Source organism: Solanum lycopersicum, chromosome 7 (genome assembly GCF_036512215.1).
Source record: "Solanum lycopersicum chromosome 7, SLM_r2.1".
Lineage (NCBI taxonomy): Eukaryota > Viridiplantae > Streptophyta > Magnoliopsida > Solanales > Solanaceae > Solanum > Solanum lycopersicum.
The window spans coordinates 1,733,568-1,794,515 of record NC_090806.1 but is presented as its reverse complement, the minus strand read 5'-3'; the positions used below and the strand labels follow the sequence as shown (position 1 = coordinate 1,794,515).

The window sequence follows — 60,948 nt, the reverse complement described above, 5'->3', positions numbered from 1 at the left end:
GGATAACTAAACTGTGTTGTAAATGGTGTAACGACTATTGGGACGTAATTGAGTGGAAGGGATATTAGGAATTCATTTAGCTTATCCAACTAGATTGTTGTTGTATGCTATTCTGGTTTGCAGCTATGGCGGTATCCCTTTCATTTTCCCGATTTTGTGACATATCTGAGCCTAGTTGATTACTCAACCGAGAATAATTCGTCGAGATTAGAACACTGGAGAATATGAATTAGGCAGCATTGTGATGGGCAGTTTTTAGCAATATCTGAATGTTAATAGTTTTATGCTATCATGGAAATGGTGGCATTCGTTCCTTGCTCACCGGTAAATAGTCGTGTCTAGGCTGTCATGCTAAGTTATTTAACCGATGAATAGAACCAAGCTGTTCTTAGTGTAGTAATCTTCAAGTTGTTACTCTCTAGCTTACTGATTCAGGTGTTCTTCATCCGTAAAAACCTCAGCTCAACTCGCTCTCTTATCAAAGAACACAGATAGCTTGTAGGTAGTGACCAAGGCTTCTAAGAATGACTACATTACTAGACTTTTGTAACCAAGGATATGGACCAATCTAAACCTTCATTTACTTATGTTGAAAAAATGGAAGCAAGTCAATTCTCTAACGAAAGTAGGGAAAACAAGTTTTATAAAAAATATTTCAAGTTGATCGTCTCCTTCCAATATTTCCGCCACTTGACCATACTACACTCCACCCACCATTGAACCCCTTCTTCCTACCTCATTCCATTACTATTGGTAAAACAATTTTGCTTACTTATCGAACATTAAAAAGTATAAAAGATATCTATTTACTGTTCAGAATATCAAACTATGAACAAAAGAAAGACAAACATCTGTATGATTATTAATGAGCTCCGAACGATTGCTATATCTATTTGCTAACTTTGAATTCTAAAAGTGAAAATATGCATTATCAAAATTTATTAGGTATAATTTTAAAATAGAAATGTGACTAAAGTAGAAATGTAACAGGAAGATACTACATGTACTAAATCAAAGTTTGTGTTAATGAAACTCTGGACGACGAGAGAGGCATTGGGGAGTTATTAATGGTGGTTGCCCTCTCGCTGTTCTTCAGCCGATGGTTTGTTTGGATTGGCTTAAATTGTGTGTTGTTTAGCTAATATTATACTCCATATTAACTGAATTTAAGCACACTATACTACTTCTCCTTCTTCGGGCTGTGATGATGACAAATGAAGTTTTCTAGAGTTGGGTCAGGCATATTGGAGCCATTGTTTTGCTAACTGAGGTCTGCAGCCATGGTGGTTGCTTTGTCTCCTTTTTCCCTCGATCTTGTGTTGCAGATCTGAACCTATAGAAAAAGACCCTTTTGAAAACTGCTTCTGCTTCTTCACTTGTTGATGCTGTAATGATGACAAATGGATTTTGGTCAGGTATTGCAGCTGCACGTATCTTGGCGGGGCGACCCGGTAAGGCATTTTTATTGTTTTGCAAACTGAGGTCTGCAGCCATGGCGATTGCTTCGTCTCTTTGTGCTTGATTTTATCTTATAGATCTGAGTCTCAAAAAGAAAAAATCATTTCAGTAATTATTTGTGAACCCTTTTTTGTTAGATTAGTTCAGAATGAGGCAGCAGAGAGAATTATGGGATTTCTAATCAAGGGTGGTTGCCCTTCTCTCTGTTTTGCTTATGATTCTTCCATTTTCTAAACAAACCAACAGCCCTTAAAAAAGAGAAAGAGAAAAAGATGGATCCACACTAGTTTCTGTTGTTTTTTCTTCCAGTCATTTAGGTTCTGGGAGGTGATTTTATTGAGGTGAGTCTATTGGAAACTTCTCTAGTCCCCAAAAAGGACCAGGGTACCATTGCTAGCTTTTAATTATAGGATGATGCTGTGATGATAACAAATGAAGTTGTACAGAGTTGGGTTGAGCATTGGAGCTGCACGTATCTTGGTGTGGTAGCCAGAAAGGCATTCTGTTTTGCAGCCATGGCGGTTGGTTTGTCTCCTTTTGCCTAGTTTTATAATGAATCTGAGCCTCAGGAGAAAGGCTGAAAGACCTTGAAGTCTTGTGAATTACCTTTTGTTAGGTTAGCCTAAAAAAGGCAAGATCAAGAATGAGGCAATAGAGAGTATGGGATTTTTATCAAGGGTGGTTGCCCTTCTCTCTATGCTTTGCCTATGATTCTCCATTTCTCAAAACAAACCAACTTCCCTTAAAAAAAGAAAGAGACAGAGATACACTTGAGTTTCATGGTTTCTTTCACAAGGCAATGCGCATAACTATACTAAAAAAACCGCATGATTATGAAAACTATTAGAGAGACAGTGATGATTTCTGGGCTATCTAAATTTCGGGCATGGAAATTACCCACCGCGTATCTTGGTGTGGCAACCCGATATGGCCTGTAATTGAGACCCATAACTCGCTCATGCAATCGTGTGTTGCAGCCATGGCGTGGTTGACTTCTCTTTTGCCTTATCAGAACACAAATCTGAGTCTCAATTTGCTTGAGAAAATAGGGAAAAGGGTCAAATTTACCACTTCACCATGCATGAGGGGCAATATGTATTCCATGATAAATGTGGGAGATATTGAATTCACACCCTTTTCAGGAGAAGTTAAAATACTCACTACTAAATGCTCTCTATTTCAAGGACTCCGAGAATATAAACTACAGTAAATACCTCTCTAAATTGGTACTCGATAAATAAATTTGCTTTCTCAAATAATATTTTCTCCTGCCCAAGCTTGGGCCAGTGGAAAAAATGACTGATATCGATATGATTTATTTTCGGAAGACCTATAATATGTGGACCCGTTATCTAAAGTAACAATACAATACAATGGGAAATAACCATCCAAGCTAGTTGTTATTGATTCGTTCGGTTTAGATACAAGTTATGCTAGTATGATTGACGGATTTACACAGGCGATGATGATTTTAGCAACCTTTCATTTCCTTATGAGCTTATTAATCGGACATTTGAGATTATCCGGCTCGTATCTTGGCTGGGCATAACCCCAGATTTTCTGGTGATTTTTGCAGCCATGGCGTCGTTGGATCTGTTTTTGCCCTGGATGTAACACAGACCTGAGCCTCATTTTCGGGAAACTCATCTTTGTATAAATCTGAGGTTGCGGTTAAAACAGAGCTCTCGGGAGTTTCCATGGGTGGTTTTGCCCCTCTCTGTCATTCTCTGCTGCCAATGATCTTTCAAATAGAAGTGTTTCCAATTGCAAAACCACCCTTAATTGATTGATTTATTACTCCCTCTGTTCCACTTTTTAGAGGCAATGAAGATTGTTGTTTGTGAAAGAAGAATCAAACATTTTTTTCCTCTTAAGCTAAAAGACTGTTTAGGCAGTTGGGCAAAAAATGACCTAAAGTAAGTGTGTTCTGCAACTCTAGACGAACAAACGAGGCGACGGAGAGGCATTGGGGAGTCTTTAATGGTGGTTGTCCTCTCTCTGTTCTTCCGCTGATGATTTCCTTTTCAAAGTTTCACCAAAACCACCATAGTTGAAAAAGGTCTAATCACATGTATTTCGAGCGTTTTTGGGTTTCTGGCTTATATTATGTGCTGTTGGGCTATAAAATATACCGTCTCCTCCTTCCTATGAGGCTGTGATGATGACAAATGAAGTTGTCTAATGTTGGGTCGGGCCTGTTGGAGCTTGCACATATCTTGGCTGGGCGATCCGGTAAGGCATTTCCATTGTTTTGCTAACTGAGATCTGCAGCCATGGTGGTTGCTTTGTCTCCTTTTTGCTTGATTTTATCTCACAGATCTGAGCCTCAAGAAAAAGACCTGTTTCCGTTTTTGCAAGTAATCACTTGTGAGCCCTTTTTGATTGGTTAGCTCATAATGAGGCAGCAGAGACAGTAATGGGATTTCTATTCAAGGGTGGTTGCCCTTTTCTCTGCTTTGCCTATGATTCTTCCATTTTTGAACAAACCAACAGCCCTTAAAAAAGAGAAAGAGAGAGATGAAGTACACACTAGTTTCTGTTGTTTTCTTTCTTCCATCATTTAGGTTCTGGACTGTAATTTTCTTGAGCTGAGCTCTGTTGGAAACAACTTCTCTTGTCCCCCACAAAGGATCGGGGTATGGTCTATGTACCCTTGCTAGTTTTTAATTATAGGATGAGGCTGTGATAATAACAAATGAAGTTGTATAGAGTTGGGTTGGGCATTGGAGCTGCACGTATCTTGGCGGGGCTACCCAGTAAAGGTATTCCACTTAACAACTGAGGTCTCCAGCCATGGCGATTGCTTTGTCTCCTTTTCTCTGGTTTTATAACAAACTTGAGCCTCAGGAGAAAGAATTAGCCGAAAGATGCTTGAAGTCTTGTGAATTCCCTTTTGTTAGGTCAGCCTAAAAAAGGCAAGAATGAGGCAGCAGAGAGTATGGGATTTCTATCAAGGGTGGTTGGCCTTCTCTCTATGCTTTACTTGTGATTCTTCATTTCTCAAAACAAACCAACAGCCCTTCAAAAGAAAGAGACAGAGAGAGTACAATTGAGTTTCTGGGTTTATTTGCAGTTTGCACCCTTAAACATATGTCATAAGGGAATATACACAACTATACAACAACAACTATAAAATGACTATGAAAACTATTAAAGAGGCAGTGATGATTTCTGGGCTAGCAAGATTTCGGGCATGGAGAGTACCCAACCCGTACCTTGGCATGACAACACGGTATGGCCTGTAATTGAGACGCATAACTCACACATGCAATCGTGCGTTGCAGCCATGGCATGGTTGGCTTCTCTTTTTCCTCGTCATTACACAAATCTGAGCCTCAATTTGCTAAAGAAAAAAGGGAAAATGATCAAATTTGCCCCTTTACTATGATCAAAGTGGGAGATATCGAGGTCTTCTCGTTTTAAGCTCTCATATAAGCAAATTCCATCTATTAGGTTTGCCCAGAAATAGAGAGAATGAGGCTGCAGAGAGTATGGGATTTCTTTCAAGGGTGGTTGCCCCTGTCTGCTTTGCCTATGATTCTCCCCTTCTCAACAAACCAACAGCCTTTAAGAGAAAAAAAGAGCAACATAGTACTTCAGTTTCTGGTTTTCTGGATGAAATTTCCCCAATTTTCAAGTTTACCACAACAATTACGCCGCCTTCAGATCTTCAGTCTGTCTTCTCTTAGCTCTTTGCATATTTCTTCCCGTTTTCTCTTATTGTTAGTGTAAAACTGGAAAGTGTTCCATTACGATGCATTCTGCTACAGAAAGGGGCTATGATGATGCTTATGTATCTTCTAGTTCTGGGCTGATCATGGAACATTGAGATGAACCGACCCGTATCTTGGCGTGGCAACCCGGTTTGGCCTGTTGAGAGCTTCTCTTTCTCTCATGCAGTCGGTGTTTTGCAGCCATGGCGAGACAGGCTTCTCTTTTGCCATATCATTACATACATCTGAGCCACAATTTGTTGAAGAACATAAGTAGGCATTTGGACATTATTGCAGTTAAAAGTTGCTAAATTCTCTTAAATGCAGACTTGTGACGTCTCGTCAGTCAGAAGCTCTAATCTAAACGAACTTCCTTCTTTTAGCAGGAATGACGAGTATGAGGCAGCAGAGAGTATGGGATTTCTTTCAAGGGTGGTTGCTCCTCTCTACTTTGCCTATGATTCTACCCTTCTCAACAAACCAACAGCCCTTAAGAAAAGAAAAAAGAGAAAATATATTCCACTTCAGTTTCTTGGTTTCTTTGGGTCCTGTTGTTGTGATATACATACTCAAAAACCAAACACAAAACTATACTACTTCAGTTTCCTTGATTCTTCAGTCTGTCTCCTTTATGGCTTTGGAAACTCATAAAAAGGCAGTGATGATAACTTTTTCTAAATCTGGGCTATCCAGTTGGGCATGGAGACGATCCAATCCGTATCTTGGCGTGGCAATCCAGTATGGCTGTGATCGCAAAAAGTGTCTACCTGGCATTATGCTACCTGTGATAAGAGTTCTCCTCTCTCACACACGCAACCAATGTTTTGCAGCCATGGCGTGGTTGACTTCTCTTTTGCCTTATCATACATGTATCTGAGCCTCCTTTTGCTAAAGAAAGTATATTTTTTTTTTGCTTGTATATGGAACCTTTTTGCATACAAGTTATATTGCTGTTCCCTCGTAATGTGTTGCCAATCTTTTATCCGTAATAGCTCAAGAATGAGGCATTTGAGTGAAATGTGGGATTTTTGTGATGGTGGTTGCCTTCCTCATCCATTGCAGTACTTAGCTTGAAGTTGGAAGAATCACGGCTGAATGGTACTGTCTAAAACTTTTATCTTTTTTTTTGTCTTATGATTTTAATGAACTTTGTGCATATCTTCTAAATTTTTTGCTCTTTGTTGCTGCCTTGGCTGGGAGATTGTACCTTGGAAGCAGTTGTACAAGATGTAGACACAGCTTGTTTGGAGTCCAGGTGAAGGATTCAATGAAATCAACACGTAAGTGCTTGGTCATCGAGTTTGTGATCAACACCTAACATTTTTTTTCCATTCAAATATTGCCCTTTTGGTTTGATTATTTTTTGCTCTTTGTGCTAGTGTTAAGTTAAAGAAATTATTTACCTCTTTTGGGAAAATGAGCAACGAGGGAGAAAAATATTAATGATGGACACATGTCCCACATGGTGGTGTCAGTCATTTACTTGAAATTTGGTCCAAATGCAGAAAAATTGCCTCTAGATTCTTCCATAGAACAGTTTTTGGGTTATATAAACCACAAGAAAACTCCCAGGTGAAAATAGTGGCAAAGAAGAGGTTAGCCCAGAAAACAAAATGAGGTTAAACAGAGAGTTTTGGGATTTTCATTACAAGGGTGGTTGCCCCTCTCTTGTTTAACCAATGATTTTTTTCAGATAGATGAAGCAACAACCCTTGGATTCTTATTAATTTCCTGGAAATTAATTGAATCATTGTAACCAGGAAAACATACATACATACGTACTACTACTACTATATATATATATATAATATATGGCAATTATTCTGGCTGGCTTTCTGTTTTTGTACTCTCTCTATGTTGGTTTTATTTTCTCAGCTTTGATCCAAACAATTGAGGCAGTGATGATAGTGATGATGATTCTGGGCTAGCCGGATCAGGCATTGAGATTATATGATCCGTATCTTGGCTTGGCAAATCACACTGATTTTGCAGCCATGGCGTGGTCGCCTCTCTCTTTGCCTCGATCTCTTTGCACATCTGAGCCTCTAATTATACAAACTTTTTGATTCATCGTTGAAATTGGAAAAATGTACCAATTATACCTGTGTTTTTTTCATCTTTGATCCATAAACAATAGAGGCAGTGATGATGATTTGTTTGAGTTCTGGACTAATACAGTGATATTTGCAAATCTGAGCCTCTAAATCATAATCTAGTAACATCATTTAGATTCATGTTAATTCACTCTTTAATGATGTAAAATAATTCAAAGTTTGAGAAATAGTATAAATAAAAATAGGAAACTAATCTCTAAGATGTGTTTATTAATTTACCATCATAACAAAATTGTTTAACTAAATAAATGAATAATTTGACTTGTTGATCTTGAATAATCTCACAATTTTCTATAAACTTCAACAATATTGAAGCTAAATTCTTTTACTACTGATTTTACATGTAATTGATCACATATTTCCTTTGCTATATTTCATAAATAGATATGCAAATCTCATTCTTGAGTCATCGATCTTACTAGTTGGACATTTCACTTTCTACTTAATCAAATGTTCACTTACTATGAATTGTTTACTAATTATGAGTAATGAATTGATTGACCTAAGCGTAGTGTAAAATGGGAGCTTAAAAGGTGATATTTATAAAATGATTAAATATTGATATACATTTTAAAATAGTATAGTAAACAACGGAGAATACGGAATAAAAAATCAAAACAATTGATCAGAGAAAATATGGAATTATAGTGAAATGCTACCTCGAAAGTTACCATTTACCTAAAAAGAAACAAGAATATTAATGGGTTTCCCCATTGAGTCAGACATTTACTTGAAATTTGAACCAAATATTTGATAAAATCAAGAAGTCTTTGTTGTAATCCTCTAAAGAGTTTCAGTCAAGACCACAATAAATTGTTAGAAATAAGTGCTCTCTCCTTTAGTTTTTATTTTTGATTTAATGATGATTTGAAAAATAATTTATAAAAAAATAGATATTTAATGTTGAGATTAAAACACAAAAAAAGTTATCCCCTCTTCTTGAAATATCAAAAGTAATAGATAAAAATGAAAATTTGTTCTTAAAAATTAAATGGCAACTAAAAATGAACGAAGTATAACATAATGAATGCAATAACTAGATAATTGTATTTTTTTAGTGTTATATAATTTCACATATCAATAACGAATGAAAACAATAGGTGATGACAAAGAGTTTCTATCAATTTTTTTTTTTACTAAATAACAAGTTAGATAAATTGAGAAGAAAATAATAAATTAATTGTTATATGAATTGAGATTTTTCGTCATTATTTTAAATAATATTATAAAATTAATATTTCATTCGTTTTTAAAAGAATGATTTTATTTTCTTTTTAGTTTATTTAAAGAAAGAAGAATTGATTTTTTTTCTGGTAAACTTTTCACATGACATATTTAAAAAATATTTTGATATATTTAACATAATTTAATTTGAAATTATAAGATTAAAAGTCTTTTTTATTTTTCATAAATTGTGTTTTAAGTCAAACTGGTAAGAGAAATGGATAAGAATAACAAGTTGTTTGTGCTTTTACATTTTCAAATAAAGTATATCCATTAGACATAAAGAAAAATGATAAATTTATTCATCCACTTGAAGAGTGGGTTATAAAACAAAGGAAAAAGGCAAAAGTTGAAGGTGGAAAAGAAGCAAAGAAAAGGTTAGCCCAGAAAAGAAAAAAGAGGCAAAACAGAGAGTTTATGGATTTTGTTAACAAGGGTGGTTGCCCCTCTCTTGTTTAGCCTATGAATGATTCTTTTAGAGATGAAGCAACAACCCTTGAATTCATGTTAATTTCCTGGGAATTATTGGAACATGCATGCCATACATACATACAACAAACATACATATATTCCTCAACTTTCCAATTCTACATCTATGCCATTCTCTTTTTTGCTAATTAATTACTCACTCTTTGTTGGTTTTTGATCTATTGAGGCTATGATGATGATGATGATTCTGGGCTAACCGGATCGGGCTTGGAGATTATGCGACTCGTATCTTGGCTTGGCAAATTTTGCAGCCATGGCGTGGTCGTCGCTCTCTTTGTTCCGATCTCTTTGCAGATCTGAGCCTTTTGGACACATGCATGTGTTTCTGGGAAATGACTGAATTATTGAAGATGGAAAATTAAACCTTTTCTTCAACTTCAACAACTATGGTTACAACTCTGTTTCTTCTGTGTTTCTTTTGATCCAAATAATGAGAGGCGATGATGAAGATAATGATTTCTTTGGATTCTGGGCTAATCGGGTCGGGTATGAAGATTATACGACCCGTATCTTGGCTTGGCAAATTTTGCAGCCATGGCGTGGTCGGCTCTCTTCTACCTCGATTTCTTTTGCAGATCTGAGCCTCTAAATTCTTAATGAATAACTTTTGGATTCATACAAAACTTTTGCTGGAAATTGATATTTCATTCAAAACTCGTCTTTGTTTGTTTGTATTTTGTATTTTCTCATTTTTGATCCATAAAATTTGAGGCCGTGATCTCTTCGGATTCCCAGAAAACTGGGTTGAGATGATGAACCCGCATCTTGGCTTAGCAAATCACGAGCTAAATTCGAACTCATAATCTTAAGGTTTGAACGCCAATCTGCTTATAATCTGAACAACTCCTATAGTTAATCTGAACCATAAATATCAACGAGTCTAACCTTTGAAAGTAAATCAACACTTCACTTACCTGTTAATTCTTAACCAAAATGTTGGATTCAAATCAAATTGCAAATAAATTGCTTTGGAACTATAATAATTATTACATTTCATACGAAAAGTAGGATAACAATTTCAAAACCATGACCACTGTTTTTAGATGACTATTACCACCTTCCTTTCAAAAAAAAAGGATGACTTTTGCTTGGAACGAAGATTAAAAAAAAAAATTTAATTTTTTTATTCTAAATTAAAGTTATGTTAAAATATTAAAATGTCTTTTAATTTTGTAATGTTAAATATTTCATGTAAAAAATTAAAATAAAGTGTTATAAGAAAAAAAAATATTTCATTTTTTTAAAAAAACACAAAAAAAAGAGGTAAAAGAATAAGAATTTATTTTATAATATATTATATTAAATTATATTATATTATGTTATATAATATAAAATTAACAATCTTAATAAATATTATATTTAAACTAATAATATCATAGTGAGAGAGTATAACCGTCAAATAAGGTGTAATGTTGCTTATCTTCCTATTCTCTTCATTAAATTTTACCCTAAAAAGTAATATTGTCTCTAGTATACTCTTCTCTTTTTAATATTATATTGTTATTTATATTTTTGAAAATATTATATAATACAAATAATAATAATAATAAAATAGTGAAAAATATATAGTATAAATGAATAATGATTTAATACTTATTATTTTGTTGTATTATATTGTATCATAATGTAGTATATTATTTTAATATATATATTATATAATATTTAAATAAATTCTATTTTTTTTATTATTTAATGTTTCATAATTTAAATGATAAATTTAGAAAAATATTATAGAGTACAAGATAAATTTGCTATAAAATATATGATAATGATAAAATAAAATTATTTTAATAATAAGTAAAAGACAAAATAAAAAAAATGTTAAAGATAAAGACACAATCATAAAAATGATAGTTATGCAAAATAGATTTTTTATTATTTATATAACGATGAATTTAATTAATATTAAATAATAAAAATAAAATAATTATATTTTAAATTAATAATACAATATAATCTTAGAAACAATGTCTAAATAGTGTAAATGTAATAAAAAATAATGTTGGGTTGGAAGTCCACAACACTAAAATAGGATTTGGTTGGAGATGGTGTTACAGTAGAAATCCAAAAAGCTCAGAGAAAAGAGAATGAGGATTTGCAGAGAGTGGAAGACAAAACTTCAAAGGGCTGTGCTGCTTCCTCTCTGCAATGCCTGTGATTTCAATTTTTGCTGTGAAAAAATGATAATTTCAGCAGCATTTTTGCAGCTAAATACCGACCTAACGACACCTTTGCTAGAATCATACAGTAATAATAATAATAATAATTGTTGCGAAAAAACTGAGGCTGTGATGATGATGTACTCCGTTTTTTTTTCTTTTTCTGATGAGCAAATTGATAGTGCAGGAGAGCATTCGGACCCGTATCTTGGCGGGGCAACCCGGATAGAAGGTGACCTAGAAACCGGTGGTTGCAGCCATGGCGGTGATTTGAGGCTCTCTTTGCTGTATTGTGAGTATTACAGATCTGAGCTTTATTGATTTTTCTTTAAATGCAGCTGTGAAATTTCCCATAAAAGGAAATAAAGCTTAGTCCAGAAAAGTTCAAGGTCATAGACGGAAATGAGGGTTGCGGAGAGTAGAGGGAAAGTTCAAAGGGCTGTTGCTCCTCTCTGCGATACCTGTGATTTCATTTTTGTTGTGAAAAAAAGAATCTTTAATAGCCCTTCTGCAGTTAAACAGCAATATGCTTGTTCTCTCCAATTTCTCAACTTTAAAGGGGTAATCAGTAGGAGTAGTAATGGTTGTTGCGAAAATTATGAGGCTATGATGATGATTTTATTCTTTCTCTGAGCAAATCAATAGTACAGGAAAGAAATGGACCCATATCTTGGCGGGGCTACCTGGATGGCAGGTTACCTTGCAACCGGTGCTTGCAGCCCTGGCGGTGATTCCAGTCTCTCTTGCCATGTTGTAAGTATTACAAATCTGAGCCTCAATGTTTCATTTGTACAGTATTGGAAACAATCTAGTTAACTCCACTAGGTAGGAGTGAGATAACGCTGGGTTGTTGTTATTGCAGCTGTGAAATTCGCAGGTCGAAAAACACATGAGAATTTGTCTTTTAAAGGAAAAAAAGCTTAGCTCAGAGACGAATAATGTGGGTTGCAGAGAGTAGAGGGGGGAACCCTTCAAAGGGCTGTTGCTCCTCTCTGCAATACCTGTGATTACAATTTTCATTGTGAAAATAAATATGAATTCAACAGCTCTTTTCAGTTAAAACAATTACCAGACAAACCCTTAACCTTTGCTTGTTCTCTCGAAATTCTCAACCCCAAATACAGAATCAATAGTGGTAGTAATAATAATAATAATTGTTGCAAAAATTTCCGAGGCTATGATGATGATTTTCTTCTTCCTCTGAGCAAATAAATAGTGCAGGAAAGAGATTGTGTACCTGTATCTTGGTGTTGCAACCCGGATGAGAGGTTACCCTGCAACCGATGCTTGCAGCACTGGCGATGATTCCAGTGTATCTTGCCGTATCGCAAGTATTACAAATCTGAGCCTCAATGTTTGGATTTGCTTAGGGTCTACCGAAAATCGCCTCTTGACCTCCACAAGGTAGAGGTCAAATTATTCTGGGTTGTTGTTGTTGCAGTTGGGAAATTCGAAGGTCTATTTTGATTTCCCATAAAAAGCAAAAAGCTTAGCGTAGAAAGTAAAAGTTCAGAGACTAAGAATGAGGGTTGCAGAGAGCAGAGGGGAAGTTCAAAGGGCTGTCGCTCCTCTCTGCAATAACTGTGATTTTGATTTCAGTGTTGCTGTGAAAAAAGAAAAACTCAACAGTTCTTGTTGCAGTTAAACAGAGACCAAATGACGCTTAAGTCTTTGCTTGTTCTCTCCAAATTCTCACACCCAGTTATAATAATAATTGTTTAAAGAATTCTGAAGCCGTGATAAAGATTGTCTTCTTCCTTTGAGCAAATCAATAGTGCGGGAGAGCAATTGGATCCGTATCTTAGCGGGGCAACCCGGAGATCTTAAACCTAAGATATGTAGAATGTTCCTAAATGCCTTTTAATATTGTGGTTTTAAAGGTGTCACGTGGAAAGTTAGAAGTCAAAGTGTTGCCAAAAAAGGAAAGAGACATTCTGAAGGGAAGACAAAGATCCGAGCCTCACTTTCTCCATCGGTTTAGTTAAATGAACAAAGCAAAAGCTTCGAAGGGAAAGAATGAGGCTACAGAGAGTTTAGGGATTTTTCATTGAAAGGGTGGTTGCCTCTCTCTGCATCAGGCAATGATTTCTCCATTACTGTAAGAACGCCAAGTCCCCAACAACCCTTTTATCAATTTTAATGAAGGGAGTAGTATTAACAATTTGTTTGGATGGTTGTTTACATATCATTACAAATGGTTTCTATATACCCTTTCATGCTATGCCATCTCTTTTCTCTAATGCTTCTGCCAGAGCATTATATGCTGGTGTTGGAAGCTGTGTGGTTGAGGATAACCCGTGGCTTGAAAGAGGCAATGATGATTTTGTCAATTTTTAATATCCTTCTGAGCTGATTAATCAGGCATTTGAGACCATCCGGCCTGTATCTTGGCGGGGCATGCTCCCAGACTTTCTGGTGGTTGTTGCAGCCATGATGTTGTTGGACTCTCTTGTTGCCTGAGCTTAACACTGATCTGAGCCTCACTTTGTCTTATCAATTGGGAAACTATTATTAGGGCTTATCATGGTGTGGTAACTTTCTCTTTTTTAAAAAGGGAAAAGGATCAAATATGTCATTGAACTTTGAGAAAAGACTCATTTGTGCTATCCATTAAAAGTTTGGCTCATCTCTGCCATTTCCGTTTACGAAAAGGCTCATCCATGCCATTCTATGTTAATTGAAAAAAGTTTTGGTTTTGCAAAACCATTTATTACACGTGGTCAATTAGGATTCAGCCATATCATTTATTAAATCATTTTTTAATAGGAGAAGACTCAAATATGCCACCAATGACCAAACTTTGAGAAAAAGGGTCATTTAGGCCATTTCCTGAAAGAGGCAGTGCTGATACTTGTTAATTGGGCCATTTACGACAATTTTCTAGGACCGCTATTTTAACAACATATGCCACCAATGACCAAACTTTGAGAAAAAGTCTGTGGAATTCTTTTCACAGGAGATAACAACATCATTTTAATGCAACCATCGATTGGGTCTTCAATTGAAGGTTGTTCTCTGGATTTGGGGTTCTTCAGTTTTATGTGTTAGACTGACGTGATAACCAACTACAACTTTATTTCTGCTCAATGAATGAGGCTTTGGGGGATCAGATGATTCTCAGAGTGGATAAGCATCTTCGACATGCAGGTGCTTTCTTTTCACTCTAAACCAGGCAACCTTTTATGTAATGTTTCTGCATATAAATATATTTAGATGTCTATGTCTCAGTTGTCGTGATTTGTCTTCACTGGCTGTTCCAAAGCAATGATCTCAAAAAGGGAGCTAAATAACAACAGGCATTAGATTTTTGTAACCTGTATCTTGGCATGACAACTTGAATATCTGTATTTGTTTGTAGGCATGGCAGGTTTCCAGGAATTCCAGTGTTCCAGATACAAGTCTGAGCCTCCAGTTGAGAGCAAAGCATTAACATAGTAATAGTAGTACTTGGGCCCTCTGTCTGATTTATGAGCTTGATTCAAATTATCCTAATATCTTGAAAATTGTGCAACCATTTTCTCGAAGTGGCAGTGATAATATTTGCTTATCTGAGCTTTGGGAATAAAGACAATCAGACCCGTATCTTGCCTTGGCAAACCCCAGTTGCTATGTGATTTAAGGCCTCTCTTTCACATGCAACCGGTACTTTTGCAGCTGCGGCGTGCTCTCTTTCTCTGCTCCCTTTAATAGGTCAGATCTGAGCCACAAATTTGCAAGTAGTTCTAGACATTTGTTTGGTGGAAACCAAATCCATTTCACTTAATTTAAAAGCCAGCTCAATGAGGCATCATGAGAAACACAAACTTTTTATTTATTATTCATTCATTCAATGTTGGTAGTAAGCCCACGTTTTTTTGCTTCTGCATGGCTGCATGAACACCTAAACAGCGAGAATCATACTAGAAAAAGGTGAAATTGAGGCAGTGATGATATTGTTCTTGGCAAACAAAAGCTAAGTTGAGCATAGCCTAGAAAGGAAGAAGAATGAGGCATCTGAGAAATTGGGACTTTCTGAAAGGGTGGTTGCCCCTCTCTGCTATGCCAGTGTATTCTCCGTTAATGGACCATAAAAACCAACAGCCCTTCGAAATAAACAAGAAAAAACAAAAAACCTTCATACCAAACACAACCCTGTACTCTTCTTGCTCTTCCTCTTTCTTCTCTCTTTGTGCTGCTAATGTTGTAAAGGGGCTATGATGATTGTTGCTTCTTTTCTGGGTTATATTCAATCATGGCAATTGAGAAAATATCCTACCCGTATCTTGGCATGGTGACCTGGTTAGGCTTTGAAGAGCAAACTGGTGTCTGCAGCCATGGCGGCGTCACTCTTCTCTTGTTCAAGTACAGCAAATCTGAGCCCTCAATAACCCATTACTACAACAACATATCCGGAAGTGGTGTGGGGGAAGATGGTGTCTGTGTAGCCTTTACCCCAACCCATTCGGGTCGGAAAATCCATTACGGATTTCCAATGAAATTTCAACTCTGAAGAATGAGGCGTCAGAGAATGGGATTTCTGTAAAGGGTGGTTGCCCATCTCTGCGTTGCCAGTGATTTCCCCATTAATGGACCAAAAAAACCCAACAGCCCTTTGAATTAAACAACAACAACAATAAAAACTTTATACCGAACACACCCTATACTACTCTTCCTCTTTCTCCTCTCTTTGTGCTGATAATGTTTTGAAGGGGCTATGATGATTGATTGCTTCCTTTCTGGGCTATGTTCAATCATGGAAATTGAGAAAATATCCGACCTGCATCTTGGCAGGGCAACCTGGTTAGGGCTTTGAATAGATAACTGGTGTCTGCAGCCATGGTGGTGTCGCTCTTCTCTTTTGCTTTGTCCAAATACAGCAAATCTGAGCCCTCAATAACCCATTCGGGTAGGAAAATCATTTTTTGGTTTGCTTTGAAATTGCAACTTTGAAGAATGAGGCGTTGGAGAAATTGGGATTTTCTGTGAAGGGTGGTTGCCAATCTCTGCTGTGCCAGTGACTTCTCCATTAATGGACCAAAAAACCCAACAACCCTTTCTCAAATAAACAAAAAGAAAGCAAATTGAAAAACTTCATCCAAATTCCAAACACCCCCTCTATATTCTTCTTGCTCTTCCTCTGTCTCATTGTGCTTCTGCTGTTACTATTGCTTAAATTGGCTGTGATGATTGCTTGCTTCCTTTCTGGGCTATGTTCAATCATGGCGTTTAGAGAATATCGGACCCGTATCTTGGCAGGGAGATCTAGTTCGGTTTTGAATAGCAAACTGGTGTCTGCAGCCATGACGGTGGCGCTCTTCTCTTTTGCTTTGTTCAAATCTGAGACTTCACTAACCCATTACGGGTTTGCGTTTAAATTTCAGCTCCAGCTCTGAAGAATGAGCCATTGGAGAAACTTGGATTTTCTGTCAAAGGGTGGTTGCCCATCTCTGCTTTGCCAGTGATGTCACCATTGATTACCATAAAACCACTAGCCCCCTTTAAAATAAACAAGAAAGAAAAAAGAAAAACAAATTGCAAACTTCATCCAAAGACATTCTATACTATTTCACCGTCTCTTTGTGCTGCTGTTGCTAATGATGTTGTATAGGGGTTGTGATGATTGCTTGCTTCATGTCTGGTCTTTCTTCAATCATGGCATTGCTCAAAGTTTCATTACAAATATGTTGTCAAAATATTTAATATATCTAATAGATCTTTCATTAAAAATATTTACAGCACTAATTGCAGCAGTATTATATAGTTCGTGCTTAATTCTACCGTAGGTTGCCGACGTGGCGATGTGGTGACTGGCAAGTGTAATTGCAGTAAATTCACTGTAAGTGAGATTACAACATATTTTTATATATTAATGTAAAAAATATTCATCATATTTTATTACGTCAGAAGTATAAAAAATCATCTCAATTGTTGCATGTCACCACAAACTTATGTTGCTCGGATTCTTCAAAATTGTCGTTGCACTCATGTTGGATTCTCCGAAAATACACTATTTTTGGAGTATCCGACACACACCCTTCAATGTTTTTGAATCCGAGCGAAATAGCCACAAACAATAGCATGGTACATCTCTGCAAGAAGGGCTAAAGAGAATCTAGATATTAGTACGTTGCATAACTACAAGCTTTTTCCTCGACAAAAGTAATAATGGAGATTGAGCCCAAAAGGAAGATGAGGCCAACTGGGGCAAAAGAGACTTCTAGGAGGGCAGTGTCCCCTCTGTTTGGCCTATGATTTCTTAACTAACAAAACTAACAACCCTCTTATTCTTCCTTAGCTCGAGGAAACCCAGCAAATTCTGGCGCCTTTGCCATTAGGCATTATTGAATTCTTTAGTCCAAAAATTTCTACAATTTCTTAAAATCCATGGAAGAGTGAACTTCATCTGAAAGAGGCTGTGATGATTATTGTTTATCGGCATTTACAAAAATGGTCTTTTTTTGAGGCCACTTTAAATTCCGTGCTCGTTTCCTTTTGGGCATAGAGACATCCTGACCTGTATCTTGGCTTGGCAAACACCAACAAGGGCTGTGATTTTAGGCTTCTCTTTCACAATCCAATTGGTTATTTTGCATCCATGGCATGGTTGCCTTATCTTTACCCCAATAGAAAATTGAGACTGAGCCTCATTTTCCAAATTTCCTTCCTAACAACCTGGGAATAGAACACGAGACCTTCTTTGACGGAGAGAGATCAATAACACCCTCTTTATGCGACCATTGATAGTTTTCAATGGTAATTTACTCTGGAATTGGTATTCTTTAGTTTTATGTGTTAAGACTGACGTGATAACCAACTACACCACCACAAAGTGATTCTCGATGTGGATGACCATCTTTAACATGCCAATGATTTTTTTTATGCTCTAAACCTGAGAACCCTTGTTTATGTATATTTCTGCATTTGTACATGTTTTTGTGCTTATTAATTCAAGCATCTTAGCTTTGTCCTCACTGGTTGTGTTCCAAAGCAATGGACTCGGGAAGGGAAACAATTGGGCTGTGATGATAGTGTCTGCACTATGCTGAGCTAAACATAATCGTGCATTAGATTTTTGTTGCCTGTATCTTGGCATGGCAACTTGAATATCTGTGAGTTGCAGCCATGGCAGGTGCCAGAAAACTCAATGCCCCAGATACACATCTGAGCCTCCAGTTTTAAGCAAAGCATTAACAGTGCTAGTAGTAGTAGTACTTGGACCTCAATCTGGTTAATAAGGCATAATCCGAAGTATCCTAATTTCTTGATATTATGCAGCCATTTTCTCAAAGTGGCAGTATGATATTTGCTCATCTGGCTTCAGGATAAAGACAATCAGACCCGTATCTTGGCTTGGTGAACTGCAGTTGCTTCGTGATATTTGCAGCCATGGCGTGGTCTCTTTCTCTTTTCCCCATTAATAGCCCAGATCTGAGCCTCAAATTGCAAGTAGTTGTGGACATTGTTTGGTGAAAACCCGTTTTCACTTATTTTGAAAGCCAGCTCATAAATGAGGCATCAATGAGAAATGGGAATTGTTTATTTATTTATTTATTTAGTTGTTCATTCAGTCAGTTCTGCTACTGATGGTTCTCTTTTCTTGCTGCTACATGGCTGTGTGAACACCAACAGAGAGAATCATACTAGAAAATTGAGGCAGGATGATATGGTTCTTTGTAGCCCAGTTGCCAGTTTAGGGCAGCAAGAGATGGTTCAGTAGACGTCAGGGCGACCCAGTTACAGCTTTGAATAGCAAACTGGTGTCTGCATCCATGGCGGCATCACTTCTCTCTTTTGCTTTGTTCAGATATAGCAATTCTGAGCCCTCAAATGAAATTTCAGCTTTGAAGAATGAAGCATCAGAGAAATTGGGATTTTCTGTAAAAGGGTGGTTGCCCGTCTCTGCTTTGCCAGTGATTTTTCCATTGATAACCAAAAAATAACAGCCCTTTTAAATAAACAAAAGGGAAAAAATTGTCATCCAAACACACCTCTGTACTCTTGTTGTTCTTCCTCTCGTCTTCTTGTGTTGCTGTTGCTGCTGCTGGTGTTGTAAAGGGAGCTATGATGATTGCTTACTTTCCTTTTTGGGCTATGAAGCTGTGTTCAATTATAGCATTGAGAAAAACCTGCATCTTAGCTGGGCGAACCGGTTATGGCTTTGAATAGCAAACTGGTGTCTGCATCCATGGCTGTGGCGTTCTTCTCTTTTCTTTGTTAAGAAATACAACAAATCTGAGCCCTGAATAACCCATTTTATGATCATCCATGGTGAGTCTATTCCCTGGTTGGAAAACCTATTGCGTGTGTTGAAATTTCGGCTCTGAATTCAGAATTAGGGAGAAAATGACAAGTCTCTTTATGTTTGAGGGTATGTCCAAAATAGTCCCTTAAATATGCACTTCACAATTTTGGTCCTTGAAGTTTTCCAAAAGTTAACACCTAACCAATTTGCGCATTGAGATTATCCAATCTGTATCTTGGTGTGGTGACCCGGTATGGCTTGTGATTGCTGCTTCTGTCTCTTGCATGCAACCGGTGATTGGCTTATGTTTCGCTTTTGTCATAACATACATCTGAGTCCCATTTGCTTGAAAAGAAAGATAGGGAAAGAATATTTCCATGGTTCAATTTTGAGATATGTTGAACCTGCGATTTTCTACTACAAGCTATAAATCATCTTGCTGTATAATCTTATTTGTTCGGTATCAGCAAAGCATAGCCTAGAATGAAAGAAGAATGAGGCATCAGAGAGATTGGGATTTTCTGCAAAGGGTGGTTGCCCTCTCTCTGCCTATGATTTCTCCATTGATAACCAAAAAGACCAACAGCACTTCGAAATATACAAGAAAATAAATAAACAATAATAATACTGTGAGAGATGATACTCTGTGTGGATGACCATCTCAGACGTTCTGGTGATTTCTCTCTGTGTTGAACTTCTCCGTGTGGATGGCCATCTCTGACATTCTGCTGACTTATTTTTGCTTTTATTTTAAACTAGACGACTGTTTATGCATATGCATATTTCTTGTGTATCTAATGCATTGTGCATATGTTTCGGTTGTCGGTCCTCACTGGCTGTGTTTCAATGCAATGCAAACAGAGTTACATGTTCATAATGCCAGCAAGAGGAAACAATGAGGCTATGATGATAGTTTTGCTGAGCTCTTTGAGTCGGGCATTAGGGTTCTGTAGCTGCTGTGGCAGGGCAATCTGAATTTCTGGAAATTTGCAGCTATGGCTGGGCACAAAGAACTCAAAGCCCAAAGACATAATCTGAGCCTCTTGCATCATTTCTCCATTACCAAAACCAACAGCCCTCTTCTAGTCCTTTTCCTTTCTTCACTATAGAAAACAGAGGGAGCATTAACATCAGCAGCAGCAGCAGTAGTAGTTGGACCTCATTCTGATTTATGAGCTCAGGTCCAAAGCATCTCACATTCCCTGAATCCTATGCTACCAGAATCAACGAAGCAGATGATATTTGCTTATCTTGGCTTAAAAAAAGGTTGTTCGGGTTTACAGACAAGTAGATCTGTATCTTGGCTTGGCAAAAACCCATGATGGTATGTGATTTGAGACTCCTCGATCACATGCAACTGGTTCTTTTGCAGCCATGGCGTTGTCTCCTCTCTCTCTTTGACCATTCATTAGTAGCCAGCTGCGAGTGTCAAAATTGCCAGTAATTCTTCTGGACATTGTTTGATGGGGAAATCGTTAAATGAGACATCATCGATGAGAAATGTGAATAATTTATTTTTTGATTTGGTTTTGCTGGTAAGGCCAAGATGTGAAATCTTGCTGGAAATAAGTAACAGCGGCTAGCTCTTTCTTGTAACTCTAGCTTGAGAAGATGCACATAAATAATTATCTTTTACTGCTATTGGTTCTCACCGTGCTGCTTTGTGGCTGCATTAACACATAAACAGCGAGAATCACGCTCCAATAAAAAAAGAAGTGAAAAATCGAGGCAGTGATGATATGTTTTTTTGACAAATAGCAATATTTGTTTGCTTTGAGATGATAAGACTCAGCAACTTCGCAGGCATCCTGCTCTAGGTTGCAGCCATGGCAGCTGTGATAAACTGATCTGAGCCTTATATTAAGTACCAGTAATTCACAATTCTTTTCTTTGTTACTTTTCCCTTTTTGCAAGATGGCAAAAGGAGTTGCTATTTTTCATTTACATATTCTTTCTGGTCATAAATATTGCTCATATACTTTTAGTTTTGTTCTGAATTATAGTGATTTTTCACATCTCTTCTGCCAATGGATGCTCTATTTTGCTGTCTGCCCTTATCTGCCCTGAGTTTGACAATGAGTCAAACATTGGCCTGTCTTAGCTCCCAGTGACCTGCTTGGGAAGGCCTTTCCGAACCGCAGCATGGGGAATGCCTCCTCCTTAACTATGTATGGCTAATGAACTCCTCGCTTTAGTCTGTTATTTTCCTACTTTGGGATTGAGTCGATAATAGTCGTGGACCTAAAAGCGGATAGTAACAGTGGATAGATCACTTTTTTTTTTGTTAATTATGTTTTCCAAGTTCATAGTGTTTGACTTGTAACAGCTACTTTGAGCTCGGTCAATAGTAGTGGTGGATCAAAGAGCATACTTTCTTGGGCTTGAACTTGTAATATCCCATTTTAGGCTTTACTTTTGCTGTAATTACTCTTACCTGTTATCTTGTGTTTTTTTTAGGATTATAAGTTTATTCTTTGTATTGTTGGTGCATGGCATTCTAAATTTAATATTGTGTTTCATCAAAATAATACAGTATAATGTAATCTTTGTCTTGTTAAAAATATTTTTTCTTCCCAATATTTTATAGTATTGATTCTCCTTTTACTTGAATGGAGAGTCAATAAAAAACCAGCTCTTTTTGATAATTGAAGAAAGCAAAAAAAGCTCAGAAGGGAGAGAATCAGGCTACAGAGAGTTTAAGGATTTTTCATTGAAGGGTGGTTTGCTTCTCTCTGTAACAATTCTAAACAACCCTTTCTTCTGGAAATTTGGAACTGTTCTTTTTTCATACAGAAATTTGCACAAATATGATCTTTTTTCTTTATGTTTCCACCGGAAAATTCAGTGTTGCCGTTGCTGGTGACTGGTGACTGGTGAGTATTATCAACGGCTACAAGCCCTAATCTTCTTCCTCCAATTGTGGTCAATTGAATTCGACCCGACGAGATGGGCTTTTCAAGTAAGGCCCAATTGATTAGGGCACAGTATAAGAAGCAGCATTAACATGAAAATAGCACAAATCTCATTAGTTTAAGTATGAGGCGGCGGTGAAAGCACAGAGGATTAGGGAGTTTCAATGGGTGGTTTTGCCACTCTGTTATTCTCTGCTGCCGATGATCACTCAAAATGATTGCAAAAAACCACCCTTTTGGTGAACTTCCACTAGACCTTCCTTTGTTCCCAATTGCTGTTACCCCCTCAGTCCCAATCTGTCAGGCTATGAAGATTTGAAAGAATTTGTCTTCTTTGGAAGATGAATCAGACATATATTTCCATTGAGCTGGAAAAAAATTGTATCTTGGCGTGGCAGTTCAGATGGGTCTGGTGAGAAAGGAGGAGAAAGTATTCTTTTCTGTCTCATAAATCTAACTGAAGATTGCAGCCATGACGCTGTCTTTTTAAAAGCTTTTTGGTTTTGTCTGAGAAAAGGCGAATCTGAGCCTTATCTCATTAGTTTGAGTCTGAGGCTGTGTGAAAGCAGAGAGCTTTAGGGAGTTCCAATGGGTGGTTTGCCGCTCTCTGTTACTCTTTGATGCCGATGATCACTCAAATGATTACAAAAAACACCCTTCCATTTGTTACACCCTATGTTTTTTTTTGTTTGCTACTTCCTACGTCTCAAATTATGTTCAATGATGCAATGAAGAATTAAAGTTTCTTGTCTTCTTTGGAAGATGAAACAGACATATAAACTCATTGAGCTAGAAAGACTCTATTTTGGTGTGGCAGCTCCAGATGAGTCTGTGAAAAGTGGAGGAAGATCCATTTTTGTCTTCCTTTTCTGTCTCATAATTCTCCAACAAAAAGCTTACCTACCTTGTTGCTTGATTTCTTTAAAAGAATAAGGTTTTTTGGCTCAGGAAATGAATTCCTGAGTTTGACAGCCCATGGGTTCTTTTGCTATCAATTCTCAGATAAAAAATAGGTGTTCCTAAAGGTGCTTCTTGGATACGACTGTGCCTAAAAATGTTAGACTAGGAACTTAGGAATGTCAACTCCTATTTTTGAGTTTCTTTCTTTTGATAAATATGTTCCTTTTTGATACTTGAAACTATTTTTTTTTTCTATTATGATGAATAGGAAAGCTCTTTCTCTGAGATAAGTGTGCCTTAATGTCATCCCTTGTTTTCTCTGTTTATGAACTCTGTATAGTAATCACAAAGCCTGTGCCCAAATGTGTTTCACTTTGTCTAGAAATCTAGGCATTTGAGTACTAACATGTATTTTTGAGTTACTTTGTTGCTGATATGCTTTAGTTTTCTTATAGGTGAAAGTTCATAATTTCGTCAATTGTTCATTTTTTAACATGCATCAATTTATGCAGGAGCACTACAGTTTGTGTTGTTAGAATATAAGCCAAATCATAAAATCTTTTTTGAGCAGGACAGTTTATTTATAAATTATATGGGAGTAAGATCATTTTTATAGTTTATGCAAATTTTGCAGTTGTTGCTTGTTTTGTGGATACCACTAATTCTTGAGATTTTTTCCATGGTCTTTTTTGGAAACACTAGTGATTGACCTAATTACCTAAACCGAAAGTCAATAGTTCTAGTCTATTCTGTGCATGAAGGGAACTCGATCCTAAATGATGAGTAATTTAAGCGAGCCATGGATTAACATCCAAATGAAGCTTTTTGTCATAGTTACTCTGATAGATGACCTCTATTGACTAGACTACTGAAGAAAGTTTCACTAGTTGATTTTATGCTTCATTTTGTCAGGTTCTTGTTCCTGCTTATGTATTATCTGTACAAGATGTGATACTTTCTGTTCTATGTTATGTATTATGTTAGGAGTTATCCTTCTATTCAATTTGTTTACTTTTATGCCTGAAATATTTCATCCTAAATGATGAGTAATTCCAGTAAGCCATGGGTTAACATCCAAATGAAGCTTCTTTTGTCATAGTTACTCTGATAGATGAGGCCTCTATTAGCACTATCTTGTCACAATTACTTGTCTAAAAGAAGTTTCACTACGTGAGTTTCTTGTTTTTGCTATGTATTATCTTTTAGGAGTTCTCTTTCATTGATAATGATCTTCACAAGAAAGCATACTTTTTAGTAGTCTTGACAATTCATACTGATCTCCCTTCAATCAATTTGTTTACTCTGTGCATGTAGCAATTCATCCTAAATGATGAGTAATTCAAGTAAGCCATGGATTAACATCCAAATGACGCTTTATGTCATAGTTACTCTGATAGATGAGGCCTCTATTTAGTTATCACTACTAACCTAAAAATATTGTTATAGTAGTTGTATTTTTATGTATTTAATCAGCTTCTTGCTGCTGCTATGTATTCTAATTGAAAGGGTCTAACATTATTTAAGTTTGAAAATAGGTAATTGTTTGATATATGCAAAAAAGAAGTGCAACATAGAGATTCAAACAAAAGTGAAATCTCTCTACTGTTTTTTGCTGATAATGTTCACAACTTCTATAGCCAAGTGAGACCATATGTTCAGTTGGAAAAATTGGTATAAAAGTAACCTATTTGGAGTTAGAGAGTTGAGGATTTTTCATTGAAAGGGTGGTGGTTGCCTCTCTCAAATTCAGCCAATGAATTATCCATTACAGTAAGACACACCCTTTTTATCGATTTCAAACAAACATGAGTCATTTTTGCAAAATTTAAAATTATAAAGTGAAAACGTAACTTAATGATTAAGTTTCAAATTTTTAATAAACAATTATTTGAAATTTTAGATTTTTTGTTTTTTTGGAAAAGGAGAATTTGACGTTCTATGTGTGCAAATGCTCATTTATAATCAAAATTTGTAATGAAACTTTCAAATTTTATGATTGAACACCTACTAAATTTATTTTATGAACCTCTCTTTAAATTATATTAAATCAACAAAAACAAGTGATAAATTTTTTACTTGGTAAATGTAATATATCATTTCACCAAAATATACTCATAAAAAGTAAAATAAATTTGATTATGTCCTATTGTTATTAGAATTCGAGGCTTTCAATGTGTTTAATTTAAAGACAAATTTTATTGAGTTTATCTAGTGATTATGATATTATTATTTTGTTATTTAGTTTATTGTATTAAAATATCATGCACGCATGATATAATTTTTAAAAATAAATTGTTTTGTATATTAAAAATCAATATTCTTGTCATTTTCATTATTTTATTCTGAAATACCTAATTCCACAATTATTCTATTAGTAATTATTAAATTAATAGGATTAGTATAACTTATTTTGATAACTAAATAAGGAATACTACGTAACTAAACTTTTATCCGAAAGCTCAAATGAGTTATCCGTTTCCATTGTCGGGTTAACGTTTTTGTCTTAAACCATAGCGGCTTGCAAAACCAGACACCATTACCAATACCTTAAGAGGTTCTTCAATGGCGCTTATAACCCAAAACCCATTTTTATTTTCAACAAAATTGTCACAAAGTGGTGGCTTTTTACACTCTTTTCACAAAAGGGTGTCTTTTTCTTCTTCATTCTTGTCTGTCAGATGTTTTTCTGCTGTTTCACAAAAGCCTCTCAGGTTAGTAAATAAGCCATATATAAATTGGTTTTTTCTTCTTTTTTTTTTCCTGACTTAAAGTTTTGTTTGGAATTGGATTTATATTCAGATATGCTGTTCTTGGTGCTGGATTTGCTGGATTGTCTGTGGTTTGGCATTTGTTGCAAGTATCCCCAATTCCCTACTTTGTCTTTACATATAGTTATTGCCTATGGAGTTCTTCTTGCACTTTATTAGGAGGCAACAAAGTTAATAACTTTTGCATTAATCCTAAGGTGAAAAGGCTTTTAAGTTAAAATGCTAGGCAGGGGCAGAACCAGGTAGCGCCAAGGAGTTATCCTAACCCCACGGAAATTACATTGTTTAAGCATGTTTAGATTATGTTTTTTGATGTGCATTTAGTAATGTTGAACCCCTTTGGTTTTTCGTGTGTTTACTTTATATTTTGAACGCTCTGAATTAAACCAATGCTGTTAGTTTATGTTAGCTAATTACATGTAATTGTTTATAATAAGTAGATTGGTAACCTTAGAAATAAGGTAATTAATTTGTAAAAAATATCTGGAGTATATATATTTAGTAGGCATTTGGACATGAATTAATGCCAAGTTACATATGGCAGCTTCTTTTTTCCTTTTCTATTCAATTAGCATAGGCCGCTAATTACAGCTGCTGCATCTTTTTTGTGTTGCATAGCAAACTTCAGAGGAATCAAATTTTTGCATAGACATATATGATGAAGTTGGCATTGGTGGAGGTGCATCTGGAATGTCTGGTGGACTCCTTCATCCCTATTCCCCCAAAGGTACATGCGAACGGTTTTTTATCAGGAGGAGACAACTCATTGAACTTCAGAGTTCTTTCTTCAAATTAGTTCCATTCATTCGTCTCTTAGCATTCACTTAAAGATAAAGAATTTATTTTGATATAATCCCTTTCTGAGATTTAACTCACAATTTGCAGTTAAGCTTTTGTGGCGGGGAGAAGAGTGCTGGAAAGAAAGTTTAAAGCTTCTAAATGTTGCTGAAGATGCTCGATCTTCCAAGTCCTTAGACATGGTTATGCCTAAAACTGGGCTAAAAGAAGGTGACTTTATAGTCAGGAGAAGGTTAGTAGTATAAAACATGCAATATGTGAACTGCTAGGACGTTTCTCTCTCTCTCTCTCTCTTTTTAATAATAATAAGATCTCATTGATGTTTGCGCAAAAATAGAATACATTGAATATACCCAAATGTAGAAAACTTAGAAAAGATATGTTTTTCTAAAAACAACAAGTCTTATGTACCTACAGGGATCTTATGGGGGCACCTAAAGAGAATAAGGGATAAGAGGCTAATCCTCAACTGTTCTGCTAAGACATTTGGTATATAATTTTGGTTATATTGGTAATAAATTCAAATTCTAGATGTTAAAATGTGATTCCTTTTCTGTTTGATGTTAGTATTTTCAGTTTAAATTACTGACAAAAAAGTTAAGTTTAAATAATTACTGTTCCGCCCTGCGAAAAATTGCTTTGACATCCATTTATCTTTAGCATCAGGTAAAACATATCATTCTATTAGCAAATCGCTTGTTTCTGTTAACTTGTATGTTCTGCAGTAGTCATCACTCGTGATTGAACTGCAGCAGTTTATCTGAGCTTACAAGTGAACCTTTTCTTTCTTTAAATATATTCACTTCCACAAGTTAGAAACTGTCATGTACACTTAAGTCATCCCACTCCCCTATCTTTTGGTCCTTCATTGTGCTGATACTTTCTTTGTACTATATGGAAGAGGTATAACCATCTTTTTACAGTCTAAAAATATTAATTTTGAATGATCAACAGCGGAATCGTGAGACCGGTGCTCTCTGCGAAAAATATGCGCATGATGAATGATGTGAGTGCATCAACTTATTACATGCGACTAGAAACTTATATGTAATTTCATGATTATGGGTATTTGTCTTCTTTTCCTTGAGTAGAATGCTCAAAACTGCATTGCCAGCTGCAGAATTGAGTCGATCCACAAGGATGCTGCACAGAAGCTTGTACCTGAATTGTGTGTGCCCCTGGACTTAGCCTTCCATATGCCTGAAGCTGTGAATGTTAATCCTCAAAATTATCTTGAGGTTTGAAGGGAGAAATCTTGTAACTATAGAACTCTGAATAGGTCTTTTTCCTTTATACCATTAAAGTTTTTTCTTACTTTTGATTATCTTCCAGGCTCTCTACTTAGCATGCAAAACTTTTGTGAAATCCAAGTGCAGTTTCGGCATTTCATGTAAAGAGTTAAATTTGCACAAGGAATCAGTTCTTAATCTTGTAGAGTTAGCAGGTATGCTATTAAATTACCTTAGCTTCCTCAGGCCCCTACAATAGTTTTGTATCACCAGAAAGAAAGTAACCAAGAAGTGAGTTCTCAGTTCTCGTATTCTTTTTCCATGTTCTCCATTCAAGTTGTTAGGCTTCCTTTGGTAGTTCAAATGGGAGACTTCCCCGCATGAATATTTTAACTCAGCTAGTTACTTGGTGAAAATCGGTCAATCTCCTTGCTTCTCATGTGGATTTTCAGATACATTTTTTAACTTTTAGGTCAGGCTGGAAGGTGATCCTAATTTTGTTATTTTGAAAAGCAGTTCCTGAGAAACTTTTGACGCTTCTGGTCTTTCAAAAAGATAGAAGATGCTTTTGAACTTGGTGAAGTTTTTTTCAAGAAAGAGAAGTATGAGAATGTGCTTCATGAAGTGTTTCTACAACAGTTCCTAGTGAAAGTTCATATGTAGATATGTTTTTGAAACAGTTTTTCTACAACAGTTCCTAGTGAAAGTTCATATGTAGATATGTTTTTGAAACAGTTTTTTGGTAACTAAAAGAATCAATCAACTATGCCTCTTTATGATTTACTTGCTTTATACAACAGAACACGGGTAAAACTAATTAATTTTGTTTCTCTAAGTTTATGAAAGCTAAATTAGAAGGTTGCACAATCACCCGCGTTTCTTGCTTCCTAAACAAATAAGGAACTTAACTTTGTACTCCACTTCTAGCTCCATCAAAGATACTGTTAAGACAGACTTCCAACAATGAACACCTTTATATTCTGTAGAGTCTAGTCAAGTTCGGGTTATAGTTTTGACCTATGATAGGGGTTTTCTCGCCGATTGTGCAAGTGTTTTGAGCATATTGAATAATGAATTAGATGGTTCTGTTTTTACATGATCTTGTCAAATCCTAATGATTAGCATATTCTTTTCAGGTGATTATGATGCAGTGATTGTATGTCTAGGTTCTGGAGCAGCCTTTCTTCCTGAACTCTCTGGAAGGCTTCCTTTGAGAACGTGTAGGGGTGTTATTGCTCACTTGCAGCTCCCTGATCATATCAGGTACATGTATAGGGGTGTTATTGCTCATTGAGTATCTCCATGTTCTTGATATATCCTCATGTTGAGAAAAATGTCGATATTGGTTTAGTTCTGTAGTCTCCCCACTTATCATGAATATATTTCTTTAGCAATGTAGTGACAGGCTTATGAGAAGTACTGACTGTCCTATTTTTAGATAGCTTGATATGAAGTCATATATTATGCTTTGATGTACATTAGTCTCTCATGATTGTGATAGGCTAATTGTAATTACCTTCCCATTCTTGTGAACCCTGCATTTCACTCCATCGACCAAGGTGTGCCTAGGGAGTGGTGCGCAGATGTTTTTTGAAAGATGGACACAATTTAGACTATTAACCCGAATAGCTTAAGCACATCCAAAATTGCCAGGATGTGGACTGCAACTGAACCAAACTTTCTTCGTGATGCTATTCCATCTCCTTTTGTTCCTTCATTCTTCTTTCTAGATGAGAAATATTTGTAGCTAGTAATAAGTATTTGGGTAGATTTAGTTCATCCGTTCTGATTTCTAACATGAGGGACTTGTGCTCAGGCCTAGATCAATTTTCAACCTATCATCATTTTCCAAGTTCCCCCCAAAAAACCTCTCAAAACCTTTTCCATGTGTCCTCTTCCTTCTTTTTTTCCCGTGTTGAGTATCCAGGGTCAAGTTATTTTAATTATCCATTGCCTCCAACATGCAACTAATTAGAAGTATTTGTGAATGATAAACTTCAGAGAGGATTATCCAGAAACCAGCCCCTCTATACTTTCAGATGCATGGCTTGCTGTCCAAGGACCTCAAACATTGTATTTGGGGTCAACATGGGAATGGAAATCAAGGAATTTTTCGAGACATGTTCCAGAAGAAGAAGCCTCCAAAGCTCTTGCGGAGTTACTCCCGAAGGCATCTGCTGTTTATCCAGCTATTAAGAATTGGACTGTAAAAGGAACATGTGCAGGGCTAAGGGCAATGCCGCCACTCACTGCAGAAGGATCACTTCCACTCTTGGGTTGTGTAGATGAATTCATTGGCGGCCCAACAGAATGTAAGTACTGGTTATTTACAGGGCTTGGTTCCAGGGGCTTGTTCTACCATGCTTTGCTTGGAAAACTGATGGCACGGGCTATTCTTTCATGTAATGAGGACTTGATCCCTTCTGAATTAACGTCATGGAAGAATCAAGTGAAGCAATAAAAGAGGATACTAAATCTTATTATTATTTTCAATAATGTTAGACTGGCACAGACTCTTGATGAAACGACATGGATAGTGATGATTCATATGGTCGATCCCAACTTGCTTGAGATTGAGGCTTAGTTGTTGTTGTATAGAAGTAGTTTAGCAGTCTCGAACGTGTTCACTTCCTTTCTGGAGGGAAATGATAGTCTTGTTAGACTTTAACCTAAAAATATTGTTATAGTAGTTGTATTTTTATGTATTTAATCAGCTTCTTGCTGCTGCTATGTATTCTAATTGAAAGGGTCTAACATTATTTAAGTTTGAAAATAGGTATCTGTTTGATATATGCAAAAAAGAAGTGCAAAACAAGGCAACTTTGCCGAGGGGCTGTGTCTTTGTTGATCCCTTCTTTTTCCCTGTTGCCAATATCATACTTGGACAAGCTTGGAACGATTCTAGTTGATGAGCTAATATATGGTTCTAACCAGCTGTTTCTCACTTGGCTACACTATCCATCACTCTTGATTGGACGATTATATATTTCAAAAGTTCCTCTTTGTTGTTTCAAATGTGTTCAACCATAAACCTTTACTGTTTTTATGAATACATCCCACCCATGGCTTAGAGGCTTTGGTCCAGCAGCATTAGTACAACAATTGTTGTGTAATAGGGGTGCATGTTGCCAGTTTGAAATATCCCTTTTGTTTAGGGATAAGAGTGCAACAGTTGGTGAGTACGATGCATGCCACAGATTTGAATTATGAAGCTTGGTATCTAAGCAGAGAAAGACAGAGATGGCCGGTGCAACATAGAGATTCAAACAAAAGTGAAATCTCTCTACTGTTTTTTGCTGATAATGTTCACAACTTCTATAGCCAAGTGAGACCATATGTTCAGTTGGAAAAATTGGTATAAAAGTAACCTATTTGGAGTTAGAGAAAAGTTGTTTTTGATATAATTTGCAAAAGAGAACAATGAAATTGAAGGTAAAATGTTGAAGATAATATGACAAACTAAAAAAGGAACAATCAGTATCAAAATTATACAATGAAGTGCAAGAAATATTAAAAGGGATGGAACAACAAGAAACTTCATGGAAATTTGATTATCCATGGTCATACCTTCGCATTGGAACACCTGTACATCTCATTTCACATATTCGAACTATCTTGACTGAGAAAATATACTAAAAAGAATCTAAAAATTGTAAATGCAAATCTGTGTCCTAAAGAAATTGTTATTTTATACTTTCAACAAGATTAAAGTTAATTTCTTTAATGAAGATACTGTCCTCTGGTACAGATGGGAGTATTATAGTTCGAGTTTGGGTACTATATAAGCAAAACCTTAGGGCATTGGACAAAGCAAAAAGCTCAAAAGGGAAAGAATGAGGCTTAAAGAGAGTTTAAGGGTTTCTCATTGAAAGGGTGGTTGCCACTCTCTACATCAGCCGATGATTTCTCCATTTATCTAAGAATTCCAACAACCTTTTTCTTATCAATTTTGAACAGAGGAAATATACAATTATCAGCTTTGTTTGAAATGGGTTTCTATGGCCTTTCAACTCTTTTTCCCTTTTTATTTCTTTATGCTTATGCCTGAGCATTCAGTGTTGCCGGTGGGGGTGATTATAATTGGTGTCTTTATAGAGGCGATGATGATTTTTGTCACTTTTTATTCCCTTTTGAGCTGATTAATTGAGCATTTGAGGTTATCTGATCCGTATCTTGGCGGGGCATACTTTTTTTTGCAGCCATGGCGTGGTTGGACTCTCTTTTTGCTCGAGCTTAACACAGATCTGAGCCTCAATTTGGTGGTCTCTTCATCAATTTTAATTGAGGGAGTATTATTAACAGCTTCAGGGTACTATAGCTAAAGCTCATAAATTAAAAATGAGGCTAACATGGATTTTGAGGATTTTTATGTTGAAAGGGTGGTTGAGTCTCTCTGCATTCAGCCCATGTATTCACCTTACTGTAAGAAACCTAGCAACTCTTTTATTGATTTATAATGAAGTATATTAGTTTGTTTTGGCCATGTTTCATTGCGAAATTTGTAAAAAAATGTAGTGTTTGTTTGCAAAATGAAAAATTATATTTGAAAATTAGAGTTGCATTTTGCTATGAATACAAATTGGAGTCGTGTTTGTTCTGTGACTAATTTGGAGTGAAAAAAGTAAAAAAATCTTCTTCTTTTTTTCAAATCCTATGGTTGAAGTCCAAATTTTATGGCCAAACTTGTTTTTCAGTGTTCAACTCCAGAAAAAATTTAAAAAATATCTTGGACAAACCTAACATCTCGTTTGGATTGTGGTTACATATTGTCAAGGACATGGATCAGGGTAGGAGGTTCGTAGGTAGTAGACTAGTAGTGCATTGTCTTGCTATCTGCCCATATAGTGGTCATAATATTACTCGTATAGTTTCTTGTCTTTTCATTTTGTTACTATTGGAAGTTTCTTGTACTTCGACTATCATATATTTTTGTAGTTACTGCTCAATATGTTTTGTTGCTCTTTCTGGACTGCTTTGGACTGTTTTTCTTAAGCCGAGAGTCTATTGAAAATCACCTCTCTACCTCTAAAGTAGGGGTAAGATATCCATATATTCTACTCTCTCAAATCCACCATATGAGACTATACTGGGTATGTTGTTGGATATTTTGCAATATATAGAGGCCTTAAATTGAACAGACACATTTTTGTTCATGAAAGAACATGACTGTTATGAAAAGTCGATCTCTTAAGGTTTATAAATGTAAGGACTCTCCAGAAGTAGCCCTAAAAGAAAAATATGCATGTATATATAAGGACTTCGTTGTATCTTGAAGGCAGTTGCGAGTATTTTTCCCAATATGTATACGTGCAATATCTCTTTAAGGAAAGTGATTCTTCATGCCTTAAATCCATCTTCTTCTTCAATTATATTTCCTATTATTTTTCTAACAGTTGATTTTATTGCTTCGGATGGCTAGGAAGAGGCGATGATGATTTTTGTAACTTTTGTTCCCTTCTGAGCTGATTAATTGAGCATTGGAGGTTATCCGACCTGTATCTTGGCGGGGCATGCTGGTTTTTGCAGCCATGGCGTGGTTGGACTCTCTTTAAACTCTTGTTTAACACAGATCTGAGCCTCAATGCACTGGTCTCTTCGTCAATTTAAACTGAGGGGGTAGTATTACCAGCTTCAGGGTACTATAAGAATGAGGCTAACAGGGAGTTTGAGGATTTTCGTTGAAAGGGTGGTTGCCTCTCTCTGCATTCAGTCAATGATTTCTCCATTATTGTAAGAATCCCAACAACCCTCTCATAATTTTTAAACAGAGGAAGTATATGATTATCAACTTTTGTTTGAAATGGGTTTCTATATGCCCTTCCAACTCTTTTTTCCATCTTTTTTTTAATGCTTCCACTGGATCATTGATTGTTGCCACTGGAGCTGGTGGAAGCAATGGTGCTGAGAATAATTGGACAGCTTGAAAGAGGCAATGATGATTTTTGCCAATGTTTATTCCCTTCTGAGCTGATTAATCGGGCATTTGAGATTATCCAACCCATATCTTGGAGGGTCATGCTCCCAGATTTTCTGGTGGCTTTTGCAGCCATGGCATGGTTGGAATCTCTTGTTGCCTGAGCTTAACACAAATCTGAGCCTCAATTTTTCTCTGTTCAGCTTGGCTTTTTTTATTATATTTAGGGTATGTTCGGTATGAAGGAAAATGTTATCGAGAGTTGAGATACAAAAAACAAAAAGCTCAGAAGGGAATGAATGAGGCTACAAATGAGTTGAGGATTTTTCATTGAAAGGGTGGTTGCCTCTCTCAAATTCAGCCAATGAATTATCCATTACTGTAAGGATCCCAAATCCTTTTATCAATTTTAAACGGAGAGAGTATATAAATAACAGCTTGTTTGGATTGTTGTTACATATTGTTTCAAGGGTTTCTATGCCCTTCAGCTCTTCTTTTCAACTCCTTTTTAATGCTTCTGCCGGAGCATTGAATGTTGCCGGTGCCTGGTGGAACTGGTGGAAGCTATGGTGAGTATAATCAGACGGTTTGAAAGAGGCGATGATGATCTTTGTCAATATTATTCCCATCTAAGCTGATTAATTGAGCATTTTAGGTTATCCAACCCGTATCTTGGTGGGGCATGCTGGTTTATGCAGCCATGGCGTGGTTGACTCTCTTTTTTGCTTGATCTTAAAACAGATCTGAGCCTCAATTTAGCGGTCTCTTTTTAATTTTAACTGAGGGAGTATTCTTAACAGCTTCAGGGTACTATAAACAAAAGCTTAGAAGGAAAAGAATGAGGCTAACAGTGAGTTTGAGGATTTTTCATTGGAAGGGTGGTTGCCTCTCTCTGCTTTCAAGCCAGTGATTTCCCCATTACAGTAACAATCCCAACAGCCTTTTTATCGATTTCAAACAAAGAAAGTATATAATTAACAGCTTTTGTTTGAAATTGGTTTTTATGCCTTTCAACTCTTTTTTTTTTCTTTTTTCTAATACTTTTGCCGGAGCATTGATTGTTGCCGGTGGAGCTGGTGGAAGCAATGGTGCCGAGTATAATCGGACGGCTTGAAAGAGGCGATGATGATTTTTGCCAATTTTTATTACCTTCTGTGCTGATTAATTGGGCATTTGAGGTTATCTGACCCGTATCTTGGCGGGGCATGCTCCCAGATTTTCTGGTGGTTTTTGCAGCCATGGCGTGGTTGGACTCTCTTGTTGCCCAAGCTTAACACAGATCTGAGTCTCAATTTTTCTCTAATCTGCTTGGGCTCTTTTTTCGCCGCCTAACGTTAAGGGTTTGTTTGGTATGAAGGAAGTTTTCGTGAGTTGAGAAACAAAAAGCAAAAAGCTCAGAAGGGAAAGTGAGGCTACAGAGAGTTGAAGATTTTTCATTGAAAGGGTGGTTGCCTCTCTAAACATTCAGCCAATGATTTCTCTATTACTGTCAGGATCCCAACTCTGAGCTGATTATTCGGGCATTTGAGGTTATCCAACCCGTATCTTGGCAGGGTGTGCCACCAGATTTTCTGGTGGTTTTTGCAGCCATGGCGTTATTGGACTTTCTTTTTGCCTGAGCTCAACACAGATCTGAGCCTCACTTTCTCTGTCAGTTTAGGGAAACAAAAGGTTAGGAAAATGAACACAGCAAAAGCTTTAAAGGGATAGATTGAGGCTATAGAGAGTTGAGGACTTCTCATTGAATGGGTGATTGCCTCGCTCTATATTCAGCCAATGATTTCTCCATTAAGGTAAATAACCCAATTATCCTTCTATCAATTTTAATGAAGGAGTGGAGTATATTATTAACAGCTTGCTTGGATTGTTGTTATATTGTTAAAGGGTTTCTATGCCCTTGCAACTCTTTTTTTTTCTTTTCTTTTTTTAATGCTTCGGCCGGAGCATTGGATGTTGCTGGTGGAGCTGGTGGAAGCGATGGTGGTGAGTATAATCGGCCGGCTTGAAAGAGGCGATGATGATTTATGTCCATTTTTGTTCCCTTCTGAGCTGATTAATCGGGCATTTGAGGTTATCCAACCCGTATCTTGGCAGGGCATGCTCCTGGATTTTCTGGTGATTTTTGCAGCCATGGCGTGGTTGGACTCTCATTTTGCTTGAGCTTAAGCACATGTCTGAGCCTCAATTTACTGAACTTCATTACTGTAAGAAACCTGATAACCCTTTAGTCAATTTTAAGTTATAAAAGTTCTGGGAAATGAATAAAGCAAAAGCTCAGAAGGGAAAGAATGAGGCTACAAGGATTTGAGGGTTTTTGTTCCATGGGTGGTTGCTTCTCACTGAAATTAGCCAATGATTTCTCCATTACTGTGGAATCCCAACCATCCTTTTATCAAATTTTAAATGGAGGGAGTATATAATTAACAGCTTGTTTGGATGGTTGTTACATAACATTTCAAAGGGTTTCTATGCCCTTCAACTTTTTTTTTCTTTTTTTTTTTAGTGCTTTCACCGGAGCATTGAATGTTTCTGGTGGAGCTGGTGGAAGCGATGGTGGTGAGTATAATCGGACGGCTTGAAAGAGGCAATGATGACTTTTGCCAATTTTTAGTCACTTATGACGGATTAATCAGGCATTTGAGGTTATCCATCTGTATCTTGGCAGGGCATGCCACCAGCATTTCTGGTGGTTTTTGCAGCCATGGTGTGGTTGGACTCTCTTTCTACCTGAGCTTAAGACAGATCTGAGCCTCACTTTCTCTATCAGTTTGGGGAAGCAAAAGGTTAGGGAAATGTACAAAGCAAAAGCTCAAAACAGAAAGAATGAGGCTACAATGTGCTTACGAGATTTCTCATTGAAAGGGTGGTTGCCGTTCTCTGCATCAGCCAATGATTTCTCCATTACTATAAGAAACCCAACAATCCTTGTATCAACTTTAACAGATGTATATTATTAACAGACCTTCTGCAGGGTAAGGTTGCATTCAAATCCCACATGTGTGATACACTGGGAATGTTGTTATTAGTTGTTGTTGTTTGAGTGTATTGTTAGGAGCTCTGTTGGATGGTTATTACATATTTTTGCAGAGGGTTTCTGTGTGCCCTTCAACTTTTTTTTAAAACTTTTTTCAATGCTTCTGCTGGGAGCATTGAATGCTGCTGGTGGGACTGGTAGAAACGATGGTGGTGAGTCCCATCAATGTAAGAATCCCAACAGCCTTTTTATCAATCTTACTGAGGGAGTACTATTAAGGGTTTCATATCCTTTCATGCTATGCATGCTAATACCATCTATTCTCTCTTTTTTAAATGCTTCTGCTGGACCATTGAATTTTGGCGGTGTACGTGGCGAGTATCATCAATAGTTTGTAAAAGGCAATGATGATTTTGTTGAATTTTCATCCCCTTTGAACTGATTAACCGGGCATTTGAGATTATCTGACCCGTATCTTGACAGAGCATGCTCCCAGATTTTCTGGTTGTTTTTGCAGCCATGGCATTGCTGGACTCTCTTTTCGCCCGACCTAAACACAGATCTGAGCCTTTATGTCAGTTTGAAAAATATATCTGTCTTTAGGGTTTGCTTGCTTGGAGACTGGTTAGCCGTTAGAGTTATACAGGTGGTGGTGAGCATAATTGACGACTTGAAAGAGGCAAATGAGGATCTTGTAAATCTTTTTTACCTTTATGAGCTTATCAACCAAACTTTGAGATTATCCAACCCGTATCTTGGTAGGTTATTGCAGCCATGGCATCACCAGACTCTTTTGCTCGAGCTTATCACATATCTGAGCCTCACTTTCTCTCTGTCATGGTGTTGCCAGGCTGTTTTGAGGTGTGTTACTTGAGCCAAGAGTCTATTGGATGCAGCCTCTCTATCTTTACAAAGTAGCGGTAAGGCCTACGCTCTACCCTCCCCCAACCCACTTGTGGTATTACACTGGGTATGTAATTGTTGTACTTTCTCTGATGTTTGGAAGGTATCAATTCAGCAAAACCTAGGCCAAAACCTTGTATTTGTTTTAACTTCAGCTAAAATGTGTAATAATCTACCAATAGCCCAATAAACAAAGTCTGGATTCACCTCCGGAGAAAAGTTAATCCTGGATCCGCCTTTGAGACAAGTTATTTAGGTGGTGATGAGTATAATTGATGGAAAGAGGCGATGATGATTTTGTACATCTTTCATTCCCTCCTAAGCTTATAGTAATCGGGCATTTGAGATTATTTGACCCATATCTTGGAAGTGCATGCACCACATTTTCTGTTGGTTTTTGCAGCCATGGCATCGTTGAACTCTCTTTCTGCCTGAGGTAAACACAGATCTGAACCTCAATTTATTGATTTTAGAAAATTCTGTCATAAAGATTGGTTGCTTATGTTGTTTTTGATATTTGAAGTATATGAACCCATGAATTGCAACTTTACGGTTCTCTCCTGTTAAATTCTCTCTATAACAAACAAAACTGGCCAGCTCATGCTATTGCTAGAAAAGTATATTCATGTGTAACTTGATTAAACCTGCCACATTTATCTATATTATCTTGAAAAGTAAGACTTTGAACTCTGCAGGAATGAGTCAAAGCAGTAGAGTGTTGACTGTAGAATAAGATTGTCTTTGCCAATTAAGGCAAAATTTAACTCAGAATGTTTTGTGCTCTTTGTTCTGTTTAATTATTTGTCAGAAAAATGACCTTTGAGCAGTTGCTTTGGCTGTGCAAAATTACTAACATGACAAGATTTTATCTGTCTTTCAGTTGAAGTGTCACATGTTCTTCCTCAAATTTGATGCCCTTTTCAATATCTTGAAAATCCAAAAATACTGAGGCTATGAAGATTATCTTTATAAGACTGAAAATGTTTTAGTCAAGTCCAAGCCCTGGCTTGGCAAAGACAACTTGGAAGGTCTGTGAAGAAGGATGAGAAGTAGTAGGTTTCTTGTAGTCCTTTCTCACGAGGCAACCAATATTTGCAGCCATGGCTGGTTAAGCTCTGCTCTTTGATTAAATAGGCGAAAGTCTGAGCCTCCTTACCTCAGTTTAACTTGCGTTTGATGACTGAAACAGTATCTTTTAGAAGTTTTCTTGAATTAATCTGAATATTTAGGTACTGATTTCATGACAAATATAGAAGACCAAAACAGGCCAGTGCATGCTTAAGAGGCTACATTGAACCTACTCTCAAACACAAGGGACTATTTTTTTCATTTCCTGCATTCTAAACTTGAGTCTTATTTGCCTCTTCTCTCTCTCTCTCTCTCTTCTCAACAAGAAAGCTCGAAAGGGATAAAATGAGGCCCCAGAGAGTTAGAGGATTTTTGTTGAAAGGGCAGTTGCCTCTATCTGCATTAGCCAATGATTTCTCCATTGCTGTAAACATCTCAATAGCCCTTTCTTCGCTCTTCAGGACTTTGCTCTTTTGGATTACAGAGCAGTCTCAAAAAAGGAGGAAGCTTGAAGTGTTTCCTCCATGATGTATGATTCAGTCTCTTTATGTCTTTCTTTCTTTCCAATTGCCAAACCTCCTCCCTTAGTTGATTGATTTAGTACTCCCTCTGTTTCACTTTTTTTAGAGGCTATGAAGATTGTTGTTTGTGAAAGATGAATCAGACATTTTCCTCCTAAGATTTTAAGAGAAAAGATCCAGTTTTAAAGCTCTTTGAGAAAAGTGAATCTGAGCCTTCCCTATTACCTTGACTATTCTAGTTGAATGCTTGTGTTTCTGTCTCTCTGTTAAACTTACATAGCCAATGAGTTCTTGTGTGATTAATAGACCTCGCATTGCAAAATGCTAATGATCGTGTGATCATATCATCTAAAACCTTAGATTGATAAATAGAGAGTACACTTTTGTTACTTACATGTCAATAATATACTCAACATAGCCCCTCAACTATGGCCATCCTAAATAGTTGGGACTTGAGATCAGCTATATTTCAATATTCTATATTTTGAGGTTCTCTAATGCTAGGTGAAATGCCTGTAGTTCCAGTTTAATAAAGAAAGAGCTGTATTCTAAAAATGAAATATTTCAAGTGTACCATTTAAGTTGATTTACCAGTATTTACTAAAAATAATAATCTCAGAATGTCATAAGTTAACAATCACCTTCTAGAATAATTTTGTATTCTAGGATGTTTATAATTAAAAGAAAGAAATTATCATTAAAATGAAAAAATAATTTAAACAGCCCATTGTATTATATTGAACAGAATTCTAGAACCTACCATTGAACAATCTGCCAAAAAAATGTCAATCATTACACTTGTAAGGTGCTTGAATGTCCACGTCTATATCCACAAATATTTCACAGTACACAATATCTCCTCATCCCAATAAACCTTATCAAGAATTCAATCTCTGAGAGAAAAAAAAAACTTAAAAATCCTGTTTTGTTTGTTTGTTTGATTTTAGTTTGAAATAAAATCTAAAAAAGCAAAAAAAAAGTTGTCAGTTTTGTGAATTTTGAACTATTAAAATATGTAAAATATATTTTAAAAATATTTTTTACTCTCATAAATTTAAAAATATTACATGGAAAGTATTATCTTTTTAAGTAAATTGTTTTTGTTAGGAGTAAGATAAGGAAAAAATGGGAAATTAAATTTTAACGAATAAGATAAAAGCTCAAATAATCAATCAACTAACACCAAAAAAAGATACTTTTATTTTAAAATAGATTAAAAAGAAAAATATTACAAATAAATTGAAATGAAAAAATTAATATTACAAAAACCCTTTTCTTGGAAAAAAAGACACTAGTACTTTCTTGAAATTTGACACTCCACCCTATTTCACCATTATATATTTGTCTCCCATCACCTTAAACCTTATCAAGAAACCAATTCAAAAGAGACCAAAACCCTTACTACACTTTGAAATTTTGCAAAAAAATATGACCACAAAAGAGATGGAAGTAGTAAAGAATTTGGATGTTGAAAAATACATGGGAAGATGGTATGAAATTGCCTCATTTCCATCAAGAAATCAACCAAAAGATGGTGTAAACACAAGAGCCACTTACACTTTAAACCAAGATGGAACAGTACATGTGTTAAATGAAACATGGAGTGGTGGTAAAAGAGGTTCAATTGAAGGGACTGCCTATAAAGCTGATCCAAAAAGTGATGAAGCAAAACTTAAAGTGAAATTTTATATCCCACCTTTCTTGCCAATTATTCCTATTGTTGGTGATTATTGGGTTTTATATATTGATGATGATTATCAATATGCTTTGATTGGTCAGCCTAGTAAGAAATATCTTTGGGTAAGTTCACTAAATCTTAGTTGTTGTTGATATTTTGAAAAATAACATATGGTTGGATATGAATATTTGGGAGGAAGCTAGTTACATAATGGTTATCATAAACTTAAGTGGAGTTAAGATGCAATAACAACTTATTCAATAGTCTTATAAGTAAGTTATTCAGTATAGTTTTATAACATGTTTTCCAAGGAGATTTATCTATAGATATCTTCTGCTTGATTATATTATATGTTTTTAACAAAATGTTTATTCTGGTTTATAGATATTATGTAGGCAACCACATCTTGATGAAGAAATATACAACCAACTTGTTGAGAAGGCAAAAGAAGTAGGATATGATGTGAGCAAACTTCACAAGACACCTCAAGCTGATCCTCCACCAGATGGTGAAGATGCCCCAAAGGACACTAAAGGATTTTGGTGGATCAAATCAATATTGGGAAAATAGTCAATCTTGAATATGGTTTTTTTAAAACCAATAGCTAAATAAATTTTACAATATAAATTATGAAAAGTTGTCTTGTAAAGAAGAGTTTAATATTGTTTATATTTCAAATGTTGTAAATTTCTAAGGTGTGTCCTTCTTGTGTTGGTAGTAAGTATAGCATGTGTAATATTGTGTTGTTGCAACTTATAAGAGAGTTTGTTGTTAATTTTACAATATAAATTATGAAATGTTGAATATATATAGTTTGTTTCTTTCAAATGAAGTTTCTTGAATTTTTATACAAATGTTGTTTTATAATTATTTATTTAGTACATCTTAACTATTAATATTCTTTCCTCTTTTACCCCTCATTTCGACGATTTTTGTGTGTTATATAGCACACCATTTTTTGGGTGATTCGGATTTTGACGTAAAAAATGTAAAAAATTTTCGGGGACGTCCGTCAAGACCTTGTCTATGCATACGGTCGGCCATCACGGCTTGTCCGACCCATTTGGAAGGTCAAACGAGCCCCGAAGCGAGCATACCCCTCATATCGACGATTTTCGTATGCTATATAGCACACTATTTTTTGGGTGATCCGGATTCCGACGTCAAAAATGCCAAATTTTTTCGTGGACGTCCGTCAAGACCTCTTCTATGTATACGGTTGGCCATCACGGCTTGTCCAACCCATTTGGAAGGTCAAACGAGCCCCAAAGCGAGCATACCCCTCATTTCGAAGATTTTCGTGTGCTATAGCACACCATTTTTTGGATGATCCGGATTCCGACGTCAAAAATGCAAAAATTTTTCGTGGACGTCCGTCAAGACCTTGACTATGCATACGGTTGGCCATCACGGCTTGTCCGTCCCATTTGGAAGGTCAAACGAGCCCCGAAGCGAGCATACCCCTCATATCGACGATTTTCGTGTGCTATATAGCACACCATTTTTTGGGTGATCCGGATTCCGACGTCAAAAATTCCAAATTTTTTCGTGGACGTCCGTCAAGACCTCTTCTATGCATACGGTTGGCCATCACGTCTTGTCCGACCCATTTGGAAGGTCAAACGAGCCCCGAAGCGAGCATACCCCTCATTTCGACGATTTTCGTGTGCTATAGCACACCATTTTTTGGGTAATCCGGATTCCGACGTCAAAAATGCCAAATTTTTTCGTGGACGTCCGTCAAGACCTTGTCTATGCATACCGTTGGCCATCACGGCTTGTCCGACCCATTTGGAAGGTCAAACAAGCCCCGAAGAGAGCATACCCCTCATTTCGACGATTTTCGTGTGCTATAGCACACCATTTTTGGGTGATCCGGATTCCGACGTCAAAAATGCCAAATTTTTTCGTGGACGTCCGTCAAGACCTTGTCTATGCATACGGTTGGACATCACGGCTTGTCCGACCCATTTGGAAGGTCAAACGAACCCCGAAGCGAGCATACCCCTCATTTCGACGATTTTCGTGTGCTATAGAAAACCATTTTTTGGGTGATCCGGATTCCGACGTCAAAAATGCCAAATTTTTTCGTGGACGTCCGTCAAGACCTTGTCTATGCATACGGTTGGCCATCACGGCTTGTCCGACCCATTTGGAAGGTCAAACGAGCCCCGAAGCGAGCATACCCCTCATTTCGACGATATTCTTGTGCTATAACACACCATTTTTTGGGAGATCCGGATTCCGACGTTAAAAATGCAAAATTTTTTCGTGGACGTCCGTCAAGACCTTGACTATGCATACGGTTGGCCATCACGGCTTGTTCGACCCATTTGGAAGGTCAAACGAGCCCCAAAGCGAGCATACCCCTCATTTCGACGATTTTCGTGTGCTATTTTTTGGGTGATCAAGATTCCGACGTCAAAAATGCCAAATTTTTTCATGGACGTCCGTCAAGACCTTGTCTATGCATACGGTTGGTCATCACGGCTTGTCCGACCCATTTGGAAGATCAAACAAGCCCCGAAGCGAGTATACCCCTCATTTCGACGATTTTCGTGTGCTATAGCACACCATTTTTGGGTGATCCGGATTCCGACGTCAAAAAAGCCAAATTTTTTCGTGGACGTCCGTCAAGACCTTGTCTATGCATACGGTTAGACATCACGGCTTGTCCGACCCATTTGGAAGGTCAAACGAACCCCGAAGCGAGCATACCCCTCATTTCGACGATTTTCGTGTGCTATAGCACACCTTTTTTTGGGTGATCCGGATCCCGACGTTAAAAATTGCCAAATTTTTTCGTGGACTTCTATCAAGACCTTGTCTATGCATACGGTTGGCCATCACGGCTTGTCCGACCCATTTGGAAGGTCAAACAAGCCCTGTAGCGAGCATACCCCTCATTTCGACGATTTTCGTGTGCTATAGAACACCATTTTTGGGTGATCCGAATTCCGACGTCAAAAATGCCAAATTTTTTTGTGGACGTCCGTCAAGACCTTGTCTATGCATACGGTTGGCCATCACGGCTTTTCCGACCCATTTGGAAGGTCAAACGAGCCCCGAAGCGAGCATACACCTCATTTCGACGATTTTCTTGTGCTATAACACACCCTTTTTTGGCAGATCCGGATTTCGACGTTAAAAATGCAAAAAAATTTTGTGGACGTCCGTCAAGACCTTTTCTATGCATATGGTTGGCCATCACGGCTTGTCCGACCCATTTGGAAGGTCAAACGAGCCCCGAAGCGAGCATACCCCTCATATCGACGATTTTCGTATGCTATATAGCACACTATTTTTTGGGTGATCCGGATTCCGACGTCAAAAATGCCAAATTTTTTCGTGGACGTCCGTCAAGACCTCTTCTATGTATACGGTTGGCCATCACGGCTTGTCCGACCCATTTGGAAGGTCAAACGAGCCCCAAAGCGAGCATAACCCTCATTTCGAAGATTTTCGTGTGCTATAGCACACCATTTTTGGGATGATCCGGATTCCGACGTCAAAAATGCAAAAATTTTTCGTGGACGTCCGTCAAGACCTTGACTATGCATACGGTTGGCCATCACGGCTTGTCCGTCCCATTTGGAAGGTCAAACGAGCCCCGAAGCGAGCATACCCCTCATATCGACGATTTTCGTGTGCTATATAGCACACCATTTTTTGGGTGATCCGGATTTCGACGTCAAAAATTCCAAATTTTTTCGTGGACGTCCGTCAAGACCTCTTCTATGCATACGGTTGGCCATCACGTCTTGTCCGACCCATTTGGAAGGTCAAACGAGCCCCGAAGCGAGCATACCCCTCATTTCGACGATTTTCGTGTGCTATAGCACACCATTTTTTGGGTAATCCGAATTCCGACGTCAAAAATGCCAAATTTTTTCGTGGACGTCCGTCAAGACCTTGTCTATGCATACCGTTGGCCATCACGGCTTGTCCGACCCATTTGGAAGGTCAAACAAGCCCCGAAGCGAGTATACCCCTCATTTCGACGATTTTCGTGGGCTATAGCACACCATTTTTGGGTGATCCGGATTCCGACGTCAAAAATGCCAAATTTTTTCGTGGACGTCCGTCAAGACCTTGTCTATGCATACGGTTGGACATCACGGCTTGTCCGACCCATTTGGAAGGTCAAACGAACCCCGAAGCGAGCATACCCCTCATTTCGACGATTTTCGTGTGCTATAGCACACCATTTTTTGGGTGATCCGGATTCCGACGTCAAAAATGCCAAATTTTTTCGTGGACGTCCGTCAAGACCTTGTCTATGCATACGGTTGGCCATCACGGCTTGTACGACCCATTTGGAAGGTCAAACGAGCCCCGAAGCGAGCATACCCCTCATTTCGACAATTTTCTTGTGCTATAACACACCATTTTTTGGGAGATCCGGATTCCGACGTTAAAAATGCAAAAAATTTTCGTGGACGTTCGTCAAGACCTTTTCTATGCATACGGTTGGCCATCACGGCTTGTCTGACCCATTTGGAAGGTCAAACGAGCCCCGAAGCAAGCATACCCCTCATTTCGACGATTTTCGTGTGCTATAGCACACCATTTTTTGGGTGATTCGGATTTCGACGTCAAAAATGCCAAAATTTTTCGTGGACGTCCGTCAAGACCTTGACTATGCATACGGTTGGCCATCACGGCTTGTCCGACCCATTTGGAAGGTCAAACGAGCCCCAAAGCGAGCATACCCCTCATTTCGACGATTTTCGTGTGCTATTTTTTGGGTGATCAAGATTCCGACGTCAAAAATGCCAAATTTTTTCATGGACGTCCGTCAAGACCTTGTCTATGCATACGGTTGGTCATCACGGCTTGTCCGACCCATTTGGAAGATCAAACAAGCCCCGAAGCGAGTATACCCCTCATTTCGACGATTTTCGTGTGCTATAGCACACCATTTTTGGGTGATCCGGATTCCGACGTCAAAAATGCCAAATTTTTTCGTGGACGTCCGTCAAGACCTTGTCTATGCATACGGTTAGACATCACGGCTTGTCCGACCCATTTGGAAGGTCAAACGAACCCCGAAGCAAGCATACCCCTCATTTCGACGATTTTCGTGTGCTATAGCACACCTTTTTTTGGGTGATCCGGATCCCGACGTCAAAAATTGCCAAATTTTTTCGTGGACGTCTATCAAGACCTTGTCTATGCATACGGTTGGCCATCACGGCTTGTCCGACCCATTTGGAAGGTCAAACAAGCCCCGTGGCGAGCATACCCCTCATTTCGACGATTTTCGTGTGCTATAGAACACCATTTTTGGGTGATCCGGATTCCGACGTCAAAAATGCCAAATTTTTTCGTGGACGTCCGTCAAGACCTTGTCTATGCATACGGTTGTCCATCACGGCTTTTCCGACCCATTTGGAAGGTCAAACGAGCCCGAAGCGAGCATACCCCTCATTTCGACGATTTTCTTGTGCTATAACACACCATTTTTTGGCAGATCCGGATTTCGACGTTAAAAATGCAAAAAAATTTTGTGGACGTCCGTCAAGACCTTTTCTATGCATATGGTTGGCCATCACGGCTTGTCCGACCCATTTGGAAGGTCAAACGAGCCCCGAAGCGAGCATACCCCTAATTTCGACTATTTTCGTGTGCTATAGCACACCATTTTTTGGGTGATTCGGATTCCGACGTCAAAAATGCCAAATTTTTTCGTGGACGTCCGTAAAGACCTTGTCTATGCATACGGTTGGCCATCACGGATTATCTGACCCATTTGGAAGGTCAAACGAGCCCCGAAGCGAGCATACCCCTCATATCGACGATTTTCGTGTGCTATATAGCACACCATTTTTTGGGTGATCCAGATTCCGACGTCAAAAATGCCAAATTTTTTCGTGGACATCCGTCAAGACCTCTTCTATGCATACGGTTGGCCATCACGGCTTGTCCGACCCATTTTGAAGGTCAAACGAGCTCCGAAGCGAGCATACCCCTCATTTCGAAGATTTTCATGTGCTATAGCACACCATTTTTTGGGTGATCCGGATTCAGACGTCAAAAATTCCAAATTTTTTCGTGGACGTCCGTCAAGACCTTGACTATGCATACGGTTGGCCATCACGGCTTGTCCGACCCATTTGGAAGGTCAAACGAGCCCCAAAGCGAGCATACCCCTCATTTCGACGATTTTCGTGTGCTATTTTTTGGGTGATCAAGATTCCGACGTCAAAAATGCCAAATTTTTTCATGGACGTCCGTCAAGACCTTGTCTATGCATACGGTTTGTCATCACGGCTTGTCCGACCCATTTGGAAGATCAAACAAGCCCCGAAGCGAGCATACCCCTCATTTCGACGATTTTCGTGTGCTATAGAACACCATTTTTGGGTGATCCGGATTTCGACGTCAAAAATGCCAAATTTTTTCGTGGACGTCCGTCAAGACCTTGTCTATGCATACGGTTGGCCATCACGGCTTTTCCGACCCATTTGGAAGGTCAAACGAGCCCCGAAGCAAGCATACCCCTCATTTCGACGATTTTCGCGTGCTATAGCACACCATTTTTTGGGTGATTCGGATTTCGACGTAAAAAATGCCAAATTTTTTCGTGGACTCCGTCAAGACCTTGACTATGAATACGGTTGGCCATCACGGCTTGTCCGACCCATTTGGAAGGTCAAACGAGCCCAAAGCGAGCATACCCCTCATTCCGACGATTTTCGTGTGCTATTTTTTGGGTGATCAAGATTCCGACGTCAAAAATGCCAAATTTTTTCATAGACGTCCGTCAAGACCTTGTCTATGCATACGGTTGGTCATCACGGATTGTCCGACCCATTTGGAAGATCAAACAAGCCCCGAAGCGAGTATACCCCTCATTTCGACGATTTTCGTGTGCTATAGCACACCATTTTTGGGTGATCCGGATTCCGACGTCAAAAATGCCAAATTTTTTCGTGGACGTCCGTCAAAACCTTGTCTATGCATACGGTTAGACATCACGGCTTGTCCGACCCATTTGGAATGTCAAACGAACCCCGAAGCGAGCATACCCCTCATTTCGACGATTTTCGTGTGCTATAGAACACCTTTTTTTGGGTGATCCGGATCCCGACGTCAAAAATTGCCAAATTTTTTCGTGGACGTCTATCAAGACCTTGTCTATGCATACGGTTGGCCATCACGGCTTGTACGACCCATTTGGAAGGTCAAACAAGCCCCGTAGCGAGCATACCCCTCATTTCGACGATTTTCGTGTGCTATAGAACACCATTTTTGGGTGATCCAGATTCCGACGTCAAAAATGCCAAATTTTTTCGTGGACGTCCGTCAAGACCTCTTCTATGCATACGGTTGCCCATCACGGCTTGTCCGACCCATTTGGAAGGTCAAACGAGCCCCGAAGCGAGCATACCTCTCATTTCGACGATTTTCGTGTGCTATTGCACACCATTTTTTGGCAGATCCGGATTTCGACGTTAAAAATGCAAAAAAATTTTGTGGACGTCCGTCAAGACCTTGTCTATGCATACGGTTGGCCATCACGTCTTTTCCGACCCATTTGGAAGGTCAAACGAGCCCCGAAGCGAGCATACCCCTCATTTCGATGATTTTCTTGTGCTATAACACACCATTTTTTGGCAGATCCATATTTCGACGTTAAAAATGCAAAAAAATTTTGTGGACGTCCGTCAAGACCTTTTCTATGCATATGGTTGGCCATCACGGCTTGTCCGACCCATTTGGAAGGTCAAAAGAGCCCCGAAGCGAGCATACCCCTAATTTCGACGATTTTCGTGTGCTATAGCACACCATTTTTTGGGTGATTCAGATTACGACGTCAAAAATGCCAAATTTTTTTGTGGACGTCCGTAAAGACCTTGTCTATGCATACGGTTGGCCATCACGGATTATCCGACCCATTTGGAAGGTCAAACGAGCCCCGAAGCGAGAATACCCCTCATATCGACGATTTTCGTGTGCTATATAGCACACCATTTTTTGGGTGATCCAGATTCCGACGTCAAAAATGCCAAATTTTTTCGTGGACATCCGTCAAGACCTCTTCTATGCATACGGTTGGCCATCACGGCTTGTCCGACCCATTTTGAAGGTCAAACGAACTCCGAAGCGAGCATACCCCTCATTTCGAAGATTTTCATGTGCTATAGCACACCATTTTTTGAGTGATCCGGATTCAGACGTCAAAAATTCCAAATTTTTTCGTGAACGTCCTTCAAGACCTTGACTATGCATACGGTTGGCCATCACGGCTTGTCCGACCCATTTGGAAGGTCAAACGAGCTCCGAAGCGAGCATACCCCTCATTTAGACGATTTTCGTGTGCTATTTTTTGGGTGATCCGGATTCTGACGTCAAAAATGCCAAATTTTTTCATAGACGTCCGTCAAGACCTTGTCTATGCATACGGTTGGCCATCACGGTTTGTACGACCCATTTGGAAGGTCAAATGAGCCTTGAAGCGAGCATACCCCTCATTTCGTCGATTTTCGTGTGCTATAGCACACCATTTTTTGGGTGATCCGGATTCCGACGTCAAAAATGTCAAATTTTTTCGTGGATGTTCTTCAAGACCTTTTCTATGCATACGGTTGGCCTTCACGGCTTGTCCGACCCATTTGGAAGGTCAAACGAACCCCGAAGCGAGCATACCCCTCATTTCAACGATTTTCGTGTGCTATAACACACCATTTTTTGGGTGATCCGGATCCCAACGTCAAAAATTGCCAAATTTTTTCGTGGACGTCTGTCAAGACCTTGTCTATGCATACGGTTGGCCATCACGGCTTGTCCGACCCATTTGGAAGGTCAAACGAGCCCCATAGCGAGCATACCCCTCATTTCGACGATTTTCGTGTGCTATAGAACACCATTTTTGGGTGATCCGGATTCCGACGTCAAAAATGCCAAATTTTTTCGTGGACCTCCGTCAAGACCTTGTCTATGCATACGGTTGGCCATCACGGCTTTTCCGACCCATTTGGAAGGTCAAACGAGCCCCGAAGCGAGCATACCCCTCATTTCGACGATTTTCTTGTGCTATAACACACCATTTTTTGGCAGATCCGGATTTCGACGTTAAAAATGCAAAAAATTTTCGTGGACGTCCGTCAAGACCTTTTCTATGCATATGGTTGGCCATCACGGCTTGTCCGACCCATTTGGAAGGTCAAACGTGCCCCGAAGCGAGCATACCCTAATTTCGACGATTTTCGTGTGCTATAGCACACCATTTTTTGGGTGATTCGGATTCCGACGTCAAAAATGCCAAATTTTTTCGTGGAACTCCGTCAAGACCTTGTCTATGCATACGGTTGGCCATCACGGCTTTTCCGACCCATTTGGAAGGTCAAACGAGCCCCGAAGCGAGCATACCCCTCATTTCGACGATTTTCTTGTGCTATAACACACCATTTTTTGGCAGATCCGGATTTCGACGTTAAAAATGCAAAAAATTTTCGTGGACGTCCGTCAAGACCTTTTCTATGCATATGGTTGGCCATCACGGCTTGTCCGACCCATTTGGAAGGTCAAACGTGCCCCGAAGCGAGCATACCCTAATTTCGACGATTTTCGTGTGCTATAGCACACAATTTTTTGGGTGATCCAGATTCCGACGTCAGAAATGCCAAATTTTTTCGTGGACATCCGTCAAGACCTCTTCTATGCATACGGTTGGCCATCACGGCTTGTCCGACCCATTTTGAAGGTCAAACGAGCTCCGAAGCGAGCATACCCCTCATTTCGAAGATTTTCATGTGCTATAGCACACCATTTTTTGGGTGATCCGGATTCAGACGTCAAAAATTACAAATTTTTTCGTGGACGTCCGTAAAGACCTTGACTATTAATACGGTTGGCCATCACGGCTTGTCCGACCCATTTGGAAGGTCAAACGAGCACCGAAGCGAGCATACCCCTCATTTCGACGATTTTCGTGTGCTATTTTTTGGGTGATCCGGATTCCGACGTCAAAAATGCCAAATTTTTTCATGGACGTCCGTCAAGACCTTGTCTATTCATACGGTTGGCCATCTCGGCTTGTACGACCCATTTGGAAGGTCAAATGAGCCTTGAAGCGAGCATACCCCTCATTTCGATGATTTTCGTGTGCTATAGCACACCATATTTTGGGTGAACCGGATTCCGACGTCAAAAATGCCAAATTTTTTCGTGGACGTCCGTCAAGACCTTGTCTATGCATACGGTTTGACATCACGCCTTGTTCGACCCATTTGGAGGGTCAAACGAGCCCCGAAGCGAGCAAACGCCTCATTTCGACGATTTTCGTGTGCTATAGCACACCATTTTTTGGGTGATCCGGATTCCGATGTCAAAAATGCCAAATTTTTTCGTGGACGTCCGTCAAGACCTTGTCTATGCATATGGTTGGCCATCACGGCTAGTCCGACCCATTTGAAAGGTCAAACGAGCCCCGAAGCGAGCATACCCCTCATTTCGATGATTTTCGTGTTCTACAGCACACCATTTTTTGGGTGATCCGGATTACGACGTCAAAAATGCCAAATTTTTTCGTGGACATCGGTCAAGACCTTATTTATGCATACTGTGGGCCATCACGGCTTGTCCGACCCATTTGAAAGGTCAAACGAGCCCCGAAGCGAGCATACCCCTCATTTCTATGATTTTCGTGTGCTATAGCACTCCATTTTTTGGGTGATCTGGATTCCGACGTCAAAAATGCCAAATTTTTTCGTGGACGTCCGTCAAGACCTTGTCTATGCATACGGTTGGCCATCACGGCTTGTCCGACCCATTTGGAAGGTCAAACGAGCCCCGAAGCGAGCATACCCCTCATTTCGACGATTTTCGTGTGCTATAGCACACCATTTTTTGGGTGATCCGGATTCCGACGTCAAAAATGCCAAATTTTTTCGTGGACGTTCTTCAAGACCTTGTCTATGCATACGGTTGGCCTTCACGGCTTGTCCGACCCATTTGGAAGGTCAAACGATCCCCGAAGCGAGCATGCCCCTCATTTCGACGATTTTCGTTTGCTATAGCACACCATTTTTTGGGTGATCCGGATTCCGATGTCAAAAATGCCAAATTTTTTTGTGGACGTCCATCAAGACCTTGTCTATGCATACGGTTGGCCATCACGGCTTGTCCGACCCATTTGGAGGGTCAAATGAGCCCCGAAGCGAGCATACCCCTCATTTCGATGATTTTCGTGTGCTATAGCACACCATTTTTTGGGTGATCCGGATTCCGACGTCAAAAATGCCAAATTTTTTCATGGACGTCCGTCAAGACCTTGTCTATGCATACGGTTGGCCATCACAGCTTGTCCGACCCATTTGGAAGGTCAAACGAGCCCCGAAGCGAGCATACCCCTCATATCGACGATTTTCGTGTGCTATATAGCACACCATTTTTTGGGTGATCCGGATTCCGACGTCAAAAATGCCAAAATTTTTCGTGGACGTCCGTCAAGACCTCTTCTATGCATACGGTTGCCCATCACCGCTTGTCCGACCCATTTGGAAGGTCAAACGAGCCCCGAAGCGAGCATACCTCTCATTTCGACGATTTTCGTGTGCTATTGCACACCATTTTTTGGGTGATCCGGATTCCGATGTCAAAAATGCCAAATGTTTTCGTGGACGTCCGTCAAGACCTTGTCTATGCATACGGTTGGACATCACGGCTTGTCCGACCCATTTGAAAGGTCAAACGAGCCCCGAAGCCAGCATACCCCTCATTTCGACAATTTTCGTGTGCTATAGCACACCATTTTTTGGGTGATCCAGATTCCGACATCAAAAATGCCAATTTTTTTCGTGGTCGTCCGTCAAGACCTTGTCTGTGCATACGGTTGGCCATCACGGCTTATACGACCCATTTGGAAGGTCAAACGAGCCCCGAAGCGAGCATACCCCTCATTTCGACGATTTTCGTATGCTATATAGCACACTATTTTTTGGGTGATCCGAATTCTGACGTCAAAAATGCCAAATTTTTTTGTGGACATCCGTCAAGACCTCTTCTATGCATACGGTTGGCCATCACGGCTTGTCCGACCCATTTGGAAGGTCAAACGAGCCCCGAAGCGAGCATACCCCTGATTTCGACGATTTTTGTGTGCTATAGCACACCATTTTTTGGGTGATCTGGATTTCGACGTCAAAAATGCCAAATTTTTTCGTGGACGTCCTTCAAGACCTTGTCTATGCATACGGTTGGCCATCACGGCTTGTCCGGCCCATTTGGAGGGTAAAAAAAAGCCCCGAAGCGAGCATACGCCTCATTTCGATGATTTTAGTGTGCTATAGCACACCATTTTTTGGGTGATCCGGATTCCGTTGTCAAAAATGCCAAATTTTTTATGGACGTCCATCAAGACCTTTTCTATGCATACGGTTGGCCATCACGGCTTGTCCGACCCATTTGGAAGGTCAAACGAGCCCCGAAGCGAGCATACCCCTCATTTCGATGATTTTCGTGTGCTATGGCACACCATTTTTTGGGTGATCAGGATTCCGACGTCAAAAATGCAAAATTTTTTCGTGGACGTCCGTCAAGACCTTGTCTACGCATATGGTTGGCCATCGCGGCTTGTCCGACCCATTTGGAAGGTCAAACAAGCCCCGAAGCGAGCATACCCCTCATTTTGACGATTTTCATGTGCTATAGCACACCATTTTTTGGGTGATCCGGATTCCGACGTCAAAAATGCCAAATTTTTTCGTGGATGTCCGTCAAGACCTTGTCAATGCATACGGTTGGCCATCGCGGCTTGTCTGGCCCATTTGGAGGGTCAAACGAGCCCCGAAGCGAGCATACGCCTCATTTCAACGATTTTCGTGTGCTATAGCACACCATTTTTTGGGTGATCCGGATTCCAATGTCAAAAATGCAAAATTTTTTCGTGGACGTCCGTCAAGACCTTGTCTATGCATACGGTTGGCCATCACGGCTTTTTCGGCCCATTTGAAGGGTCAAACGAGCTCCGAAGCGAGCATACGCCTCATTTAGACGATTTTCGTGTGCTATAGCACACCATTTTTTGGTTGGTCCGGATTCCGACGTCAAAAATGCAAAAAATTTTCGTGGACGTCCGTCAAGACCTTTTCTATGCATACAATTGGCCATCACGGCTTGTCCGACCCATTTGGAAGGTCAAACGAGCCCCGAAGCGAGCATGCCCCTCATTTTGACGATTTTCGTGTGCTATAGCACACCTTTTTTTGGTTGATCCGGATTCCGACATCAAAAATGCCAATTTTTTTCATGGACGTCCGTCAAGACCTTGTCTATGCATACGGTTGGCCATCACAGCTTCTCCGGCCCATTTGGAGGGTCAAACGAGCCCCGAAGCGAGCATACCCCTCATTTCGACGATTTTCGTGTGCTATAGCACACCATTTTTTGGGTGATCAGGATTCCGACGTCAAAAATGCTAAATTTTTTCGTGGACGTCCGTCAAGACCTTGTCTACGCATATGGTTGGCCATCGCTGCTTGTCTGACCCATTTTGAAGGTCAAACAAGCACCGAAGCGAGCATACCCCTCATTTCGACGATTTTCATGTGCTATAGCACACCATTTTTTGGGTGATCCGGATTCCGACGTCAAAAATGCCAAATTTTTTCGTGGACGTCCGTCAAGACCTTGTTTATGCATACGGTTGGCCATCACGGCTTGTCCGGCCCATTTGGAGGGTCAAACGAGCCCCGAAGCGAGCATACCCCTCATTTCGACGATTTTCGTGTGCTATAGCACACCATTTTTTGGGTGATCAGGATTCCGACGTCAAAAATGCTAAATTTTTTCGTGGACGTCCGTCAAGACCTTGTCTACGCATATGGTTGGCCATCGAGGCTTGTCCGACCCATTTTGAAGGTCAAACAAGCCCCGAAGCGAGCATACCCCTCATTTTGACGATTTTTGTGTGCTATACCACACCATTTTTTGGGTGATCCGGATTCCGACGTAAAAAATGCCAAATTTTTTCGTGGACGTCTGTCAAGACCTTGTTTATGCATACGGTTGGCCATCACGGCTTGTCCGGCCCATTTGGAGGGTCAAACGAGCCCCGAAACGAGCATACGCCTCATTTCAACGATTTTCGTGTGCTATAGCACACCATTTTTTGGGTGATCCGATTCCGACGTTAAAAATGCCAAATTTTTTCGTGGACGTCCGTCAAGACCTTGTCTATGCATACGGTTGGCCATCACGGCTTGTCTGGCCCATTTGGAGGGTCAAACGAGCCCCGAAGCGAGCATACGCCTCATTTCGACTATTTTCGTGTGCTATAGCACACCATTTTTTGGGTGATCCAGATTCCGACGTAAAAAATGCAAAATTTTTTCGTGGACGTCCGTCAAGACCTTGTCTATGCATACGGTTGGCCATTACGGCTTGTACGGCTCATTTGGAGGGTCAAACGAGCCCCGAAGCGAGCATACGCCTCATTTTGACGATTTTCGTGTGCTATAGCACACCATTTTTTGGGTGATCCGGATTCTGACGTCAAAAATGCCTGATTTTTTCGTGGACGTCCGTCAAGACATTTTCTATGCATACGGTTGGCCATCACGGCTTCTCTGGCCCATTTGGAGGGTCAAACGAGCCCCGAAGCGAGCATACCCCTCATTTCGACGATTTTCGTGTGCTATAGCACACCATTTTTTGGGTGATCAGGATTCCGACGTCAAAAATGCTAAATTTTTTCGTGGACGTCCGTCAAGACCTTGTCTACGCATATGGTTGGCCATCGCGGCTTGTCCGACCCATTTTGAAGGTCAAACAAGCCCCGAAGCGAGCATACCCCTCATTTCGACGATTTTCATGTGCTATAGCACACCATTTTTGGGTGATTCGAATTCCGACGTCAAAAATGCCAAATTTTTTCGTGGACGTCCGTCAAGACCTTGTCTATGCATACGGTTGGTCATCACGGCTTGTCGGGCCCATTTGGAGGATCAAACGATCCCCGAAGCGAGCATACGCCTCATTTCGACGATTTTCGTGCGCTATAGCACACCATTTTTTGAGTGATCCGGATTCCGACGTAAAAAATGTCCAATTTCTTCGTGGACGTCCGTCAACACCTTGTCTATGCATACGGTTGGCCATCACGGCTTGTTCGGTCCATTTGGAGGGTCAAACGAGCCCCGAAGCGAGCATACGCCTCGTTTCGATGATTTTCGTGTGCTATAGCACACCATTTTTTGGGTGATCTGGATTCCGACGTCAAAAATGCCAAATTTTTTCGTGGACGTCCGTCAAGACCTTGTCTATGCATACGGTTGGCTATCACGGCTTGTACGGCCCATTTGGAGGGTCAAACGAGCCCCGAAGCGAGCATACGCCTCATTTCGACGATTTTCGTGTGCTATAGCACACCATTTTTTGGATGATCCGGATTCCGACGTCAAAAATGCCAAATTTTTTCGTGGACGTCCGTCAAGACCTTGTCTATGCATACGGTTGGCCATCACGGTTTGTCCGGCCAATTTGGAGGGTCAAACGAGCCCCGAAGTGAGCATACGCCTCATTTCGACGATTTTCGTGTGCTATAGCACACCATTTTTTGGGTGATCCGGATTCCGACGTCAAAAATGCTAAATTTTTTCGTGGACGTCCGTCAAGACCTTGTCTATGCATACGGTTGGCCATCACGGATTGTCCGTCCCATTTGGAGGATCAAACGAGCCCCGAAGCGAGCATACGCCTCATTTCGACGATTTTCGTGTGCTATAGCACACCATTTTTTGGGTGATCCGGATTCTGACGTCAAAAATGCCAAATGTTTTCGTATACGTCCGTCAAGACCTTGTAAATGCATACGGTTGGCCATCACGGCTTGTCCGGCCCATTTGGAGGGTCAAAGGAGCCCCGAAGCGAGCATACGCCTCATTTCGACGATTTTCGTGTGCTATAGCACACCATTTTTTGGGTGATCCTGATTCCGACGTCAAAAATGCCAAATTTTTTCGTGGACGTCCGTCAAGACCTTGTCTATGCATACGGTTGGCCATCACGGCTTGTCCGTCCCATTTGGAGGGTCAAACGAGCCCCGAAGCGAGCATACGCCTCATTTCGACGATTTTCGTGTGCTATAGCACACCATTTTTTGGGTGATCCGGATTACGACGTCAAAAATACTAAATTTTTTCGTGGACGTCCGTCAAGACCTTGTCTATGAATACGGTTGGCCATCACGGCTTGTCCGGCCCATTGGGAGGGTCAAACGAGCCCTGAAGCGAGCATACGCCTCATTTCGACGATTTTCGTGTGCTATAGCACACCATTTTTTGGGTGATCCGGATTCCAACGTCAAAAATGCCAAATTTTTTTGTGGACGTCCGTCAAGACCTTGTCTATGCATACGGTTGGCCATTACGGCTTGTCCGGCCCATTTGGAGGGTCAAACAAGCTCCGAAGCGAGCATACGCCTCATTTCGATAATTTTCGTGTGCTATAGCACACCATTTTTAGGGTGATCCGGATTCCGACGTCAAAAATGCCAAATATTTTCGTGGACGTCCGTCAAGACCTTGTCTATGCCTACGGTTGGTCATCACATCTTGTACGTCCCATTTGGAGGGTCAAACGAGCCCCGAAGCGAGCATACGCCTCATTTCGACGATTTTCGTGTGCTATAGCACACCATTTTTTGGGTAATCAGGATTCCGACGTCAAAAATGCTAAATTTTTTCGTGGACGTCCGTCAAGACCTTGTCTACGCATATGGCTGGCCATCGCGGCTTGTCCGACCCATTTGGAGGGTCAAACGAGCCCCGAAGCGAGCATACCCCTCATTTCGACGATTTTCGTGTGCTATAGCACACCATTTTTTGGGTGATCAGGATTCCGACGTCAAAAATGCTAAATTTTTTCGTGGACGTCCGTCAAGACCTTGTCTACACATATGGTTGGCCATCGCGGCTTGTCCGACCCATTTTGAAGGTCAAACAAGCCCCGAAGCGAGCATACCCCTCATTTCGACGATTTTCATGTGCTATAGCACACAATTTTTTGGGTGATCTGGATTCCGACGTCAAAAATGCCAAATTTTTTCGTGGACGTCCGTCAAGACCTTGTCTATGCATACGGTTGGCCATCACAGCTTGTCCGGCCCATTTGGAGGGTCAAACGAGCCCCGAAGCGATCATACGCCTCATTTCGAAGATTTTCGTGTGCTATAGCACACCATTTTTAGGTTGATCCGAATTCCGACGTCAAAAATGCCAAATTTTTTCGTGGACGTCCGTCAAGACCTTGTCTATGCATACGGTTGGCCATCACGGCTTGTCCGGCCCATTTGGAGGGTCAAACGAGCCCCGAAGCGATCATACGCCTTATTTCTACGATTTTCGTGTGCTATGGCACACCATTTTTTGGGTGATCCGGATTCCGACGTCAAAAATGCCAAATGTTTTGTGGACGTCCGTCAAGACCTTGTCTATGCATACGGTTGGCCATCACGGCTTGTCCGGCCCATTTGGAGGGTCAAACGAGCCCCGAAGCGAGCATACGCCTCATTTCGATGATTTTCGTGTGCTATTGGGTGATCCGGATTCCGACGTCAAAAATGACAAATTTTTTAATGGACGTCCCTCAAGACCTCGTCTATGCATACGGTTGGCCATCACGGCTTGTCCGACCCATTTGGAGGGTCAAACGAGCCCCGAAGCGAGCATACGCCTCATTTCGACGATTTTCGTGTGCTATAGCACACCATTTTTTGGGTGATCCGGATTCCGACGTCAAAAATGCCAAATTTTTTCGTGGAAGTCCGTCAAGACCTTTTCTATGCATACGGTTGGCCATCACGGCTTGTCCGGCCCATTTGGAGAGTCAAAAAAGCCCCGAAGCGAGCATACGCCTCATTTCGACGATTTTCGTGTGCTATAGCACACCATTTTTCGGGTGATCTGGATTTCGTCGTCAAAAATGCCAAATTTTTTCGTGAACGTCCCTCAAGACCTTGTCTATGCATACGGTTGGCCATCACGGCTTGTCCGGCCCATTTGGAGGGTCAAACGAGTCCCGAAGCGAGCATACGCCTCATTTCGACGATTTTCGTGTGCTATAGCACACCATTTTTTGGGTGATCCGGATTCCGACGTTAAAAATGCCAAATTTTTTCGTGGAAGTCCGTCAAGACCTTGTCTATGCATACGGTTGGCCATCACGTCTTGTCCGGCCCGTTTGTAGGGTCAAACGAGCCCCGAAGCGAGCATACGCCTCATTTCGACGATTTTCGTGTGCTATAGCACACCATTTTTTGGGTTATCCGGATTCCGACGTCAAAAATGCCAAATTTTTTCGTGGATGTCCGTCAAGACCTTGGCTATGCATACGGTTGGCCATCACGGCTTGTCCGGCCCATTTGGTGGGTCAAACAAGCCCCGAAGCGAGCATACGCCTCATTTCTACGATTTTCGTGTGCTATAGCACACCATTTTTTGGGTGATCCGGATTCCGACGTCAAAAATGCCAAATTTTTTCGTGGACGTCCGTCAAGACCTTGTCTATGCATAAGGTTGGCCATCACGGCTTGTCCGTCCCATTTGGTGGGTCAAACGAGCTTCGAAGCGAGCATACGCCTCATTTCGACTATTTTCGTGTGCTATAGCACACCATTTTTTGGGTGATCCGGATTCCGACTTCAAAAATGCCAACTTTTTTTGTGGACGTGCGTCAAGACCTTGTCTATGCATACGGTTGGCCATCACGGCTTGTACGGCCCATTTGGAGGGTCAAACGAGCCCCGAAGCGAGCATACGCCTCATTTCGACGATTTTCGTGTGCTACAGCACACCATTTTTTGGGTGATCCTGAATCAGCGTCAAAAATGCCAAATTTTTTCGTGGACGTCCGTCAAGACCTTGTCTATGCATACGGTTGGCCATCACGTCTTGTTCGGCCCATTTGGAGGGTCAAACGAGCCCCAAAGCGAGCATACCCCTCATTTTGACGATTTTCGTGTGCTATAGCACACCATTTTTTGGGTGATCCAGATTCCGACGTCAAAAATGACAAATTTTTTCGTGGACGTCCGTCAAGACCTTGTCTATGCATACGGTTGGCCATCACGTCTTGTCCGGCCCATTTGGAGGGTCAAACGAGCCCCAAAGCGAGCATACGCCTCATTTCGACGATTTTCAGGTGCTATAGCACACCATTTTTTTGGTGATCCGGATTCCGACGTCAAAAATGCCAAATTTTTTCGTGGACGTCCGTCAAGACCTTGTCTATGCATAAGGTTGGCCATCACGGCTTGTCCGGCCCATTTGGTGGGTCAAACGAGCTTCGAAGCGAGCATACGCCTCATTTCGACGATTTTCGTGTGCTATAGCACACCATTTTTTGGGTGATCCGGATTCCGACGTCAAAAATGCCAAATTTTTTCGTGGACGTCCGTCAAGACCTTGTCTATGCATACTGTTGGCCATCACGGCTTGTCCGGCCCATTTGGAGGGTCAAACGAGCCCCGCAGCGAGCATACGCCTTATTTCGACGATTTTCGTGTGCTATAGCACACCATTTTTTGGGTGATCCAGATTCCGACGTCAAAAATGCCAAATTTTTTCTTGGACGTCCGTCAAGACCTTGTCTATGCATACGGTTGGCCATCACGGCTTGTCCGGCCCATTTGGAGGGTCAAACGAGCCCCGAAGATAGCATACGCCTCATTTCGACGATTTTCGTGTGCTATAGCACACCATTTTTTGGGTGATCCGAATTCCGATGTCAAAAATGCCAAATTTTTTCGTGGACGTCCGTCAAGACCTTGGCTATGCATACGGTTTGCCATCAAGGCTTGTCCGGCCCATTTGGTGGGTCAAACGAGCCCCGAAGCGAGCATACGCCTCATTTCGACGATTTTCGTGTGCTATAACACACCATTTTTTGGGTGATCCGGAT

General features: G+C 39.8%; 2 protein-coding genes and 7 long non-coding RNA genes across 10 annotated transcripts; 8 read left to right on the top strand and 1 right to left on the bottom strand.

Moving 5' to 3' along the window:
• The first annotated feature begins 4,613 nt into the window (after window positions 1-4,613).
• Window positions 4,614-6,135, top strand: LOC101260738 (uncharacterized). The gene is made up of 2 exons (XR_011210703.1): window positions 4,614-5,444; window positions 5,558-6,135. It is a non-coding gene; the product is annotated as an uncharacterized lncRNA (long non-coding RNA).
• A 180-nt stretch (window positions 6,136-6,315) lies between these two features.
• LOC138337214 (uncharacterized) lies at window positions 6,316-7,002 on the top strand. Its single transcript, XR_011210705.1, has 2 exons — window positions 6,316-6,451; window positions 6,551-7,002. It is a non-coding gene; the product is annotated as an uncharacterized lncRNA (long non-coding RNA).
• Window positions 7,003-12,740: 5,738 nt separating this feature from the next.
• Window positions 12,741-16,212, top strand: LOC138337096 (uncharacterized). The gene is made up of 2 exons (XR_011210704.1): window positions 12,741-14,304; window positions 14,516-16,212. It is a non-coding gene; the product is annotated as an uncharacterized lncRNA (long non-coding RNA).
• Window positions 16,213-18,150: 1,938 nt separating this feature from the next.
• Window positions 18,151-21,957, top strand: LOC138337215 (uncharacterized). Its single transcript, XR_011210706.1, has 2 exons — window positions 18,151-19,404; window positions 20,240-21,957. It is a non-coding gene; the product is annotated as an uncharacterized lncRNA (long non-coding RNA).
• On the bottom strand, window positions 19,783-23,188 carry LOC138337217 (uncharacterized). Its single transcript, XR_011210708.1, has 2 exons — window positions 22,068-23,188; window positions 19,783-21,045 (listed from the first exon to the last, which is right to left on the bottom strand). It is a non-coding gene; the product is annotated as an uncharacterized lncRNA (long non-coding RNA).
• A 2,409-nt stretch (window positions 23,189-25,597) lies between these two features.
• On the top strand, window positions 25,598-30,725 carry LOC101259855 (uncharacterized). 2 transcript variants are annotated; one of them, XM_004242521.5, is made up of 9 exons: window positions 25,598-25,901; window positions 25,990-26,047; window positions 26,577-26,685; window positions 26,844-26,988; window positions 27,711-27,762; window positions 27,848-27,994; window positions 28,089-28,200; window positions 29,122-29,248; window positions 29,987-30,725. In XM_004242521.5, the coding sequence occupies exons 1-9, from the start codon at window positions 25,753-25,755 to the stop codon at window positions 30,444-30,446; spliced, it is 1,359 nt and encodes a 452-aa protein (XP_004242569.2). In that variant the 5' UTR covers window positions 25,598-25,752; the 3' UTR covers window positions 30,447-30,725. The 2 variants fall into 2 exon arrangements, with proteins under 2 accessions (XP_004242569.2, XP_069142979.1); XM_069286878.1 differs by having other exon boundaries at window positions 25,689-25,901; window positions 25,990-26,043.
• A 931-nt stretch (window positions 30,726-31,656) lies between these two features.
• Window positions 31,657-36,653, top strand: LOC138337213 (uncharacterized). Its single transcript, XR_011210702.1, has 2 exons — window positions 31,657-32,407; window positions 33,405-36,653. It is a non-coding gene; the product is annotated as an uncharacterized lncRNA (long non-coding RNA).
• A 1,003-nt stretch (window positions 36,654-37,656) lies between these two features.
• LOC138337216 (uncharacterized) lies at window positions 37,657-38,005 on the top strand. The gene is made up of 2 exons (XR_011210707.1): window positions 37,657-37,793; window positions 37,880-38,005. It is a non-coding gene; the product is annotated as an uncharacterized lncRNA (long non-coding RNA).
• A 2,788-nt stretch (window positions 38,006-40,793) lies between these two features.
• Window positions 40,794-41,613, top strand: TIL' (temperature-induced lipocalin'). Its single transcript, NM_001247903.1, is given in 2 exon segments — window positions 40,794-41,165; window positions 41,428-41,613. Coding segments are annotated over 2 exon segments (558 nt in total).
• The last annotated feature ends 19,335 nt before the right edge of the window (window positions 41,614-60,948 follow it).

What these genes read in the sequence shown, in the direction of transcription:
- LOC101259855 (XM_004242521.5), top strand. Translation starts at nt 25,753, where the DNA reads ATGGCGCTTATAACCCAAAACCCATTTTTATTTTCAACAAAATTGTCA. An exon ending in ATCCTCAAAATTATCTTGAG is followed by an intron (nt 27,995 to 28,088) that starts GTTTGAAGGGAG and finishes ATTATCTTCCAG; the next exon opens with GCTCTCTACTTAGCATGCAA. An exon ending in TAATCTTGTAGAGTTAGCAG is followed by an intron (nt 28,201 to 29,121) that starts GTATGCTATTAA and finishes TATTCTTTTCAG; the next exon opens with GTGATTATGATGCAGTGATT.